At 34.9% G+C, this 72089-nt stretch overlaps 4 protein-coding genes and 2 long non-coding RNA genes across 9 annotated transcripts; 2 read left to right on the top strand and 4 right to left on the bottom strand.

The window, feature by feature from the left end:
- Positions 1-7688: 7688 nt before the first annotated feature.
- Positions 7689-12333, bottom strand: LOC138141616 (uncharacterized). Its single transcript, XM_069062349.1, has 4 exons — positions 12204-12333; positions 11864-12010; positions 11465-11627; positions 7689-9043 (listed from the first exon to the last, which is right to left on the bottom strand). Exons 1-4 carry the CDS (start codon positions 12331-12333, stop codon positions 8203-8205), a joined length of 1281 nt encoding a protein of 426 aa, XP_068918450.1. The 3' UTR covers positions 7689-8202.
- On the bottom strand, positions 7689-25624 carry LOC138140308 (uncharacterized). 3 transcript variants are annotated; one of them, XR_011162495.1, is made up of 3 exons: positions 24988-25576; positions 21480-21873; positions 7689-9026 (listed from the first exon to the last, which is right to left on the bottom strand). XR_011162495.1 is itself a non-coding variant. In XM_069061328.1 (2 exons), the coding sequence occupies exons 1-2, from the start codon at positions 25327-25329 to the stop codon at positions 21544-21546; spliced, it is 672 nt and encodes a 223-aa protein (XP_068917429.1). In that variant the 5' UTR covers positions 25330-25575; the 3' UTR covers positions 21393-21543. The 3 variants fall into 3 exon arrangements, 1 of the variants encoding a protein (XP_068917429.1); XR_011162483.1 differs by lacking the exon at positions 7689-9026 and adding an exon at positions 11487-11627 and having other exon boundaries at positions 24988-25624; XM_069061328.1 differs by lacking the exon at positions 7689-9026 and having other exon boundaries at positions 21393-21873; positions 24988-25575.
- Positions 18690-20534, bottom strand: LOC138140203 (uncharacterized). Of its 2 annotated transcripts, none has more exons than XR_011162451.1 (2): positions 19539-20534; positions 18690-19471 (listed from the first exon to the last, which is right to left on the bottom strand). It is a non-coding gene; the product is annotated as an uncharacterized lncRNA (long non-coding RNA). The 2 variants fall into 2 exon arrangements; XR_011162450.1 differs by having other exon boundaries at positions 19525-20534.
- A 17213-nt stretch (positions 25625-42837) lies between the features above and the next one.
- On the bottom strand, positions 42838-59748 carry Pect (phosphoethanolamine cytidylyltransferase). The gene is made up of 3 exons (XM_069061163.1): positions 59442-59748; positions 44609-44926; positions 42838-44533 (listed from the first exon to the last, which is right to left on the bottom strand). Exons 1-3 carry the CDS (start codon positions 59501-59503, stop codon positions 43780-43782), a joined length of 1134 nt encoding a protein of 377 aa, XP_068917264.1. The 5' UTR covers positions 59504-59748; the 3' UTR covers positions 42838-43779.
- Positions 59749-61643: 1895 nt separating this feature from the next.
- LOC138122097 (uncharacterized) lies at positions 61644-62921 on the top strand. The gene is made up of 2 exons (XR_011156347.1): positions 61644-62703; positions 62757-62921. It is a non-coding gene; the product is annotated as an uncharacterized lncRNA (long non-coding RNA).
- A 2105-nt stretch (positions 62922-65026) lies between these two features.
- On the top strand, positions 65027-66714 carry LOC138138957 (uncharacterized). The gene is made up of 3 exons (XM_069059108.1): positions 65027-65704; positions 65757-65889; positions 65943-66714. The coding sequence occupies exons 1-3, from the start codon at positions 65412-65414 to the stop codon at positions 66633-66635; spliced, it is 1119 nt and encodes a 372-aa protein (XP_068915209.1). The 5' UTR covers positions 65027-65411; the 3' UTR covers positions 66636-66714.
- The last annotated feature ends 5375 nt before the right edge of the window (positions 66715-72089 follow it).

Here is a 72089-nt window from a genome sequence, read left to right on the forward strand (position 1 = left end):
CTCAAATACCTTCAAATTTTACATTAAATTTTTAACGACAAAATCTAATCTTTTCGTTGAATCAGACAAGTGATAATAATCGCGCATAATTTTCGATAAAGGAAACATGTGTTAAAATTACATTTTTAGAATTTGCGTTTATAATACGTCTATAAACGTCAGTCAGTAAGAGTCGTTTATGGCTTTATAAAAGTATACTGTACTTTAATGAAATTTTTATCAATATTTCAGTGTATTACACCAAAAAACTTCCAATATTAATGTTCAAACTCTACTTTTTAACATCTGTTGCAGATGTAGTTGCATCCGTTACCTTGAATTACCAATTAATACGAAATTCCCTAGAATTTGAATTTTTTTTTTTTTAATTAAAGCAAGGGTGCAAATTCTAAAAAATAACATAAAAAACTGGTTTTATAAGGGTATTGGCGCACTCGTCCCATAGAAAACTCCCCTACGGGTCGTTTTCTACACCTGGGACTCGTGCGCCAAATCAACCTTTATAAAACTCGTTCTTTAATATACTATTTTAGAATTTGCGTCTCTAATAAGTCTATTATTCAATTTGGAGGCGTTTAAGGCTATCTCTTAAAGCACTCGTAGTTTAATAGATCTCTAAGAAATTTTTTTTATCAATATTTCAGTGTATTATTGTCATTTACACCAAAAAACAATATTAATGTTCAGACTCTACTTTTTAACATTTGTTGCGGATGTAGAATTTAGAAAATTTAATTTTTTTATTTAAAAATTAAAACAAGGGTGCAAATTCTAAAAAATAACATAAAAAACTCGTTTTATACCGGGTAATTAAGAAGGACTGTTTAAGTTGGCAATACAATTTTTTTATTTGGCTATTTACAACACTGCAACCGGATATGTTTTGCGGGTTTATTTGACAGATATCTGACGTAGCATTAATAACGACAAAATAATAGGTTATGAGAGTAAAAATTAACGGCAAAAAGAAATCAAAGTTGGAATTCGGAATAATAATCTAAAAATTTACTAAAGGAAATTTAATTTGAAATGTCAAATTTGACTTGTCACTGATGCGGCTGTCAGTGTGACGCCGTCAACAACCGGAAAGTTACTCCAGTTGTACCATTTAAAAATAAAATTCAGCATTACCAACTTAAACAGTCCTTCTTGATCACCCCGTACCTAACTTGTCGTCTGTCAAAAGTAACCTCAAAATTTACAATAAATTAATGTTTTTTAAGACTTTGTCCAAACGAACACGAAAAATGTTATTCAATATTCGTGCGCTGTCAATTTTCAGGTATTCGGCCTCTTTTGCATCACCTGGCTGACGCCTCATGCTTCAAATTTCGGCGTCATACCTGAAAAGTGATCTAACAGAGCTACTCATATGAAAATAACTATTTATCCATTGTATTGCTTCTGTTGTTTATTAAAATAGGACAATAAATAACGGAGCTGCGGTTTGAGGCGTTTTTTAGGGAACAGCCTATGTGTAATTGGTACATACTATTTTTATGGTGTTGCTGTATCACTTAAATGACATTTTAGTTTAATGAAAAAATATTTATGAATACATTATACAAGGTGATTTATAATAGGTGTAAAAAACTTTGACATCGTGCTTGGGAAGTCATTTTAAGAAAAAAATGTTGTATGAATATAGGTCCCATTTTGTTTATTTACAAAACTACATCAGATTTAAATTTTATTGAAATAATTATGAAAATACAACTTCAAAATCTAATGGCCATGGAAATAAACAACATAATTTGTAAAACAATTATAACTAGTTGATAGTTGTCAAAATCAATGAGTTTAGTGTAGTTGGACATGCAGATATTGTTTATCTGTATGGGTATTGTGATGGTAACGGTCTTCAGGCGTCGGGAGACTATCGCCGAAGATTTCCTGATAGATGTTTTATTGCTTGGCCCCCAAGATCTCCTGACTTAAACCCCTTGGATTTTTTTCTTTGGGGCCAGTTGAAGCATTTTGAACTTCTCATAGTCATTTATTTTTCTACTTATCTATTTTTTAAAGTTGTTCTTTTATAAATTAATACTTAATTATTTCAATAAAATTTAAATCTGATCTAGTTCTGTAAACAAGCAAAATAGGACCGATATTTGAAATAACATTTCATTCTTAAAATTACTTACCGTTTTCAAATTTTTTTACACCTATTATAAATCACCAGTGTAAACAAATACATGAAAGAAGAATAAATAAGTGTAAAAATGAATAGGTATAATATTAAGTAATGTAGATATGTTTTATTTGGTTATAAAATTATATTGTTTCTGATGTTAATAATTCTATTTTAACGTTCGTTAAGTGGTATAATTAATTCTAGAAATGACGTGATTTGTTAGAAAATATTGTTTTGTAGGATATACAAATGTTTTTGAACTGGTCTCAAATTTTAACTAACTCACACTCACAGTTTACAGATGTTCTTAACATATCAGAAATCTATTAAATTTGTTTAATATTTCAAAACCTGATTTTGTATATTAAAAAATTCCATCTTGCATTTTATAAACGAGAATTAGACTAATGTAAATTTTATTACGAACTACATACAGGGTGACTGACGAAAAACCTTTGATGCTGTATCTTGCTTATTTTTTTATCCTATTTGAATAAATGACACATCAAATGAAATAATTTTGAAAACACTTCAATACCAACTAAATAAAAAAAATATATTGCGTCCAGTTTTTGACAGATGAACATCAGCTTCTTTTTTTCAAATAGCAGTGTACATTTTTTTTATTGAGTATTGTAGAGATTTGTCTTCTGAATATAAAAATTCAAAAAACTATACTCATTCATGAAACAAAAGTCAAGAAATTAAAGAGTAAATGTACAAAATTTAAAAATCAAGTGACCAAAATAAACAAGAGAGAAGTTTGTTCTAAATGCTCCAAATGACTAAGTAAGCTCTGAGTATTCGTTTGTCGAAACAGTTTGATAATAATAATATTATAATGTTGCTGTGGAAGAAAATTTCCAAAGACGATTTAGTGTTAACCTGTGGTGTGGCATTTTTGGAGATTTGAATCTATTGGATTTCTTTATATTCATTCGAAACTTTCGAGAGAATGTTTATTTGACCCCACTAGGTACCCAAAAAGAGTAAAGAAAAAAGATAGTGCGAGTATGTCAGGAAAAACCTCGAAATTTTTTACTGAATGCAAAGGTGGGCATTTCTAGAAGGTATCGATAGTGTCTGCAACAGCATTGAGGAAATTTTGAGCAACTAGAATAGATTTTGTATTGTTTACAAATTTGATTACTTGATTTTTGATTTTCATTTTTTTTCATTTAAAATGCATTTTTTGTTTTTTCTTTTAATGTAAGAAAATTCAGAAGAAGATTCTTTATAAGAACGAATAAAAAAATATATAGAGTGTAATTTGAAAAAAAAAGTTGGCTATCGTCTGTCAAAAAACAGATGTCGAAAAAAATATCGAATAGGATAATAATGAAGTGTTTTTCGAGCTATTTCATTTGATGTGTCATTTATTCAAATCGGATAAAGAATAAGTAAGATACAGCGTCAAAGGTTTTTCGTCAGTCACCCTGTATATACCTATATACATATAAGATATTCAAAGCAGGTTTTACAGTTGTGATTTTCATTACACGTATATCACCAGACAAAAAATTAACATCGTACGTTTTTATAGATTATAAATGACAATCATGGAATTTTGTTAAAATAAATAAAACCCCACATAGTATAAAGTGAAATACGTTTCGTAAGAGTGATGATAAGTCGTAAGAAGTTGTTTGAGAGCTCAGTTGCCGGAATCTAGTAATATTTAATTATAAAAATTGTACATAGAAAAAATATTAATTTATTATATTTTAATTTTTTATTGTATATTTTAACTGATCCGATAAATTTTAAAAAGCCATATGGTACTTGTAATAGATATGCTTTAGAAATGCAATTTAAATTTTTTTTATTTATTATAGCACTTTTCATCGGGATAATTTTATGATGGATAGGTAAAATTTACAGCATAACATAAAAAAAATATCATAGACAAAATCATCAAGTGCTTTATAATGATGTTTTAATAGCAACAAGTTAGTTACGAGGTAGGTGCATAATATGTAGTCTAATGAAATTAAGTTGTTTAATTTTTATATAAAGTGTTTAATATTACCTGGTTAATAACATAATAACAATCATATTTCGAGATATGGTCATTCATAGTTTGATCTGTGATACTTAATTAATATTGAATATGTTTTGTCATATTCAGTTAGTAAATTTACAATTCTAGAAATCCTTTTTCTTCGGAAACTCACTTGAACAAAATTATAGTAAAATAAAAAATAATAGTTATTAGACTTAATAGAACAGTAGGTATGTATCACTTTTCAAATATTTACATCAATCGTAGAGGGACATCCCTCTACGATATAAATGGTGTCAAAAAAGACTTGATGGTTTTACCTATAGATACAAATTTGAATCAGTGTGGATATACAAATGTACATTATAATTATATTATTATTGTAATTTTGACTGTAACTTTTACTATCCTGTCATCAATATGATATGGTACTTCTCCTTATAATTTATAATACTGAAATTTTGTATATATTTAGTTCTCATAATATTTACGAATTTTGTGACAGCGGGGAAAAATGGTGTTGCACAGTATTGATAATAAAAATTGCAATAAATATCTACTTATAACTTATCATGTGTCCCAATGAATATTTGTTTATACGGTCCCTATGAGATTTTCTTTTATTATTAGTAAAAATTAACGTGTACTTAAAATATTATCTATAAATTTCAAAATTTTAAAATCTTTGTATGTATTAGGTTGAGTCAAAAGTTTTCGATATACACACTTATATAAATTAATGATAATGATAAATAAAAAATAGATTGTAAGATAGAATAAAATAAATTAGTGTTTGATGTCCCCTTATAAAAAAATACAAGGGGGTGGTAATGTGGTAATGCGCTAATAAAAAAAAAATGACGATGATGGTAAATATGAATGTGAAGATAAATAATATAAAAAAATGCAAATATAAATACTCCTGACCGGTAACTAAACGAATAAATAACTAAAATAAGATCCCCGTTTTGACCCGGGTCAGCCGCCGACGATACTTGTACGGGGTGATCAAGAAGGACTGTTCAAGTTGGTAACACTGAATTGTATTTTAAATCGTATAACAGGAGTAACTTTCGGTTGTTGATGGCTTGTCGTTGTTAATGCTATACCTACATCAGATATTTGTCAAATAAACCAACAAAACATATCCGGTTGCAGTTATAAACAAACGAATTAAAAAATTTTCTTAATTGTACTGCCAACTTAAACAGTCCTTCTTGATCACCCGGTAGATACAAGCTTTCGATGCGACCGCAAAACGAATGGTATCAGACCAATAACGCAACTTAACACACTTCACGGAAATTACCGGGGTCGGATTTACAAATAAAAGGAATTTTCTAACTAACTATAATATGTACTTAATTGGTCCACGACAAGTTGAAGACACGCAACTAATTGACTTGACAGACAAAAAAAAACAAAAGACAGGTTGGCTACTGCTATAATAAAAAATATCTTAATGAAAAATATCTGAGGCACAAGGGAAGGAATAAAAAGTTATCTCCCCGCGAAAGAAACTGAGGCCTCGAAAGAAGGAGATAACTCACCCTTCGACACGAACAAAATGGAGGCTCTGTTACGGAGGATTCGAATTTCAGACGCAACGATCTGACCTAAGCCTTTCAGGGTCGTCCTTCGGCGTCTTGAGGGGGTCCACACTTGCCCTCTCGAGGCGCTGGTCCAGTTCTACGGGACGAGAAATGGAGAATGGAGGAAAAGGGAAGACCCTCAAAGAAAGATCCTTACAGAAGGATCCTTAGAGAAGAATTCTTATAAAAAAAGATCCTTTCATGGAAAGAGGAAAATCCAATTAGAATAACATACTGTTACGTTAAAAATTATTTCTTGTGCACAAATCCTCCTTCGGATCTTGGCTCTCCCCACGGCAGAAATAATTAAACGATTTTTGGTTAGCGTGTGGCTCACAAGTCAGATCTGGAAATCGCTGAAACGCGAACCTGAGGGTGAGGGTGTAATGTAAACACTGTTCGAATACCTAGGTTTAATACAAATCAACAAGAGAAAGTATTAAGAACGTGTTCGACTTTAACTGAATTTGACATAAAAAAATAACAATGATTTTGAGGCCGATCGACAGTGATATGACAAAATGGTCGATCGGGCCGTGACGTGATTACAACTCAAAAAAGGGGGACCTTATCTGGTCTTATCGAGTCGAGCTTACTCCTGTCGATAAGACCAGCTTAAGTCGATAAAAACAGGTATTTTACGTGGATAAAAAAAAGGGCGACGTTACAAATTTCCTTAAGGGCGCTGTCCTTTCACTCCGAGGTGATGCTGGAGGAACTGGACCGTAGGTACTGCTTCGGTGGTCGAGCGCCTTGGTCCGGTTCTGGAAGGGCTCCCGGTACAGGTAACGGGGCTGGACCGGCAAGTCGTTCTAGATATGTTGCCCTGCTGGGTGTTCCAGCGACCTGGTGGAGATCTGGCTGCGAGGGTAGGTGGAATTGCCAAACGTCCGTCGTCGTCCAAGCCGTAAGGCGCAAAATGAACAATTGACTCGATCAATCCGGGAAATGGCACTCCTGCGTGATCCGCGTCAACTTTCACTTGTTACTCCTACAGCTTCAGGATTCGAAAAAGAAACGTGGCGTACCTCGGTAGTACCGCAAAAAAATTTCACGTCAAACGCGCGAGCGCCTTCTGCAAAGAGTTGTCGGGGGAAATGTTTGGATTTGCGAGAACCGTTCAATTTGGTGAAACAAGAAAATTTTTAAACCTGACAATACCTACGGCGGAAAAGCTGTGACTTACTCAGTCGACATGTGGTCTTTTTAGGGGCGACGAAAAGTCGAAAAAGTCGTGATCGTGACTCCCAGGATCCTGAATTTCCGATTAAGTTGGGGTTCCAAAGGTAGAGGTTGTTTTTGTAAGAAGTACACACCATATAGTTGCGCAGTAAACCAACGTTGGTTTACTCGTGCCCCACTCTGCTAAATCAATCAGCTGTTCGTTGTGTTGTTTCTTAATAGAAACCTGTACTCTGTAAGACAAATGGAATAGAACGAGGTTTTAATTAATAAAAAATATAAAATAAATTGGAAGAATTTGGTTACGCCACTGCTCATAATTATGACGTCAGCTTCGCCACGGTTGTTGGCTCCGCCTATGTAGTACAAAAACAACCTCTACGCTATCCAGCACAAAACGGAGAACCACACAACTCTTCACACGGACACAGGAGACTCCGTACAAATCCCGAAAATCGGTGCTATACTCAAGAGAACGCCACTACGAAGTCCACCCAGTCACGGTTCTTTCACGAAAAAGGAAGAGCGGCATCGAAAACGAGAATTTATCACCTACCCCAAAAAGTTTACCGTCTTGGTGAAGGAATATAAATCTTAACGGCAATCAACGGAAGGAGAAATCGAGACCCGGCAGGTGCGTGCGTTCTAGAATTTTCGACAAGGGAAAGCGGAACCGAGATATAATCTATCTTCTAATGAAAAATCAAAACAAAGGAACCAAAGAACCTACGCTGTCGATCGTCGGTGAGAACTATCGATCCAAAACCGTCTCTAGGTGTTCCAATTTCAATTTCAACTTCATTTATTTCCTTGCTTATTTATTACATTTCATTCGTTCTTAGGGCTATGGCAAATTTTTACAAGGGGGCGCTGCTGAGGCTTAAGGCCTTTGCAGCGCTGGGATTATTCTAATTACAATGTTATACTTAATGTTAGACAATGATATGGTTATAATACAATAATGATACAATAGAAAGGAGAAAAAAAAACAAAGCTGAATACAATGGAAGTTAAATAACGTTTGATGGTTAACAGTGAACTTATGCTAGGTGAAACAAAAACTTATATACTAAGTGAAGCAGATGGGGCCGGGGGGGTACAGATGGTGTCCTGGGCGTCCTTGAGGTTCCTTTGGGTGGATGGTTCTGCTACTGGATTGTTCTTTTTATCTTCTGGGTCCTGTTGTTCAGTATCTGGAATGGAGAAAGAAGAGCAGAAAGAGAACAAGGAGGGTTAGAAGGGCTTACCGGGGTAGATGTCCTGAGTCCCGGTAGTCCTGGTATCGTCGACGGCTACCGCATGGTCAAGGGGGTTGAGTCCACAAGCTCCTGGAGGTCATCTGGTAGGTCGGTGTAGGCTGGTGAGAGTAGAGCTGTTGGGGGGTGTTTTAGCTTGCGCTTTGGAATTTTCGGGATTCTGTTGAGGAGGCGGCGGCCGTCTCGTGACGGGTATTTAAACGAGGTGGACAAGGTTTGGATGGCGAGGGCGTTGTTGCAGTTCAGGGTGCGTGTCACGAAGCGGCTCTGGAGTTCTTTGAGGCGGGATTGGATCGGGATTGTGTTGGTTTCCTGGTGGAGGTTGTCGGAGGGGAACCTGTCGGGGAGACGAAAGATCCTGCGGAGCATTCTTCTCTCGCAGGCGGAGATTTGGTGGAGGAGGGCTGGGTATAGGGTGGCGTAGATGGGGGCACGGTATTCGATGACGGGACGGATGTAGGATTTGTAGGTGTGGTACAGGGTTTTCGAATCGCACCCACGGATGCGCCCTCGAATGCTGTACAGGAGGTTGGCTCGGTTGCGGGATTTTTTGAGGGTTTCTTTGACGTCCTGGTGGAGGGTGCAATTTTTGGAAAAGGTGACGCCGAGGTAGCGGATGTGTTGAAGTTTGGGGATGGCCTGGTTGTAGTAGGTTGTAGTAGGAGATGGGGGGCTTGGTGGCGGGACCTGGCTCCGGAGTAGGACATTAAGATGGACTGGGATTTGAGCGGGTTTGGCTTGATTCTCCAGGTGTTTGTCCAGGTGGCCCTGTAGGATCTTGGCGGCGATCGCGGGGTTTCTCTGGCTTGTCCACACGGCGGTGTCGTCGGCGAAGAGTCTGGTCTTCGTCCGGGGGGCATCTGTAACAGGAAAATCTCTGCAGTATACAATGTAGAGAAGGGGGGAAAGGATGGAGCCCTGAGGGACCCTTGCTTGAAGAGCGATCTGGCGGGACTTAATGTTTTGGATTTTGACGCTGCAGGTACGATTTGAGAGAAAGGAGTCGATGAGTTGGATGAAGTTGGGGTTTATTGGGATTTTTATGAGTTTTTGGACCAGCCCGTCGTGCCAGACCCGGTCGAAGGCCCTCTCTATGTCCAAAAAGACGGCAAGAGTGTGCTCCTTTAGAATGGCATGTCGGGTGGTGTCCGTGTGAAACTCAAGGATGGGGTTGATGGTGGAGCGTTCGGAACTAAATCCGAACTGCTCCGGTGGGAGGAGGTTGTTGATCTCTAGGAAATTTTTTAGGCGGGTTGAGAGGATTTTCTCAAAAACCTTCCCTGCAATGTTCAGGAGGGAAATGGAGCGGTATGAAAGGGGGTTGGTTGGGTCTTTTCCCGGTTTGGGGATCATGACCGTGGTGGCATGTTTCCAGGCCGGGGGGAAATGGTGGACGCGCATGCAATTATTAAAGATAACTGTCAGGGCAACAATGGCAATCCGAGGGAGGTTTTTAAATATGGGGGCTTTAAGTTTGACCGGGCCCCGGGGCCTTTTTGCTCTTCAACTGCCTGATGTGCGCTTCCACCTCGTCCGGAAGAACCTCGACGACGAGAGAGTCGTCTTCCGGGAGAAGGCGGAGGGGGTTTGCGACGGAAGTTGTTGACGCTTCTTATCACTTGCGCGAAAAAAGCGTCGTCGAAGTGGGGGTCGTTGGGGACTTGGTGGATTTGTTCAAGGGTTTCGGCGAAGCAATTTGCTTTTTCAAGGGGGGTGTTTATGATTGCGTTGTTCCGAACGAGGTGGTGGACAGTGGTGGTTTTCTGTCCTGTCAGAGTTTGGAATTGAGTCCAGAACTTCTTCCCGTTCCGGTAGTCGAGGAGTCGACAAGAGTCGATCCACTGCTCCTCACGGAAACGGAGGAAACAAGAAGGGGACGAAGTTTTCTGTTGAGAGGATGTGATCTGTGATGGAACAACCTGTGTGACTTAAAAAAGTGGGATCGGTGTTGTGCAGACGGCACAGCGGAAGAGTGATTATAAGGGAGTTCAGTGGCCTGCCGTTGGGGTTCGTTTGGGTGTCACCGAAGTCTGTGTGACGAGCGTTAAAATCTCCGAGAACGATTGCAAAGTTATGTTGGGCCGCGTAGCGAAGCAGATCAGCGGAAACTCTGTATTGGGGGCGGTTGTAGTAGTTGATGATTAGGATGGACATGGAAAAAAAAAGGGGGGGGGAGCTTGGGGGCCACTTCACTGGTCGAAAGTGAGGTGGATTTTGTGTCCGGAGTGGGACACTTTGGTCACGACGTTGAAAACCGATTTGGAAGTGTTTTCGAGGATGGTTTGAATTTTCGACCGCTGCATGGGGAAGAAGTCGAACAGAGTCTTGGTCATGAAGGTGATCAAGCTCTTGATGATGGTGATGGTGGTGTCGTTTTCGAGGTCCGAATCGGAGTCGGTCGGTTCGGCGATCGCGGTCGGGGGGTCGATGATTTTGACGGGGAGAACGGGAGTTTCATCAGTCACTAGGATCTGTTTGAAACTCGGGCACGCGCGCGACCATGCAGGGTGGGGGCCGTTGCAAGAGGAGCAAGAGAGCTCTTTCGCGGGGCATCGGTTTGGCGGGTGGCTTTCGGGGCATTTGGGACAGATGGCTTTGTTGGTGCATTCGGCCTGACCGTGGCCGAACTGAAAACACCTGGGGCACCGCAACGGTGTGGGGGTGTGGGGGTGGGGGGGTGTGAGGTCTCGCACTCGAAGGTGCGGCCGTAAAGAACGATACCGTTGATTAGCATGTAATCAACGGTATGCTTGTCGGTCGACAGAACGCGGATGAAGGAGGTGGGGCGATTAGATTTCCTGGAGACGATTCTCCAGGCCTTCACTATCGACAGTGAAGGGCAGAGGGTGGCGATCTCCTCGGCGGAGATATCTTGGGGGACGCCGCGGACGACCACTGAGAAGGTGGGTTTTTTGGGGGCAGACGCGGGTCCGGGTTTTCCGATTTATGGGGGCGATGGTGATCGTTGGGCTGTTCGCGGCGACCTGAAGGGTCTTTACGAAGTTGGGAGCGAGAGGGGCTTTGGTGATGACCAACGCGGTTTTGTTATAGTTCACCCTTAGCTGAATGGATTTCAAGCCGAGAGTGACGACCAGAAGGTTGTAAAATGCCTTCTGGGTGGCGAGGTTGGCGGGAATATCTCTCACCGTGTACTTGAAGTCGGGGGGCAGTTGGTTTGCGGGAGAAGGTGGCGTCGAATGGGTTGCTGTTGGGGTCGGCGACGAGACTCTCGAGTTAGAGGGGGAGAGCTCGGGGGTTGGGGTCTTTTCGATTATAGATGGTAAGGTTTTCGACTCACCGGATTTTTTTGCCAACGTCATGGATCTGGTGGATGTGGTTGACGCAGCAGTGGCTGGAGGCGGAGATGGGGTTTCTCTCGACTGCATCTTGGAGGTGGCTTTTTCGGGGGCTCTGCACCCTTTCGGCCGCGCGCCGAGCTTCGAGCAACGGACATGCTCGCTCTGCACTTAACACCGAAAGTTAGAGCAAAACACTCAGATCACTGCAGACACGTCCGAACGGTTCGGCTGCACAGGATAGAATGGTAGGTGTTCCGGGAGACGAAGAGAGCCGTCAAGGGATGAAGTAGGTAGGAGCGATCAGCGAGGGGAGGAAAAAAAATGTCGAGGGTAGAGAAGGCGAAGGAAATGTATCGAGTTCAAAGAGAAAAGGAAATGGTAAGTTAACCGTACGTTACCCAACTCCGATAAACTATAGGCCGTGAAAAGAGAAGTTTTGGCAGGGGGCTGAGGTTCGCGGCCTGACAAACCCGACGGTATGTAGCTACCGTCCCGCTGAAACTGCGACGAAAAAGGCACCGTTCCAGCTCTCTCGTCACCTGGGGCTAAACATGAAAGATAAAGAGGAAATTCGCCGAAGCAACAAAAAAACTCAAAGGAAATGCAAGCCAAAAGAGGGATCAACTACAACGAGGAGCGAACGGGAAGAAGAAGGATCAGCAAGAAAAAGGGACACGAACGAAACAGTTGCGGTTACTCTCCGCCTAATTGTAAGCGAGAGTTTACTGAGTTGGTTACTTTGGAGGCTACTTTCCAGGTGTTCGAATAACGATCCCCAGCCATTAGTGGAACTCGCGGGTCTTCCACTCCAGCCAAATCCGCAAAAATCGAGAAACAAACGGAACGAGATTTTCGTATCGTGACACATGTTAATAGTTATTCAATAAACTAGTTTGTTAATGAAGGCGATTAATAATCGAAACTGTTTAAAGCACGAACGAGTGTAGCGAGTGAGTGCCTTTAATAGTTGAGATTATTAATCGCCCATTAACTAACGAGTTGATTACAAACATTTTTCGTTGACCGCAGACTTTTTTTTTGTGACAAAATTTCAAATTGAAGCCAAATTAAAACCAGTTTCATCTTTTTTTATAAAGATGAGACTTTATAAAATATCTTCATCCTGTTTTTGTCCTCAGGGTAGGAAATTTTTAAATTTTTCAACACTTTCTATTCACTTTTCCACAATTAGTGTCAGAAGACGTCAACTCCATTCACATTCAGTTTCACATAAAAATCACAGTTGCTAAGAAAACCTAGTTACCTTTGAAAAATATGACGTGCGAATTATAACCAAAAAGTTCGACTTTTGAAAAAGTGAATTCGTAATTGTGCAGTTATGAAGCTATAAAATATAGAAAATCTTGCTGCACTACCTGCTGCAGTGTTGGTAAGTGCATACAATGAATGTTCGAGGTTGTTTATATCGGGCGTTCAAATGAAATCCTGGGCTGGGAAGGCGTTGGAAACCGTCAATTGTTGTGCTTTTTTAAAGCGTAGATTAATTGGACCATGTTGACAGCTAACCTAAAATTTACGGCGAAAAAAACTTTCCTATTATTCCTATTATCGAAGCAAATATCTGAAAGCACCCTGTTCTGAAAACAAACATATTCATTTATGTCCCGATTAAACATAAACAAATATCATTCGTGTCAAACGGCGGGAAATTCAAACTTTACACTGTTCTAAACGGTTTAATTTTTCCAACGCCTACTCAGCCCAGGATTTTATTTGAACACGCGATATAATCTATTCATTTTGATTGTGACCACTCCGTAGTAACTTTTCAGTTGCTAGGTTATTGATAGGGAATTTTAGATAACACTAAATCCAGTCGCAGTTGGCAACTCTCGGAGGCGCCATTTTGACAGAAACGTCACGCTCACAGAAGACAGAACGGAGAACGGCTTGCGCAAACGTTTTTCAACGTACACTGTGCGCATATCTATAAAATTGAGTTTCGGTACAAAATTTTACAATTCAAAAAGAAAATGCCACGTCGTCTTCTCAAAGTTGGGACCAAACGGTTAATATTGACTTGTTTCGAGACATTTATTGAAGCCAACGGGAAAACAACTCACAAAAACGAACATCACCAATAAAGTTAACTCTATTTGTGCTTTTTTGTTGTACATTTTGGCTAGTAAGTGTTGTAGTTTGATATCTTCTGCCTTTTCATCCCCTGTAAATCATTTTTTTGAACTTTCTGTCTGATTAGTTTTTATCTAAAAATATTTGTATTAATCAATGCTAATTGAAAGTTCTGATTACCTTTATACCAGGCATTTTTCGCGTTTGTCTTACTGCCAAATTACCATTTCCTTCGTTCTTCATTAATATCGAGAATTGCATGAGGTGATTTCGAAGTTTTTACGTTAAATAATCTGTACCTGGATATAACTCCACTTTTCAACAGACGTGATCACAGAATCAGACAGACGTTTTTAGTTTTTCCTACTTCAAATATTGATTTCCGTTATTAATATTGATAAATACATAAAAATCATTGCTTTACTACCATGGTCAAGTTTTGACAATTCTGACATTTTCCATCATGTTCACACCACACAAATATTTAGTGTAAAACGTATGCAGCACACAGCTAAACAGCGCCTACTATGTTTTTCGTTGTGGTCACAATCAAAGTGAATAGATAATATGTACATCAAAATATCATCAAAACGTCAAAATCGCAAAAATCGTTGATTAATGAAAAATAGTGTATTAATGAGGTCCATTAATACACTATATTTTAGACAAAATAATTCATTAATATAGAAATTAACAAGCGGTCAACGGAAAAGCAAATTTAATACATCGGGTGTTCATTTAAATTTCCGATCAAAGTTGAAGAGTCGATTGTGAACGCACCACTCGTGTAAAAACTAAAATCACAAACAACGCAAAAACTGAGGTAAGATTTAAACAGCTGATGAAAGTTTCAAAGGTAGCGGATGCGTTCTGGCTCAACTGTTTCAATTTGTGGCTTCTGTGCAAATTTTCTTACATTTTTAATAATAATTATAAGTGAAAATTTAGTAGTAAATTTTCGAGAAAATTTAGAACACCGTGTCATACACAAAATAACCAAATAAATTTACTACTAAACTTTTGCAGAAATTTACCAGTAGGTAGTTCTAAATCCAAATAATTCCGGAAATTTTTTCGAATGCATTTCCAAAACGTATTAATTAGCCCGAGTGGAACACGAGGGCTAATTACGTTTTGGAAATGCAAGAGAATAAAATTTCCGGATATTAATCAATGCACGGGGGCATATTCGGTAAGAAAATCGCAACGACACGAACATTATGCTTCTTAAATTATAAATTTCTGACAAAAAAAATCAAGTTGTATAACAGAATTATCCTTGACAACGAAAAAAAAATGAGATTTTTAATAAATAAATGATTTTGATTGGCTGAAAAAATGTTGGGTTAGCTAGGTGCAAAAAATTTCCAGGAAATCTCTAAATTGTTATAGAAACGACACCGAATTCTGTTTTCTATTGACTATTTTTAAGTGTCGTGCGATTTTCATATACAGGCTCTTTGATAAAAAACGCCTCAACCCATAACTTTTTTATTTATTATCTGATTTCAATGAACAAAAAAAACAAAGATATGGTTTTTCATGCGCTGCAAAACAGCTACAAAATATATTTTTTTGGTGTTAGCTGACGATAGTCAACTTTTTTTTTTTTTAAATGGACACATTTAGTTTTTTATACATAGTCTGGTAGAGATTTTTTTCTGAATCTAATGATGTATTAAAAATTATCATTTAGTCGACAGCCAACTGAAAAAAAAATAAAACAATTTTCAATTGCGGTTCAGCTTATTATGAAAAGCAATTGGAATACAAATAGCAACAAATGTCAAGTGTCAGTTTGAAAATTTTCACGCGCGATTTTGCAGTGCTTTTCTTGGAAAACATGAATAGTAATAATAATAATTATTATCTCACCGATATGTTTGAAGATCACGTTGAATGTTAAAAATCGAAATCAAGCCGTACGGTGTTGCAGTTAATCTATTGTTCTCGTGATGATTATTTTTATTATTATTCATGTTTTTCAAGAAAATAATAATAAAACACTTCAAGACTGCACATGAAAATTTTCAAACTGACACTTGACATTTGTTGCTATTTGTATTCCGATTGTTTTTCACAACACACTTGAAAATTTCACAATAAGCTGAACCGCAAAAAAAAATTATGGCTGTTTTGTAGCGCATGAGAAACCGTATCTTTGTTTTTTTTGTTCATTGAAATCGCATAATAAATAAAAAAGTTACGGGTTGAGGCGTTTTTTATCAAACAACCTGTATAATATACCAAGGGACAGATATATTGCCGGAAATTTTTTCGAGCAGTCCTCACACACGAGTGTTTGTAGCAAGAAAATTACACGAGGGCGCCAGCCCGAGGGTAATTTTGAGCGACAACACGAGTGTTGGACTGCAAGAAAAAATTTCTGGCGATATATATCTGTCCCGAGGTATATTCGGAAGAGAATCGCCCGAAAAATTTTTTCCCTAGGTCAATTATATCGGAAATTTTCCCTAGGGAATTAATTAAATTGTGATTGGTTGCTATTCAAACAATTCGGAGTTGTGATGTTAGAATATTGAATTATTATTGTACAAAAAGTACAGTTTTTCAATGTCACGGATGTGCATTATTTCCATTGTGACTTATGTAAGCGAGTGAGTTTTTGTGACTCTCTATTTTTGTCACACCATGCGTTTTTGTCGTTTTTCTTAGTTAGTCGAATAGCTGCTTTCAAATAAATCAGTTCGTTCTCGATAATTAGTTTAATTTAAATATCAAAACCTGCGCTTAAACACACCTAAATCCCATATGTGATTTGTCAATATAAATCATGTGACATTTGAGGGCGATTCTCATATAGAATCGCCCGAAAAAACTTTTCCCTAGATAAATTTTCGCTTAATTAAATTGTGATTGGTTGCTATTCAAATAATTCGGGGTTGTGATTTGTCAATATAAATCATGTGACATTTGAGGGCGATTCTCTATGAAATTTAGTACCGTGTCACACTAGCTTTAGATAGGTCTAGGAGTTGAAGATCATCTGTTGTCGATCCTCAAAAACTACGTGTCACATTGGAGGAGCAGTCCTATATAACCACCCAGAAATTGTCAGCTACCCTCGGACTTTCTCAACGGACCATCAACCTACATTTGCATCAGATTGATTTCACGTGCAAACGTCGTAGGGAGGATCCTCAAGAACTGACTGATACGGGGATACATAAGCTCAGCGACGAGTGTACGAGTATATCTGTAGAGGCGAAAGCCCTATGTATAGTTTATTTTTTTTTAAGAACGAAGCGTTGCGGGAGATAGGGACTAAAATTGACAAATCAGATTACTCTATTTTGCACCACGTAACAAGCCTTATGTACATTGAACTATAATTATCAAATTATTTAAAAAAATATCTAATCTTTGACATTATTTTTGAAATATGTCATAATTTTTGCGTCACCGTCAAATTCTCGTGCACAAAGTTAAAGTGTCGTTTGTTGGTGCACGATTTCAGCATTTTGGTGTAGCATAATGGCAGAACAACAACCTGGTTCTGTTGTAAAAAAAATCGAGGGGAAAGCCAATTAGTAGTGGTCAGAAAATAATGATACATAATATCTACGCGAAATTTAGAGAGCAGAATGAAGCGCTCTCCAAAACAGAAATGGTAAAAAGGGTGTCTGAAGCAGCGGCAATTGGTCTGACATTAGTTTGGCAAACCATTAAGGAAATGGAAGAAACTCATGCAGTGAAATCGCCACCAAGGAAAAGGAATCGCAAAATACTTTTTGATGAAGGTCTGGCAGAGGTAGGTAACAGCCCAAAAGTGGCAAAATTGCATAGGTCATAATAGGTCATGTAGATACTTCGTCAAGAAGAGGACATGTATCAATTAGATAATATTGCAGGCGAAATGGAATTGGAATTCACCGTCAACACAGGCTCGAGTGACGAATCAGATGATCTTGAGTGGGAATTAGAAACAGGAGATGTTTCGACCGAGAACGATGTCCTTACTGATTACGTAGGTAATTCAACTTGATGGTGTATTTTTCCACTGAATAAGTTGTGGATTATTATCTTCGACCACTTCTAATGAATGCAAGTTTTCACTGCATTTGTAACAAAGGATTAGGTTGTTGTTTAGTTTACTATGTTTGTACTCCAAAAGAAAATTTAAGAGTCCTTTTTTTATGTTCTTGTTTATTTTCAAGTAAACGTAAGATTCATCGAATGTTGTTCTTGTTCTTAATTGAATTTGTAGACAATAATTTATAATAAAATGCCAAAAAACAAATAACATTGAAATTTTCTTCGTTTTTAAAATTACCCCTCTACTATAGGCAACCAATTTTACACAATTCTAAGAATTGTATTGTGTAAATGGGGCGGCCGATGGTGCTGCCAACTACTTCGTTCTTAAAAAAAACACTATAGGTTAAAATATCTAAATCAGTGACGTGGGAAATAGAATAGACGGAGCGTAAGATACACCGCTTTGATTCCCACCTGTACATTTTTGCCCTTACCAAGATGGCCACCGATTGTATTGCTGGTTGCTGTTGTGAAAGTTTTATAATGATGGGGATAACAAAATACAATAAAAAGATACATTAAATAAAAACGGACAAAAGCCAAATTAATTTATCGATGTTTAAAAAGTACAACCTTTGTTAAATAGTAGTTTATTTAACGAGTTTGTGTGTACATTGGGATTTTTTTGGCCTGAGTGGGCCAGTTTAAAAGGCGAGTGAAACGAGCGTTTTAAAGGCCCATAAGTGCCAAAAAAGGCCCGATTTACACACGAACGAGTTGAATACAACGTTTTTTGTTCGACGAGCCCCTTAAAGGCTCCATATCGCTTAAAATCTTTAAAATTACCTTGACGTTTCGTTTTGACAAGTTGTGACATTTATCAAAATCCGTTCACGCAGGAGAAAATTCTCAAATTCTGACAGTGTCGAACAAAAAAGCTGTCTTACAGACTTACCTTTTAAATTTTTGTTGAATTGTTTGTTAAAGTAATGAAGTCTAATTTTGGTATAACTAACAATTATTTGTTTGATTAATATAAAATTATGATTTTCCGAAAAAAATTCAAAATCTAAAATATATCTATAGGAGAAAATAAGTTAGAGGGTAAAGTAGCAAAAACAACATTACAGATCCTTGTAATGACATTATCTATAGAAGGGTTATTGTTCTTTTTTGCAATTTTTAACATAACACGTGCTAGTCATCTTCAAAAAGTATGAGTTTTATAATTATATGAAAGCAAACAAATAGGTCCTTTTTGTTAATATAAAAACAACAGATACGATACCTCTGCAACCCGGGCAACTGACACCTAAATGTTAGGCAAATACAGAACAGATTTGCTATTATTGCTGCATAACTTGCCCTTACTTATAACGTTGCATATAGGAATCAACGCTTTACATGGTGATGCTCCGTCTATTCTATTTCCCACGTCACTGATCTAAATATAGTCGTTTTCAATGACATCCGTGCTGTCAGTGTCGTTTTTAATATGTTGTTGCAGATTGTACATACAGCATACACATTCATAACCAGTACTCAGAGTATTGGAGAAAATCAGCAACCGCAAGATGGCGCTGCAAATTGAACGAAATAGGGAAAACAAAGAACAGCTGATTTCATTTGTATTTGGATTTAATTTGCCGGTAACAATTTTTTACATTTTACATTATAATAAATGGTTTAAAACAAATTGCAAGTTATAAGAACCACCAAGATTATCAGTTTGCGTTGATTTGTCTACCGAGACCTTTGTCATTGCAACTTTCTGAACTGGCTCTTCAACATTTATGTTTGTCTGTTGTGCTGTTTCTTCATTAATATCAACAGTTGGAGAAAATTTGTCAGCATCAGCAGCGTTACCTAGATCATTTCCTGCTTCTTTTACACCAAAATTTAACCTTCACGAACTACAAAAAAAAAACAACACTAGTTCGGTCAATAAAATTTGTTATTATAGTACCTAAGAAGCGTTACCTATTAGTAGTTTGTCGACATTTTACGGTTTTATTGTAAGTACCCACTGGTAAATTGTGAGAGGGAATGGCTGTGAGTTTCAATTGTCTCACTTGACACCTTTTGCTGTTGTGTAAAAAGCTATAATCATCAAAGCTTCCCAAACTTGCCCAAAGGTATAAAATCGGTTGGTAGAAAGTGCTTTGTAACCCCCAATAAAAATATCTCCGAATTTAGCCTCTCCCTGAGTCTGCTTGCAAAAAATCGCAACATCTTGACCTGCTGCAAGGGGTTTTAAACAGTTTATTATTAGGGATTGATACTCAACTCTTAGGGGCCAATAAAGCAATTGACTCTATTCTCACTTATTTCTAGAAGCTCTTTAATAGGTTTTCCGATTTTTAAAACTTCCTGTTTGGTATTTTTTAGAGTTTTTTATTGGGAAATAACATCATGGAAATAGTGCAGAGAAATGCCTTTGCTCACTAAATATCACACTGTATCACACTGCGGCACGGAACAATAACACTTTGAGGTACTCGTTATCACTTCATGCACAATTTATTATGAAAAATAAACGAATTTGGCTATTTTTTGGCGATTGAAATGTATTACGGCCAATACGTAAACATTTGTTTTCCCTCTTTCGTCAGTTCAAAAATTACCACCAGAGGTCAGCCACTTCGCTGATTTTCTCCAATAAGAAAATCCTAGTTAAAAAAATGTCAAACAAGAAATTGAGGTTATGGTAAAAGAAAATATATATTTCGTGAAACATCAACAACAAACAATAAAACTCAATCTTCGACATGGTGTAAAACATGGTTAAAGTAAGTCATCATAGGAATCTGAATCAGACTACATATTTGCTTAGCTTTGTCGGAAATCATAAATAATAATTTGAATTTGCCGCGTGAAGGTAAATTACCAAATCAGGAAATTCAAAATTACTAAACTGAAACAGTAAATGATGCCAACATACTGTCATATTGACAGCACGGATGTCATTGAAAACGACTATATCTATCACTATGTTTTTGTTCGTTATAAAATTTATTTTTTCCAACTTTATTTTTTTTCTCAAAAATGTCCTTATGTAAGATAACAAAATTTTTACACTGTCATTTAGACAGTCAAAAGGGCTATCAGAATCAAGAAAAAAAATAGGGGATTTTCATTTAAAAAAACTATCGATGACATCATAACTCGAAAACAAATGACTGCTTGGAATTTTCTTTGATACTAAAACATGTATTTTTATAAACTAAAATTGACATGTCCAAAGATTTTTTTGAAAAAAATTTTGTTTAATTTTTAAGGAATTTATTCCATACTTTCACCGCTTACTGTATGTATGTACATATAATAGTTTATTATTTATCCACAATCATTTTGAATCACTTCGTTTCCCGAGATAACGTGAAAAGTGGTATTAGCCGTAAGTTAATAAAACTAGAGGAACGGCTATAAGGTTATAACTTATCACATAAGCTCAAATTACTTTCGTTGTGTTCTTACAAAATATTCATTATTCGTGTTCTATCTTAAGAGCAAGTAAGAAAGTATTCAACCAAAAGAAATATCAAAGCTAAACTTACTATAGTTAACAATTCAATGACAAATTTCGTAAAGCTTCTCTAGTCAGATCAGATCTATTGAACACATTTACGTAGCAAGACTTTGCGACATTTATTTCATGAGCAGCTTGCAACAGCAATAAACCTTGCTGCAAATCGCTCTCGGTAATTTGAAAATTTTAATAATTGACAACTCTTTCTCTCTATGTCCTTTAACTCCTAATGGAGTATAGGGCGCTTTCGGGTTTCTTGGCCAATTATTTAGTGTGGTTGAGTGGCTAGCCTAACGCAATAAATGTCAACTAATACAGCATTTATTTATTTTTCAGAAATTTATGAAAACAATAATAAAATGAATGAAACTTGGGGAGTAATTTGTACCTACCATTCACGGATATATTCACTTTTATTTCTATCTGCAATGCTCCCAATACGTACTGCAACACCAGTTACTTGGCGTCCGATGTACTCGTAGAATACGCTTTTTCTCTTTCGTTGTCGTCTAATTCAGAAATCTGCAATATTGCACGTTGAATCATTCGTTTTAAATGGTTTTGATTTTTTCGTGATCTTATATTTCTTAATTCACACGCTACAAAATCACCAAAAACTTGAAATTCGTCTGCTGGTGGATCCATCTTTATCGGTTTTTTTACAAAATCATCTTGTTTTGTTTCATACAGTTTTTTCTTCCTTTCTGGCTTTTTGTCTTGTAGTACTAAAGGCGACTCGTCTATGTCGATTGTATCAAAGCTTTCTTTGATTTCGGACGCATTTTCCTACAAAATTAGTACAATTAAATTGGACCTCTGTATGGTTGGTTATCCAATATAATTATCAAAAATATAATGTTTAAGTACCTAAATTAATCTTTACCTACAGAGCGCCCAGAAATGTGGTAGCAAGTTTTTCGATTGGTCCCGCAAGATGACACTTTTTTACAGAGACCTTTTTTATGCATGGCAACGCCGCTATCTAAATTGAGATAAATAAATGTCAAGAATTGTCAAACCTAAAACATTCAAATTTAAATTTTATTGAAAATGTTCAAATTGACCACCATTATGCTCAATGCATAACTGAACCCTTCGAGCAACATCTTGACAAATTTTAGTGCACAAATCGGGGGTAAAAATTGTTCGGAAAACCTCCTTAACATATTCTTTTGAAAAAATTCAAAAATTGAATGTTGCAAGATTGAACAAATTTGGCTTTTCGAAAGTGCCATCTTGTGACAGTTTGTGTAAAAGTTGCTACCACATTTCTGGGCGCTCTGTACTAAAACGAATAAGGCAAAAAATACTTTTTTAATTTTGGGTAGGTATATACAGGGTGTCTCAAAAATGGCGTACTAACTACTTACTACCGTATCCAGGATGTTTAAATGTACACGAAAAAAATATGGAAAAAAATTTTCAGACAAAAAAATAAATTATTAGACTCCGTCCACTGATAGATTGCACTTTTTTAAATATCCTTAGATAACAAAATCCCCAAACCATAACAGTAAAATATTATCAAAGTATCGTAGATTGTGTTGGTAATACCTTGAAACATTCGCGCCACTGATTCTTATTGGTTCTTACAAAACCCACGCGAAAAATAAATTATATGACATTTCAAATTTGAAACTGTCAGTACTGTCAAGTGGTTTAAGCATTCAGATTTGCGGTTTTTCATCTTTAGAGCTATGTTTTGCGTTCCTCTGGTTTTAAAAGTTATTAGTTTTGATCGTGCTGCTGTCTTGATCTATTCCGTTGCGATTTTTGTTGATTTTTTTGAATTTGTGAAGTGAGTGCGTGCCTCAAGAATCTAGCACAATGAACACTTTAAGTGACATTACAAACATCGAAAATGATTCAGAGGTAATTTTTGTTCATGCATTAAATAAATCTTTTGTTTGTGTTTAGCCATTTCCGAAAAAAGCTGGAAATTTTAATTTCAGTAGCCAGCTTTTTTCGGAAATTAGAAAATGAATTTTTAATTCCGTCGGGCACATTATCACTCGTGAAATACCCAGTATTAATAAAACCCAATATATTACTCCTACTATACTGAAGTTTTCTTTCGTCTTTCCTAAATGCAAACATGCAGAATAATAATAAAACATCACGTGTAAACCTGCTCTTTCCATTTTTTAAATTTCGCGCCAAATCTATTTGTTGTAGCGTAGAGCGAACACTTTTAGTAACATTTATGTCAAGCAATCTATGAGTGGACAGAGTTTATTATTTTTATTATTAACGGTAATACAATGTAAACAAAGATGTACTCGTACATCATTACCTTGCAATGTTACCGTAGTGGATTTAAAATATTTTTTTCGATTTCCAAAGCTTCTAAATTCACTATTGTGCAGGATTAGCTATTGGTAGTGAGTAATCCTGTACTTTGTGATAATATGTACGATTGGAGGTAGCTGTCATGACAATTTAATACATATATTTCAAAATAATTTTCCTGTTAAGTGCCACTTTCAAGGACCGCCAAATCAGCAAATAAGTCCAATAGAATTTTTTAAACATTTTTCTGACGTTTACGGTAGCCTCTTCTACAACGTAGTGCACCGTTAGTACGCCATTTTTGGGACACCTTGTACAAATCAATAAAAATACTTAGGTACTAACGTGTTGCTTGAATAAAACATTTTCTACTGCATTATTTTCGGCTATAATATAACTAATGGTATGATTATTATCGATATCATCGATGATTAATCATACCACGTGTTATATTCGATGAGACAATATAATGAATGAAATAAAAAAAAATAATCATTTATTTGTCAAACTGACAAATTTATTTCAATCAAAAATCGTAACGACGAAAGTAAATAAGATAATAATTTTTTTGTTTTTTATTATCGCCGTGATAGCCATGCAACTAAGGACTTGACGCGTTTTCATTGGATCATTCATGATCACGTGATACATGAATTATATTGTCTAATATCATATCACAACAAAATTCTGTTTCATTTGTGAAAACTGAAAGTGTAAAAATAGTTATTTTTGTATTAAGTGCGCAAAATGATTCGAATGCGCCGACAAAACAATCATCTTTCGCACTAAATACAAACACTATTTTTTCTACAACCGCATTTTAAAATTATTGAATTTTTTAATTTTTTGTAAAATTCTCCTTGGATGCTAAAATATTTGTCAAAAATGATATACTTTGCGACTTGATAACGATGCATAAATGTCACGTTTTTTTGACGGTTGTAGAAAAATTTTTTTTGGCGCCCGTAAGTTTAGATAACAATTTTTTCGACACTCAAAATTTGAAAATTTTCTCCTGTGTGAATACGTGGACCTTTAAAACGCTCGTTTTACTCGCGTTTTAAATTGGCCTACTCATGCCAAAAAAATCCCAATTTAGATACGAACTCGTTAAAAAAACTACTAATTATGAATGAAAAATTTTATAATTGCGTTAAAAAATGACGACATGCTACGGCACTTTTTTTAAGGCAAAATGGGTGCAAAAATGAACCGCTATAGCACTTTTTTTAACGCTTCTTGAACGAATCAAAAATCACATATTTTATGAACGCAAACGAATGAAAAAACTTTTGACGGACGTTAAAAAAGGTTTTTGTATGCAACTCGTTAGTAAAGTATCTTTTTTTTATTCGGCGGATTTTCCTTCTCGTAAAAAAAAGTATTACTTTATTCACTATTCACTTGTTGCATAAATAACTATTTTTTTCCTTGGCATAAATTGAAAACTAAACTGAAAACAAAAGTACATACGTATAACATTTCATTTTAAAAATTAACATGTGGAGAAGCTAAGTTCTATGTAAAATAATTTTTCACTAATTTATTCGACACGAAACGACTGAGGATTTTACTTCAATTTGTAAGAAATCAGTCAGAATATTTACCTACCAAAACATCGACAGTTTTTGGGTTTGAATTATCACAACAAATGAAACTCATTGCACGAAAAAACTCCCAAGAACTTTGATATGCTTCATCTGATCCACAACCACTGTGTTTTGTTTGCATTTTTCTTAATTCTTGATGAAACTGCGTTCGCATGTTATGAAGTTTACGATTTATTTCCGTTGGTGTGGTAATAAACATTGTTGATAACGCTTTCAAGGCATTTTGCCTTTTTAATCTATTTTTATGATTCTTATTTTTCACATCCCAAAGTTCCGGATGTAATTCCCAATGAGATATTAGTGAATAAGTTTCTTCTTTTGTCCACGATTTCTTATCCGCCATTTCTCCTTCTCACAAGCCTCGATAAATCTTCCCGTTTTATGGAAATTCAATTAAAACCGTCGAAGCGCAACAAAGCACGTGTTTTCATTTCTGCTCCCAACGATAAAACTCTCGCAAGAAAATTCAATTTTGTTTTCACGAATGCACATATCAACTCTCGCAATAAATGTCGCAAGTCACTTGCCTAGTTCACGGCCATCCGCCAGAGGAGCGGCTTACCATGCGACAGTTTAAACAAACCTTCAAACCTTGAAGCGACACGTGGCGGCAAAAATAAGAAGTAATTTTTATAATTAATTATTTGTAGGACAGAGGACGAAATGTCTCTACTGCTTTACTGCAGAAGAACATATACAATTTTAGTGCCTTCTTTGATTTTAAGAAAAAAATCTTTAAAATTTAATCTCAAAATGTATCAGAGTACCTAAATTAAACATGCCGGTGAATTGTTCGAGAGAAGAGTTAATTTATGTTTAGAGCAGAATAAGGAGCACTTCGAGAATTTCCTTTAGTTAATTTTTAGATTATTATTCCGAATTCCAACTTTGATTTCTTTTTGCCGTTAATTTTTACTCTCATAACCTACCATTTTATCGTTGTTAATGCTACGCCATGTAATTGTCAAATAAACCCACAACACAAAACATATCCGGTTGCAGTGTTGTAAATAACCGAATAAAAAAATGTTCTTAATTGTATTGCCAACTTAAACAGTCCTTCTTGGTCATCCACATTTGCCAATACCAAGTTGCGTTCTATAATCAGGGGTGCAATTTTTGGCCATTCGATAAGTAACGAATCGTTCATTAACTAGCGAAATTAGTAAATCACATATTTTTGACCTATGATAATTATCACTTTGTGAAAAGTTTTAATCGATATGTAGCTACCGCAGTTGGATGTAATGATAAAAATTAAATGCCAAAAATAACATTAGTTTTACTTATCACACCATGGAAGAGTTAATGAAGTTTTCGTTATAGAAAATTTAGAACTGCTTGAACAAAGCTCAATACTGAACAATCAGCACAATCCTAAGATCCTTTTCTTCTGCTTAGCGAACGGCAATTTCTACGGACGTTCTGTTTATCTAAAAATGTTTACCCTTGGTTAATTGACCTTTTGGGACCTTATATGAGACCATAAATTCGTCTAAGAGATCTTGATGTTAAAACTAGTGTACTTATGTCTGTATTATTACTTTATACTATGGGATACGTTTCATAAATGTGCTACCTATCTACCTATCACTTATAAATTTTAACAGCGCTAAGGTTTTATGCAGGGGGAAATTACCAATTCGATGTAGCTTTGAATAAGTTCTTAGACATCAGTCAGTCGACTGTGAGTCGTAGTTTGCAAGAAATGACAAATCATCCGGCTATTTTTAATGAATGGGGTAAATTTCCGAACAGTTATGACGAATTAAATGTTCTTAAACTGGAGTATTGGTTTCGAATAGGGGTTTTTTCATTATTGTTAAAAATGCAATCCCTTTAGATTTTGTCAACAACATAATATTCCTGGTGTCATTTGGTGTATTGACTGCATACATGTTGCAATAGTTCCTCCAAAGATCGAAGACCCGGAGTATCCAAAGCATTTATATGTCAACAGAAAGAATTACCACTCAGTAATTGTGCAATTGGTAAAAAATCCGAAAATTAACTTTCTGCTGTACCCAAGTAATTTTCATTCTTAGGTATGTGATTCAAACATGATTATTTTAAATGTATGTGCAAGATATCCTGGTAGCACTCATGATGCATGCATTTGGAGTAATTCCAATGTGCAGACATTCATGAAGAACCTTCACAAAAGGGGCCACAGTGATTACTATTTGTAAGGGAATTCAGGATATCCACTACGCATGTGGTTAATGAAGAGCGCGAAATGTCAAACATATGTCAAACTTTAAAATAAAAAGTTTCCCATAGTTGCCAATTCTTGCATTCGATAATTAGCACTGGGAGATAAACATCATAACGATCGATGTGAAAAATTCAAATATTGACATGTGGTCGTTATTAATGCCTTCGATAATTATCATCATCGCTATTTATCTACGAATCCCAAAAATCGCACCCCAGTTCATTTTATTCTCACTAGTTGTTTAGTTTTTACGAACTATTTGAAGAATGAATTCTGGTAAAGCTTCTGAAGAAATCGTTCTTTGAGATATCTTCCAAGAGGCCAAAGTAGCATAATTAGATTGACCTCCCAAAATATCTAAAAGAATGTATAAAATGCAATATGATTTATTAAAAAAGTGGATGACGGAAAGATATTCCAAAGAAATTGTTCAAAAACTGCTCAAAACAGTGTTATAACAAACAAGGAATGCATTTGTTGGGGTGGTTAATTCCAGTTATTTAAAATGGGTGACAATAGTTTGTAGTGACCCAGTTTAAAATTTTAAATTTAAATTTCCGGTACCGCCACAATAGCGCGCCAAATGTGAAGGTACTAGCGGCTATACTAGGAACTAACGGAAAGCGGAAAGATAGCGGGGGTGAAACGGGCTCGCGCGGGTGGTTGAAGGGGGTAGGTCACTTTTGTTTGGTTTTTCGAAACGAACAGACCTTGCGAAGAGCGATCCAATATTCCAAAAATCTGTAAGTTACATCTGAACCGATTACACTACCGTTCCGAGTAGATATTTTGTGTCCCCGTGAAGAATCCGGCGTTTTTTTAATTCACCTGGGTAATTTATCCCACTTTCGTTGCCTTTTTTTGTGTTTTGTTTTGGGACCAGGACCACGTGGTAAGGGTATGTTGTAGATTTTATTTTGTTGCATGCTGTTGCTTTGAGAAGCGCCCATTCGTTAATTTTAAGCGTTATCTTTCTTCCGGGAGGTTCATTTTTTTAACAATCGGGTAATTTCGCAAATTCGGAGCCGTCGTCCGAACCGCGTGCGTCCATTTTGTTTTTTTTCTTCACTAACATTTTCTAACGGCACTCGACCCGCCATTTTCTTTTTGTTTAACATTACCAGCGATTATTGTATTCGTGATTTATGTTGTTTACTGATATTTGTGCCATTTAAAGTGGTTCTATTTTATCGTTATTTAACTTCACGTTTTGTTCTCTTTTATTTCCTCATTGTTTAATGTTGCGGTTTGTTTTTGCTTATGTTATCCTTGTTTAATGTTGCGTTTTGTTTTGTTTATTTGATCATTGTTTAATGTTGCGCTTTGTTGTGTTGAATTTTCGCATCGTTTAATGTTACGCGTTGTTCGATTGAATTAAACTTTATGTTGTTGTTAAACACCGCTAGATTTCGGAAGAGTTAAAGTAAAATGTTGTAAGTGCGCCACTATGGGAGTTAGGTTTCAATCAGGAAGTCGTGGGGTTATCTAGTAAATTCCTGGGGAGGCCACGGTTAAGTTACGGCCGTTAGCGGAGGCGGACCTAAGCCCTGCTCGATGCGGCTCTGGGATGCTGACGTGAAACCTCTGTCGCGGTTCTAGAGATCTTAGGTTCTTGTCGGTAAACGGATGGTTGGGGAAGGTGGAGCAAGCTCTGCTCGAAGCGGCTTGGGAAGCTCATCGTACAACCCCGAGGCGCTCTGTCACTCTTTCTTGGTCGGTGAAATAGCCCGACTTTCATTACTAACCCGAGTATCTAGAAACGTCGCTGGTCTCAAGCCGATTCAGATTATTCTTCTGAGTCCCCTCGCGGCCGAGAGTTTGTTACCTCCAGCTCTAAGCTCCCGTCGCCGTAAAGTCCTCGTCAAGAAATAGTCAATTCTGACTTAAATTGTAAATCATTTTACAACAGGACAGCAAAGCCCCTTATAACAACCATAAATAATTTCTAATTTTATTGCCCCTTTGTCGTGCAGTGCCGACTCAAGGAAGGGCGAGCATCAGGTATTTTTAGTTAGCAACCCCTACTTAGAGAAAGTCTACCTAAAGCATTTGTTCAAGAAATTTTGTCTTCAGTTGTCGATTGATTTTTGTACACTGCGAATAGAAATATTTTGAATTCCTCACAATAGAAGGGTGTATTTTTCAACTTATAACCTGTGTTTAAATATGTGGCGTCTTTTTGAAGAGAACTGCGAGGAGGAGGAGATGGTCGACGTTGAAACAATTTTTGATAATAACGAGGAAAATGAAGGTAAAAAAATATAGATAAGGGTGTATATTTTAATGCCAAATTATAACAGCGGTACCTGTAATTTTTACAGCAGGACTGAAAAAGAAACATTGGAAGCATTACTCTAACGATGCTAAAGAAATTATAAGAAATGTCTACAAAAATTTATTAGAATCGGGATGTAAAGCTGTCGGTAAAGAAACAGTACGATTAACGGGAATCAACGAAACCACCGTTTCAAAAATAATAATAAGAAAGTGAGTATGAGAACACAGCAAAAAACAATATTTACCTGATGTTTGTCCTTCCTTGAGTCGGCACTGCACAACAAAGGGGCAATAAAATTAAAGGGTATAATGGAATAATTTATGGTAGTTATAAGATGGTTGGGCGGCCTATTGTAAAATGATTTACAATTTAAGTCAAAATTGACTATTTCTTGAGGAGGACTTTACCTTGACCGCATAGTTCCAAATTAAACATTGTTTTGTCATTAATCGAATTGTAGAATATGAGTATACTAGTTTCAATTTGGTTGTAGGTCGTAAAATTTTATGGTACTTTAAGTTAAAGATCTTGCGGGGCTTATAAATCCTAGTTTACCACTAGCAGGTAATATTTTAAGCAGGGTTGTATTGTACATTTGGTATATTTGCATTGTACGGCAAACGGCACGCGCCGCTTTCCAACCTTTTTAAACCCAACCATTGTGCCCGTTAATCGCTCATAATATCCAATAACATTTTACGACCTACAACCAAATTGAAATTACAATAATACCTGGGATACGGTTTTTGAAGAGGGTTTTTCATCCGTCCCTGTCTGTAATAACTGCCTTATAATTTGTTTACTTGTTTTGCAAGCTTTAACCTGACATTTTGTCTGTTATGTACCCGTTTGCTGGTATTTTAAATATTGTTGCATTCATCTTGTCGTTTATCTTTGTGATGTACTCAACTAGTTAATTTCTTGTACTTCGTTAATCTTAATTTCTGTCCGTTGTATTCGTTACAATTTCTTGCCATCAAAGTTATTACAGGCATTTTTAATAAAAGGTATTTTGCGTCCCTCACATGTGTGTTTTATTTGCGGCACTCTTCCAACTGGAACCCTCACCGTTTGCATTCCGAAACTTTTTTCCGCCAAAAGAAAATCACAATGTAGGGCTCCTCCGATTCGATGACGATCACGACCACATTTGTTACCGTTTTGCGCAGGTTCAAATATTTGGCGGAAAAAGTAATGTATTCAAATCATTACAAGTTCAATACTGACAATACAGTGTCGACTCGACTCGTGAATTATTTTTGTACGGTGATTACTGCATACATTCTTATCTTTATATGCACTAATGTCATTGCTTGAATATGCACATATTGTACAGGTAAAACATTTCAGGTTGCATTCGTAAGGTACGAGTATACAAGTAGGTAATTTAATGAATGTCTCATTATTTTAGAGTTCGACTAGAATTCGCTACTTTTTGTCTTAAGCATTTCGATAATGTTGGTCAATCAACAATAAAAAAAAGTAGTAGCCAAATTTTACCCCCATTTCGCCCGTGAAGTAGCAATATATTCAAAGACTTCTTTGATTTTCCATCCAAGAAAGTTTCTGACCCACCTTTATAACGTTACGTTACCAACCACTGAAAAAGCTGAAAAGTAGGTAGGTAGATACTATGATAATTACACACAAAATACTATCCTACTTCCTTTATTGTTTTCAAAATTATGAACGTGCTAAAATAGTTATTTACGAACCAAGTGCGGGAAGACGATGTTCCCGCATGAGCGCATTTTTTAAAGCACGAGCGACGAAGGAGCGAGTGCCTTTAATAAATGCGCGAATGAACGGAAGATGTCTTCACGCAAGTGGTTCGTACAATATTTTCTGTACGAAAATTAAATTAAATTTTATTGTTTTAATACATTAAACATAAATGAACATAAAACCAAGTAGGCAGTGATCTTTGGTTATTGGAAACAATTGCTTCACTTGATATTTCAATTTGTGAATTTTGTAGGAACAATTTTCAACGATTATAAATCTTTCCGTAATTTTTTAATGGAGGAAAACCCAGGGAAGTTGTATTTTATGAATTAAATTTTATTATTATCAAGACAGATTTTTTTGAATGCCTCAAAGGGCCAGTGTTTTTTGCAATTTTTACATTCGAGTCGACCGGGAAGCACTCGTTTTGGAGCGAGCGTTGGATGTTGCTTTCAAGGCTATGAGCACAAAAAATTTTAAACGGTAAGTATAATTTACTTACGTTCAATTTATTGTAAATAGATAAAGAGAGAGACAAACGAATTTCGGCTATTTAGAACGAAGTCTAAGAGTGGGTAACAAATTATTATCAGTGTAGCGGTAGTACATACCACTTTACATCACATTCACCTAACTTTACAAAAGAAACAAAATTATTGAGGAATAATTTTGTGTTTTATACGGAAACCGGTGTTATTTGATATTTGGAAGACATATTTTTTGGCAACTGTTATGTAGGATATGGGGTGGCTATGACATCTGGTGACATTGTTGGTAGTATAGTAGCTAAGCTACAGAACAAATAATTATGTAAAATTCCCTAATAGAAATTGATACAGTTGCGAACAATAAAAAACCGTACACTTTTTTTACATCGGACAATTTGGGTTTTTTTGACATTGTGATTTATGCCAAACGTCTAGAAATAGGTTAGATGGTAATGTTAGTTGATAGACGAATGACACTAATGATTAATGGTGACATTAGCTGACAAATTAGAGCCTCATTTAAGCAGCTAAATATTTGGCGAATTTTGAGCAAGTGTTGTACTATTTTTTATTGTCCGCAACTGTAGCTTTCGTGTTAGGTTAGGTTGATTTCAATTAAAGTTCCTACATTATTTTTTAATTTTTAGTAACACGATATTGTTTCTTTTCATCAGTATAGACACTAAAAAATAACATATTGTATGCACCACGGGAGATATTTAATGTTTTTCCCCTCGGAAAACATGTTCATATCTCCCTTACAGCCCTTTCACAATGGCGTTAACGTTACGTCGATGTTAAAACGTTAGATCAAATTACATGTATTTCAGTACTTTTTATAAATTATTTCCGTTGGCTAATGTTAGAATGTAACGTTAAGAATCCAGAACATTTCCAGAACTAACGTTAACGCTAACAATATCATGCAACATTAATTTTCATCATAACGTCATTGTGAACGGTCCACAATGAAATACCTACATGTAATTTTGAATTTCTAGATCTAACGTTAACATTAACGTTTTAACATCGACGTAACGTTAACGCCATTGTGTATGGGCCTTAAATGCATAAATATCTACGGTGTGATCAAGAATGACTGAGTCTGTTGGTAACAATGAAATTTGGCAAATTTAAAATTTACCATCAAAGGTTCATTTTTGTAATAGCATAAACATAACCGGCATAACCGAAAATGTTTTTAATGTCGTCTCAAGTTAAAAAATTCAGTCAGCGCGAATTACGAGACAAAAAACACCAGCACTTTTCAACTGTTTCATTGCCAACAGACTCAGTCATTGTTGATCACGCTGTATTATGTGACGGAAACGGTAACATCGTTGCCAGCTTGAAGGTATTTCGAGTTGAATCATAATTTGAATTTGAGTATGAATGTTTCTGAAATTCGAACATGAATATTAGGGGAGAGTTGCCGATATTGTACCGGCGCCTAAATCGTACCTTTCTAATTTCGCGAAAACTATGACCTTTAGCTCCCTCTAGTTTTCACTGTTCTAAAGAGTTAACAACTTTGAATCGTTGGTATAAAATTGGCGGGATTACGACCAATCACAACGTAGTTGTTGCAGAAACAAGATTTTAAGGTTGGTTGATGTAGTTTTAAGCTCACAAACGTAAGTAAATTACCATGTTTGCTGAATGTTTATATAATTGGCGATCACTGTGGTAGAAACTAGATAGTTTTAGCTTCCTAATCATCTAATTTTTAATTCATATTACATTTTCTATTACCAAAAAAATAAAGGTTAAAGTAAAAATTGTCGAGTTGCCTAATTTGTACCACTGTATGGATTCCTATATTGTACCGGTACAATTAAAGAAAACAAGAGACTTAAAAGTTTTATATTTTTTAGATGAGCATGGAAAACAAAAAAAAATATTATAAATGGACCCAAGAAAATTTAGACAATGCTCTTTTAACATATAGAGAAGGGCGTATGGGACTGAATGAATGCTCCCGCCAGTTTGGTATCAGCAAACCTACTCTTAAGAGACACTTCAAAAATGAAAATAAATATGCAAACGGAAACAAAACCTTCAAAGGACATAAAACGGCCCTCCCAGATAATATTGAAGAAGATCTTGTTCAACATATTTTATACTTAGAAAAACATATGTTTGGATTAACAATAACCGAAATTAGAAAGCTGGCTTTCGAAATAGTAGAAAAAAATAAAATAAAATGTAATTTCAACAAGGACAAGAAAATTGCCGGAAAGAAATGGTTCTATAATTTTCTCAGACGCCACCCTGATCTATCGCTAAGGCAACCAGAGGCCACGTCCTTGGCGAGGGTAAGGGGATTTAATCAGAAAAGCGTTGGTGAATTTTTTGATTTGTATGAACAAATTGTAGAAGAAAATAATTTAAGTGAAACGCGAATCTTTAATGCGGACGAATCCGGATTTTCGACTGTGCAAAAAAAGACACAGAAAATAGTAGGTCAAAAAGGAAAACGTCAGATTGGGGGCATCACAAGTGGTGAAAGAGGGGTAAACACTACAATAGTGTGTTGTGCTAGTCCCTCGGGATTTTTTCTTCCTCCCATGATCATATTTAAAAGAATGAGAATGCATGAGGCACTGAAAAAAGGAGCTCCTCCTGGAAGTCTAGTTGAGGTGTCAGAAACGGGTTACATAAATTCCGAACTATTTGTAAAATTTCTTCAACATTTTATTGATCACGTTCACCCGACAAAAGAAAAAAAGGTTTTACTACTTGTAGATGGACATACAACTCATTCAAAAAATATTAAGGCAATAGTATTGGCCAAAGAAAATGGAGTCATTTTACTACAGTTACCAGGTCACACAACTCACAGACTTCAACCATTGGATGTGGGCTTCTTCTGCCCTTTAGGAAAGTACTACATACAAGCACAAGAAACGTGGCTCAAAAGTCATGCATCACAGGCGATCACACAATTTGAAATTTCGGAATTGTTGTGTACTGCGTACAGTCAAGCTGCAACATTGTCTAACGCAATTGGATCATTCAGAGGTGCCGGAATTTGGCCCATAAATAGATTTGTATTTACGGATGCAGACTTTCTACCTTCAGAAGTGCACAATAATCAAAATGAGAATGAATGTGATTTCAGTGAAACTGCTGTAGAACATCAAGAACAAGGAAACACTACACCAACGCATGAAAACAATTTATCGATAGAGATAGAGAACAATCACCATGATGACACAATTAATGATCATTATTTTAGTCCAACAGTACTGTCTCCATTACCCTTGGTAACCAAAAATACCAAAAAAAGAGGTCGACCTGCTCAAAAGGCTACTATTTTAACTGCTACACCCTACAAAGAAGATCTAGAAGAGAAGCAAACTAAAAGAAAATTCGTTAAACCTAAAAAGGTTAAATGTAAACTTTCCAATGAACCTCGCCCATCGACTTCGAGAGCAACAGAAATAGAAGTAAACATTGATGAATGGTACTGTTTTTTATGTGACCAAAATCTTATTGAAGACATGGTTCAGTGCTCAAAATGTAGAAGATGGGTTCACGAATCCTGTTCGGGGGCAATAGCAGAGAAAGTATATGCTTGTGATGAATGTTGTTAATTTTTTAGTACCTATTAAAGGTTTGTGATTTCATTTTGATTTAGAAATTTTCTCTTTAGTTTTTTATTTCAAAGTTTTTATTATGTTATGTTTTTTTATTATATCTTGATTTTATAATTACAAACAATAAATATTTCTGTTAAATTTTAAGTGATTGCTCAATAATACTACAAAAATGTTGTAGGTACAATTTAGGCAGTGGGTAGTACAATTTAGGAAACCGGTTGCCTATATTGTACCTAATGTAAGCTTTTTTTCTAAAAGCAAATACAGGCACTTATGGTTTCCCAAAAAATGTTAAAAAAATTCTCGTGTTGTTAAAGATATTGAAAATCATCCCGCAAAAGTCCATTTTTCAAATCGAGTCAATATAAAAATGTTATGGTCAAAAAACTGCAACCCGGTACAATATAGGCAACTCTCCCCTACAAACAAATGTGCAAGGTTTATTAATGCTATATGTACAGTTGCGGAATTAAAATTTCGGGCACTATTGTCAATGTCATGATATAAACTCTAAAACAACCTTTACGTTAATAACCTTATTTTTTACTCTTGTCATGTTTTTGTCTTTTTGGCATTCAAAAATTGTCATTTGTGGCATAATAACGGGTAGGCAACATATCAAAGCGATGATTTAATGTCAGTCATGATGACAGTAGAAGGTGCTTTACAGAGATTTTGTTGAAGTGATAGAAAAATAGTGCCCGAAATTTTAATTTCGCAACTGTACCTATACATACATCTGTTCTCTATTCATAATTTAATCATATTAAATTAGACAACATTGTTCAAATTTGAATCTCAGAACAATCATGTCATATTTCTGACAGGAAAAAATATAAAATTGAGTCAGTTTATCCAACATGATAAAAATAAATCACAACCACCCCTTATACACATTTATCGTGAATTGATTATAGGTAGGTATAGTTTGTCCAGCGAGAGATTGGTTGACATAAAAATCACTAAATCCAACACAGAGAAAGTACAGGGTGAGCAACAATAACTGTTTCAGTTGGCAATAAAAAAATTTACATGAAATTTTCAAGACTGTGAATTGTACCTATTTCGGTTTGTTTTATTGACACTATTGACAGCTGGTAATGCTGGTATACATTTCATATTTAAACGTCTTGGTTTTTGCATTCTTTTATTAATAAAATGGTTTTCTCGTTGGAACATGACATCATAAAAGTCACCAGAATTTATTGCCAACTCGATCAGTAATTGTTGTTCACACGGTACTATCTAACGTAAATTATTTATTTATTTACCTTCAAGCGGTAACATTTTTTGCCCTGAAATTATACTCTACAAATAACTATTTTTTAAATGGAAACTACCATTTCTGATACTAGATATAAATGTAGAATTTAATTTTAAGGCGACTTTTGTTAACGTTTTGGCGTAATTTTAATTTTTTAAATAAAACATTCTTTTTTTTGTCAAGTAATTGTTTTATTTGAATTTTTATTCAAAAATCGCTTTCCAATAAATAGTAGTTAGTAGTTGGATGGTAGGTGAGTCATAACTGTACTAGCAAGGTTATGCTATAGGAGGGTAACATCATAATATTCCCATAGTGACAAGCCAACAACAATTTAACAAATGAAGATAATATCCAACTTTATTCAATTAGAGTTTTCGCGTTACGTTCCGTTAAAATAACCGGTACGCTATTCGCGAGCAATTAGGTATACTTCGTACTCTGATAGATTGCACGTTTTTTGACAGAAGACAGACACAGAAACTGGTTTGGCGGGAATTAATCTGCAGGGATACAACGGTTTTATACATAACGTGAAACAATTGAGATGGAGAGTTTAGTATTTTTCACTGCTTTATGTTTTGGAACTAGAATTTAAAAACGTGCAATCTATCACCGTACGGAGTATACCGTAATCGCTTATTGTAATAAATAATAATGAATCGGTTACGCTATTGCCTAGCAACACCGGCGTTAGCGTACACGGTTATCTGAAAAACGTAACGCGAAAACTCTATTGTTAATTGAAACAGACGGGAACTAAAAACAGTAAAAACAATAATAATTAATTAAATAAACGGAACTATGCCACAGTAAAAATGAACTGTTCTTCGTTGTATACCTAGGTATCCCACCTAAGACTTTCGAGCCTAATATCTCGGTTATTTGCCAACGGATTTTTATGGAATTTAAAATGCAGATATTTTAGACGGTGAAGAGTAAAATCCCATTAATGCAATAACTCAAGTATTAAAAACGTAATTTTTACATGCGTTTTTAAACTGTTAAATCACTTAAGATTTATATCAAAAAATTTATCGTCAATAAAAAATGCTGTAAGGAGAAACTTGTCCTTGAAAGACGTCGTTTTGCAAGAAAAAACTGTGTTGAACGTGGCTACAGATACAAAAACGTATACAGTGAGCGGCAAAAGTATGGAATAAATTCCTTAAAAATTAAACAAAATTTTTTTCAAAAAAATCTTTGGACAGGTCAATTTTAGTTTATAAAAATACATGTTTTAGTACCAAACAAAATTCCAAGCAGTCATTTGTTTTCGAGTTATGACGTCATCGATAGTTTTTTTTAAATGAGAACCCCCTATTTTTTTCTTGATTCTGATAGCCCTTTTAATTGTCTAAATGACAGTGTAAACATTTTGTTATCTTACATAAGGAAATTTTTGAGAAAAAAAAATAATAAAGCCGGAAAAAATAAATTTTATAACGAACAAAAACAAGTCAAAAAATCAAGTAGGTAAATCAAACAGTCAAATGTTACTGTCAATTTCATTCGTATGTGTTTTTTTGTTTTACAAAACGTTTTCGAAAATGACTCATTTAACAGAAACACAACGTATAGAAATTTTAATTATGATTGGCTGCGGGGATAAAACTAGATAAAACTAAAACAGAGGGAATTTCTTCATAAACTTGCTTTTTGTCAACAAGCTGGGGGATGACAATTCAAACATTTAATTCCATAATTTTAAGTACAGTGTGGAATAAAATGATTTACATCTAGTTACCTTTGGAATTTTTGCACATGTAAATTTTCCTGCACCGCTCTACTTTTTTTTTGAAGTGCCGAACTATTAGTTCTGTCAATAAATGTCATCAATCGAATTGACAATTCTTACAATTTACTAAATTGAATTAACAAACGTTGGTGGTCACTTTCAACACTAGCTGTGACTTGCTTTTGTTAGCTCCTTTTTAATTTCAATCTCTACTTTGCATTCATATCATCCCTTCGCAATAAATCACATTTGAAATTTTGAAATATTTTCAGGTTAGGCTTTCTTTTTTTTTGTAGAGCGGCATTTCGTATTTTTACAAGGGTAATGCAAAGGTAACTAGATGTAAATCATTTTATTCCACACTGTATAGTCCGACAGAAACTCTAGTGGAATTCGGCTTTGGTTGTAAATTTAACAACAACAACCGAAGAATAAGGTTTTATTATCACGTAATAACCGTTGTCATAAATACAACTACCACTACCTGTAACATCCCTGCCTGAAGCTAACATTGCGAACCCCAAACTGACAACCCTCATTAGCATTTATCAGTAGGATTATTGCTGCAGCATAAAATTCTATTTTTCAAGTGACAAACGTAAATTTACAACCAAAGTCGAATTCCACTAGAGTTTCTGTAGGACTATACTTACTAACACAGTTTTTGACTTGTTTTTGTTCGTTATAAAATTTATTTTTTCCAACTTTTTTTTTTCTCAAAAATTTCCTTATGTAAGGTAACAAAATTTTTATACTGGCATTTAGACAATTAAAAGGGCTATCAGAACCAAGAAAAAAAATAGAAGGTTTCTATTTAAAAAAACTCTCGATGACGTCATAACTCGAAAACAAATGACTCCTTGGAATTTTATTTTGTATTAAAATATGTATTTTTATAAACTAAAATTGACCTGTTCAAAGATTTTTTCGAAAAAAATTTTGTTTAATTTTTAATGAATTTATTCCATACTTTTGCCGCTCACTGTACTTATGAAACAAATGCGCTCTATCACAAATTTTGGTCACCCCTCGTAGCACAAACGCAGGTGACGTTTATTGTTATTTATTTATTGCAAAAATTGTTTCCTTTTTTCAACAATATTGAAATTTCTGCCATTGTTGTCTATTTTTAAAGTATTTTCAATAAATTTTATTACAATTTTACTTTTGTAATAAGGCACGGTCACTTTTGATAAATTTTAAGGGGTGTACAAAATGTTGCTTGACAACGTTTCATTAATTGTTTGAAAAGGTGACTGCTCAACGGGCCTATTCTGTAACTCGTCTGTTAATTTTAACCATCCGCTAATAAATTAATTTTTAACAACCGGTTATTTACAAATAACCAAAATTCTATCCTGTAAGACAAATTATTAACGGGTAGGTTAAAAAGCATTATTTTAGCGGCTAGGTTATTTTGAAGAATGAAGTCAGGCACGGAAGCGTACAAATACATATGGCAACGTCGCAAATCACTGTCAGCTGGAGGAACAACAGTCATAATTATTTGCAAAATTATACCTAACCTCAACTAATAGTTGCAGACTACTCAAAAACGTGAAATTGAAATTAAAAATCGACCGGTTTTTGTTCTTTTTTCAAAACTCAACAGTTTATGATTTATCGAATTGTAGCATTACTTTTGCCCCTCACTGTATAAATGAAAGTAATTGGTAATTGGTACCACTTTTACGACAATCCTCGTTAAGCGGCAATAAACCACTCAAGGAATCAAAAGGTCGTTTTAAATATCGATAGATGCGCTTTAGGTATCAACTCAAATATGTTACAGCTTGCCCATTGTAGCTTGAGCTGTGAGGGATGCACAAAGTTGAATAAAAAGGTCAGATAAAGAGGTCCTGGAAGCGGCAAAGATATGCGACAAAATTAGTGAAGGAGCTGTAAGACCACTGCGCATCCGGTTCAAGCTCAAGCTACAATGAGAAAGCTGTACAGGGTGATTCATCTTTTACCGCCGGTGGCAAAATTACCCTTAAGAATTGAGAAAAATGTATGGAATTGACAGATTTGATTTGTCGAAAAATTTACTTACGAGTACATTTGTCACCTTCATTCCAGTTCATGCACCAAAAGAATATTCATTGCGAATACCATTATAATTTGGGACCGTTTTGACCACCCGCTAAAAATTAGCAATTTGAGTTAAATTTTAACAACTTTTGGTTAAAATTTTGGCTTAGAGAATAGCGCAATGGGTTAAAATATTTTAACCGTTGTTTTAACGTTTAACTTTTAACCAAGTGTCTTACAGAATAGGCCTACAAATATCTTTAAAATTTAGATAACATTTTTACAACAAAATCTAATCTTTTCGTTGGATTAGACGGGTGATTTAGTTAATTTTTTGTGTAGACAACTATTTTTTAATGTTTAACAATTTAATAAATAATAATTGCGCTTAATTTTCAATAAAGTAAACATGTGTTAAAATTTCATTTTTTAATTTGAGGTAATTTTATTATTACTAATTAATTGAATCTTCACCATCTAACATATCTGCATTTTAAATTTCACAAAAATCCGCTGGCAAATAATCGAGACAGTAGGTTCATTATTAGGCTCCAAAATCTTAGGTGGGACACCTGTAATTGTCGAAGTAAATATAATTTATAATTTAATTGCCTTCAGTATAACGGGTGTTTTTTTAAATTTGGCGTCGAAGTAGGCGTTGAACCGTCGATTGTGAACGCACTATACAGGTTACGGATCACGGATCAGCTGTTTAAATCTTACGCTTTTACACGAGTGGTGCGCTCTCAATCGACTCTCCAACGCCTACTTCGACGCCAAATTTAAAAAAACACCCTTTACAGAGTGATCAACAAGAAACCAAATCAAGAGTGCTACCTCATCTTTTATTTTATCACAGTTACATAAAATTCCTTCATAAGGCATGTAATCTTTGGTTACAAAATTTTAAGTCATTATTTTTCAGAATTCTTTTTGTTGTTTTCTGTAAGAAAAGTGCTAAAGTTATTATTCTCACATTTTTGGTTAATTGAGAACTTACTCGTATCTTTTCTAGCAGTTTAATTAAAACATTTAAATTATTCCAAGGTCAAAAAATAAGTTTTCACAAAAACTGCTCCAAATGTTCTTCATTGTGGTCCAGAAAGAGTCAAACTCGCCTCTCATATTTTCCAAAAACACTTATGAAGCTGTCAGGTGAAATGGACTGCCAAAATTCATTTATGGTGAAAATTTCTTTAAGGGTTTTATTTCTTGCAACACACAAGGGAAACAAATTAATAGCCTCCTTCAAAATTTTTGCAATAAGTGCATTAACTCAATTTAATTTGCAGTCTTAAACGCCTTATGGAAGTTGAGGGATGTTCCTTGATAATTTGTCGAACATTTTGCACCATTTCTAAAATTTGAACTAAGGACTGACCTGACTTCTTCTTAATGATGGATTATGATTCACTAAAATTAGGCATTATAATTTTAAGACATTGATAAACTTGTTAATAACCAATACCATCAGGTTCAGACATTTGGCTTGAAATTCTTCAGTGTAAGGGGGTACAAAGTAAGGCCAGTCTTCACTTTCTTGTTTCACCCTCTTTCGAAAATAATCTAATAAAAATGCCTTCTCTTTAATGGTAAAACCCATTTTACAACTTATTCTGGGATAATTATTGCTTACAATTCCAATAAACGTCTGTAAATATTGCCGAAATCGAAGATTTGTTTTTTAGGTTAAATCACTTAAATTGTCAACAACAACAACCTTGAATTTTGAAATGTGACATTTAAACGAAACATCTCCGTACCAGTGGCGTCGCGTTTGGCAATAAAGCTGATAATTTACTTACTCTTACAAATGTAAAATGTTGCTCTTATTTATCTTATAAATTGTTTCCCTTATCTTATAATAATAATAAAATGCACAATTATAATTCCAACGTCTAAAATTCATGAGGTATGATTTATTATAAACTAGCGTTTGAGACCACAAATTGTCTACGGCCATGCTTTGAACGCTTATTTGCGTATGATTCTGCTACGACGTGACCGATAATTTGCAACGCTTGCTCTGATTTGGATTCTTGTTGATCACTCTGTATATTCAGCATGTGTTTATCATTAGAACTACTTATGGTATCAGCACGGCTTCCTAGATTAATAAGAGTCGAAGCCTCTAATACGGCTGGTCGAGTTCCTTGAACTGTCTGTTCTGTTCCTTCAAAAGCCAAAAGTATAGTAGCGCCCTCTACCAAAAAACGAATATTTTTTAAATTAAATGAATGAAAAATCGTATAAATGTTTTTTTTTCTATCAATAATCTACTTTTTGAAGTAGTGTATGTAACATACAAATTACGATTCTTTTTAAAATGAGATTTGTACGCGGTTAAGCAGCCAAATACACAAATGTATAGTGGCGCCCTCTCAGGAACAGACAAAATGCTTGCAACTGATGAACTCGACCAGCCGTATTAGAGGCTTCGACTCTTATTAATCTAGGAAGCCGTGGGTATCAGTCTAAGGTTGAGTAAACAGAAGGTATGGTCCTCACGAAACACGTAAACTACATCTTTATTAGTATAATAATAGATATATTTTATCTAAACATTAAGCCAACAACAAAACATATAAATTAATATTGCAACATCACTTGTTTTTATTGAGAGCGAAACATGAAAAATTCAATGGTAACAATGAACAAATTCGACCTCTAGTTAAATCTACAACTTACAAATTATTTTTTAGAACTCTACAGTCAAAGCGTTATTATATATTAGTCAGTTTCACATGAAAGAAAGAAATTTTGATTCATATTCCTGTTACAATAACTGAATTGAACAATATATGAATAATGAAAAACAAATAAAATAATGTTTAATAAATTGTAGTCACAATCGTTTTTGAGCAAAACCATTCACTACAGAAAATATAGACAATTTTTTTAAATCATTCTTTAATACATGTAATCCTCACTGTTTTATAAATAAAAAGTTACTAAATACAACGAATTGACATTCACTCTACAAAAATATAAGATATAAGAAACATTAACACAAACTGTATTTTTGTTCTCATTTTTAATCTCTAAAATATCTCAATCTCTTATCATGGAATATAAATAATTATGTGTATTTCCTATAAAAATAGAGCAATAATAATTGCAAACAAGTGACAAAATTTAAAACTTGTTTATATGTGTACACATAATATTTTAAAAGTATAACATTACTAGCTTTGTGCGATTGAATAAATTCTATCGAAAAGTGGAATTATCATTACGAAATAATGTAACAAATATACAATAAATAAGACGATATAAAGGAAACATAACGTTTTCAAATTATATGTATAACCTTACTACTTTACTTGGGATTATTTTGGATACATTAACATTTGGTATATAATCGACTAGGAAAGCAAACACTCATAGCAAAAATATAGAGCAATTGATCTAATTAATTTGTACTTACTAATTTCCAGAAAACAATTTTAAACTTAATTAATATCAATCAAATCACTTTTTAATTTATCTTTTTCTAGGAATTTCAATACATCTAATTCTTTCTTTTCTTTTTTTATATTTCTGGCTTCAAATTCTAATCTATTCCTAATAATCCTATCAACAATTTTCTCTGTAGTCATGTCATTCCCCGAGTCAACAGTAATAAACTTTTTGATTTGTTTGGGATATTCAAATGGATCTCGTCCATCAGCATCATTCATAACACGTGTGGTCCCATGTATAACAATATCTACTTTAAAATGATCCATTAAATCTTTGGTTACAGTATATGGTGCCCCTATTACAACCTCGGAAACATATTTACAAGCTAACACACTCAAAACTCGTTCGTGTAAATTCATTATTGGATAATTTGAACCCTTATATCGATTTACAACAGGATCAGTATGCAGTCCCACTATAAGATAATCTCCGTGTTCTTTGGCCTTTTCTAAGAAATCCAAGTGGCCTACATGAAATAAATCAAAAGCTCCTGCTACATAAACAACCCTGTCACTCGGTTTAGGTGGTTTTCCATCAGAAAACTGTATTATCTTTTGAGTGGTTGGTAAAAACTGAGAGCAACCAGTCCATGGTGACCTCGCTAAAGAATCTTGACCCATTGTTGATGAATGTTCCTTTTCCACTTCATATTCGTGCTCACCTTGTCGAAAATGATTTCGAGTTAGTAGCAACATGCGTCCCACGAGGTCAGTTGTGGAGACACCTGCTGTTCTTTGTACTTCTCTACAAGTAGAAAATTATAGAATTAGCCATCACGTTTATAAAAAATTTGATAAACCCTTTTTTCACTAATCCTACCTGTATCGTTCTGCAGTTTTAACAAGATGATAAGTGTCCACTCCATCTGCAGTCATTGTAATGTCATCTCCGTGACAACAAAAATCACAGTCATATTTGTCTAAGGTTTCCAAAGTGGTAACATAAGGAGCACCTTCCACTACTTCATCTACCCATTTAATTCCTCTAACCATCTTGTAACGCTCTTCTTGATTAAATACCGGTGGTCCTTTGTGCTTGGTTATTTCTTCATCTGTATGTACGCCAACTATTAGGTAGTCTCCCAGGGCCTTGGCTTGTCGAAGAGAGTTGGCATGACCAAAGTGAACCATGTCATAGCTTAAAAAATTAAAATAAGCTATATTTTTCTTTTGACCGTTAATAGTTATTTGAGAGGTAATTAAAAAAACTGCAGAAGTGCAGAAGCAAATTTTAATTTCAGTAGTGGGAAATTTTGAAAGCCATAACATTATTTGGCAAGCAAAATTGAACAAAGAACATTTCAGAAGTGGAAAAATACTAAATTGTCGGAATATTTCCTGTACATTTTTAACACTTCTAATATTAAATAGGTACAATGTACAGGAAATATTCCGACAATTTAGTATTTTTCCACTTCTGAAATTAATGAATATTAAATTACAAAATTCTTGCTGCCACTAAGAAACATAAAAGAATGCTATGTACTTATTGTTAATTCATTGAATGACGAATGTATACAGGGTGTATCTGAAATACGTGTGTTAATTTTAACCAGAGAAAGCCTTCGCTAATTCATTAAACTTTTCTCCATAACATTTTCACGAAAAAGCATTACAAATTGATTTAAAATTTGAAATAAATTAGTCATCAAAGTGTATACCCGCCTGTGGGTAAGGACGAAAATTTTCTGATGTTATTATAGAAACGGAACCTTGTCAAAAAGTTACATTGTTATAGAAAAAATTAAATACATAATTAAAATAAAAATTTTCATGGTTACAAAAAATTGAGCCTAGTTAATCACACAAAACGACATAGGAAAAGCGAGTTTTTTTCCATTCAAGACGTCAGATTTTTTTATCGAGGCGAAGCGGAGATAAAAAAGACGTCGTGAATGGAAAAAAAGGCTTTTCCTACCGAATTGCACCCCAGATTTTGTGATATTCGGAAAAGAAGCCCTTACATTATAATACATAATTTTAATTGATACTTTTTATGTGAAAACCATAATCAAGTTCCTATTGATGTATTGTTAGCTTGGAAAAAACAAAAGTAAACAATGACCGTAAAATTTGTCTGAAAATAATGTTTGAGGAAGCAGATGAACCATCTTCTGATATTGAAGAGTCAGCGGCCTTGGCACTTAATTCATTGCTGCCCGAAAAATCGAAAGAAAAGTACAAAAAGGCGTACAAAGACTTCGAGAATTGGTGTTCAGAAAAGAGAGTTAAACATAATAATGAAGAGGTACAGACAAAGTCAAAACGAAACATGACAGGGCGGAGCTTAGAATGCGCGCTGGCAGGGGCGTATCATACAATCGTCAGTTTAGAGGCAAAAACTTAACCAAAACACAATTTTCTTCATCTAATGAAAGAAATTGTACACCAAGGTCATCTACATACTTTTATTGTAGAACCTCTAATAGAATAATGAAAACTATCTTCATGTTCAGAAAATTCCCCTAACACCCTGTATAGCGTAAATAAAAGAAAAATACTATCCCAGTTTGATAGCATTTATCAAAAGGAAGTCCGTCGGCCAGCTTTCAAAGAAATCCAGCGTGTTTGCAAAGTTAGAGGTAGAAACGTTTTTAAAAGAAGCTGATAATGGCACTTATTTGTTGATGAAGGTTAGATTTTTATATCGGTGTCCCAGAACTCGCGCGTCAGCCGTAAACTACAGATTCTGTTTTTCCATCTGATACTTATAGGATTTTCAAGATTTTTTTTCTTAAACCATTTAGTTTTTTAATTACAGCAATTTTAAGACAGCCAATCACAGAAGAATGATTAGTAAAGTGTATCAGGTGAATTATTGCGTGTACTGTTGTTACCAGGTAACAAAATTAATGTTAAAAAGTCAATATTTGTCTGGTCAACTATGCAAACGTTTTAACACAGTAAGAAATATTCACACCCGAAGAATACACCGAAATGATGATGATCTACGGGGAAAGTGGCAGGAATTCTAAAGCGGCTGCAAGGTTGTATCGTGAATGCTTTCCACATCGTCGGCATCCTAGTTCGGACGTATTTTTAGATTTAGTGAACAGAACAAGAACCATTGGTTTTTTGGTTACCGATAGTGTTGACCGCACGGTTCGCACTCCTGGGGTGCGATTCTCGAATAAATGCGAAGGCTATTCGTATGCGCAAAGTGGTCAAATGCGAGCGATTTGCCAGAATTGGTATTCTCGAACTGCATTTTCGTTTGCGAACACCAAAATCTGCGAACGGAACGTTGCGAGTGGTTCACTATCACTCGCAAGTAATTGCGTGTGGTGTGCAAGTTCAATTCTAACATTTCTAACCTAACCTCTAATCTTAAATAAGTGTAGATATCTAATAAATGCTTGAACAAGTGAACATTGTTGTTGTTGCTATGTAAAACACAGATGTAATTCGCTTCAACCACTTTTAGACAACAACTTCCCAGATTTCGAATATTGGGAAAAAATCGTGGGAATAGACATATAAAATCAAATTTTTGGTCATTTTAGACATGTTCAGGTCAGGCAATTAAAAAGTAAAATAGACGTTTAATAAAGGGCATTTTAGTCCGATTAGGCAGAATTAATAATGCGGTTAGAATTATCTTAATTAAGCCAGAAATCATTTACAGGTTGTTTCCTAAATTGAATATGTATTTAATTCTCTTTCTATAAATTGGCCCTTAACCTATTACGTGTATAAAATTATAGTAATTATTACATGTTTTTTACGTGACGTGTTATCTGGTTGGAGCTAGTAATGGGCAAATTTGTATAAAAAGATCGATTCAATGAATCGATTAATTTCGAAATGACCGATTCGATGAATCGGAATATCGATTCCGTAATAATAATTAATAATGGCTTAAGCACTTTTTTTTTTACTTTCCACCACATTTTTTTTGTAATTATGTAACTGGAAAGTGAAAAGTGATACAAGTTGCTATTTCTTTTTCCGTCATATCGGTGCGCGGAATCACACTTCGATTTTTGAAATTAGGGAATATTATTTTATAACAGTTCCTTTTAGTGTATTATGTTAACAACACTGGACATTTTGCATCGTTGCCACACTTCGCCACTGAAGTAAGATTTCGCATACGCAGTCAGTTACGATTCGAATGAGATGCAATTCGAGAATAACGAAGATAGTTGCGATGCGCAAATTCTTACACGCATTGTATTCTATTCGCAAGTTTACGAATACATTCGAGAATCGCACCCCTGATACGCAAGAAGTAGTACTTCAATCATTTACGGAAGATGGAACGAGAAGTGTTAGAAATGTGGCCGACATCCAGAATCAATCAAAAAATACTGTTCAAAACATTTTAAAAGGTTGCCACATGCACCCGAATCATTACACCAAAGTTCAACGTCTATTATCCGAAGATTAATGCACCTCCAGGAACACGAAGAGAATCCAGGCTTTCTTGTAAATGTGTTACTTACGGATGAATCCAATTTTTGCCACAAAGGGACTTTTAATAGTCACAATCTTCACGTATGGTAGGCAGAAAATTCACAATTTGAACATTTACTTTAAAAATGTACTTTTCGTTTAATGTTGTTTCCGTTTTCTGTTAAATGTCAAAGTGACAGAATTTAATAAAAGTTGTCCTAACATTTCATCACAGTTTTTTAACAGCAACATCTAAAGACATTTCCTCGGAAACGCATACATTTAGTAGTTACCTTCAGGAAGGTGTGTGTGATTGGTCATCTTAAAATCGTTTTCATTTCAAAACTAACATGCTTTTGGCGTTTTTTGTTGTAGAATCCTTGTCGGATTAAATATTAAAATTAGCAGTTAACCGCTGACGCGCGAGTTCTGGGACACCTGTATGTGACATTTGACATTAAAATTGTTTTTTTTTTCATTGTTTCTCTTTTGTTTTATTTTTCGATTCTAGTTAGGAATAATTGAACTTTTTAACACTCAAATGAGTGTGGAAAAGTTAAACAACTCCACACCGATTTCACAAAAAATCTTGGAATACATTTTCGAATTTTGCAAAATGTTATAGAAAAAAGTTTCATAAATTGGTGAGTTCTTTCACTGGTTGAAATTAAAACACGTATTTCAGATACACTCTGTATACCATTCACGATTGTTTCAAATTCGGACTATCTATGAAAATATAACATTTTAGTTGGCAGTATTGTGATTTGTCATAATAAATCTATTTTAGGTTATAATTGAACCGAACATTGCTGCCAGTTTGCTACATTTTTTAAATAAGTCAACGCATTAATAACAATAATTTAAAACTTTAATTGAAATGAAACATACAGTCGCGAGCAATAAATTTTGGTCGTCAAGGTCATTTTTTGACGCAATCGAAAATGCTCCATTCTAAAACAGTCGTAAATATCATAACCTATCATCATGTTGTGTGACATTAATTGTCATTTTTTTGACACTTTGTTGACATGGGCATAATTAGGCAGGGAAATTTTTTAAATCTGTAACAATCTAACCAAATTTTGAAATGACATTGACGACCAAAATTTATTGCTCGCGACAGTACATATTTGTAGCGCAGTTCTCGTTTAAGAACATTCCTAATATATTAAAATGGGTAAATTATTATGTATTACCATGGCCAACTGTATCGATATGCACTAGATGTGTATACATGGCCGTTTCATTTTACAATTTCTCCATAAGAGAAAAATTCCGATGAAACAATTGAAATTTCCCGTAAAGTAGCGACGCCATACGAATATAATTTTAACCAATCTACAATCTACGACTACGTCAACTTGTCAAATTTATATTCTTGGTTAGGTAACGGTTAGTTGTCGTATGTTGTTTGTCTGTTAATTTGCTTGTCACTCGAAATTAATAAATTAAAATGAACACAACGAAACTAAACACGACAATCATAAACTGAACAATAAATGTTATAATCGACATTGAGCACAGAAAGGTGAGAAAATACTTCCAAAATCTGACGTTAGTGACGTTCAATTTGACAATTTCAAATTAAAAAAAATTATTACAACAGATGTCGCTACTTTACGGTAGTTCATGGTTTGCTTTCTAGGAACACTTTTATTTTGAAATTGAAACGGCCATGTATACACGTCTAGTGTATATCGATACAGTTGGCCATGGTATTACATACCTACATACTGACTAAATTAATGACGGAATTGACAAGGCGAATATTTAAAAACGAAACGTTATACAGGATGTCTTAAAATTATCGTATTCCGAGTTCGGGGCTTAGTAGGGGACATCCTGTTGACCAAGTAAAAATGTTTACAAAAAAAATTGCTGTCGTTTTGACAAGTTGTCAAATTTATCAAAATCCGTTCACACAGGAGAAAATTCTCAAATTCTGACAGTGTCGAACAAAAAAAAAAAATAAAAATAAAACATCCAAGAAAAATTTTACAAAAATTCGTAACCAAGTGACCAGCGCAAGAGGGCAACTTGAATGTCTGATCGTTTTGTAGTAAGTATGAATTTTATTAGTTTTGTTGGCGCATTCGAAGGAGTTTGAAGTCTCAACCTGACGGTCTCGACCAAAAACTCATTCTCATGCGCCAACAAAAAACAATCATTTTGCGCACTTACTTAATACAAAAATAACTATTTTTCATCGTAAAATCAGTGAAAAAATATTAAAACATCCAAGGAAAATTTTTACAAAAATTTGTGACCAAGTGACCAGGGCAAGCGGACTACAAAAATAACTATCTCAAAACTTCGATTCAAAATCAACTGAATTATTTTCACAATCAATGCTCTAACATTATTACATATTTGTAGAGTTAATAAAAAGTGCGAGGAAGTTTTCAATTTAGTTCAAACGTTTATTTATACAGGGTGGTCCGGATATAACCTACCAGAAGAAATCCAGTAATAGGTGACGATGAGTAGAACTCATACACAAAAAATTTTTCTAATAAGTCTTTTTGTTTTCGAGATAAAAATAATTGAAAATTTGGTCAAAATTTGCTGTACGCTAATAAGTTAATGGGTTGTTTGGCTGCAATTTCTTTAGCAACGGTACCTGTAACACCTATGACATTTGTCAAGTTTAATTTGCGAATCCTACAAAAAGTCATGAAGTTCACAAAACAAGAATACACCGATTTGTATTTACTCTATGGCGAAACACGTGGTAATTCAAAAGCGGCAAGGCGACTATAGGACAAGCGTTTTCCTGAAGGAGTCCTTCCACCCCGTTGTAACGTGCCATCAATTAAAAGTTTCATTGGGATTCATTCCCAAGCACAATTGATAATTTGTGACCAGTTTGAAAAATAAATCGACATAATTTGGACTACTCGTGGTATTATAAATGAAAACCACAATTAAATCGTGAAAGTTTCAGTTCATTTGTGTAAATAACGCAGCTTAATTATGTTAGAAGACGAAGAAAATGATAGCTGCTGTACACCACCTGATGTGGCAGAAGCTGCAAATTCAGCAGTCTTGAACTTATTGCCTTTAAAGTCAAGAAGAATTTATGAAAAGGCATACGGCCCTAGGGCTGAAAACCGGCTCTAGGGCTGAAAAGTGCTATTTTACGCCCGCCAACAGCGTCTTAAAATTCAATTTTACGCCCACTCGTGCAAAAAAGTAATTTTTACATGCCTTTTTAAAATGTTAAATCAATTAAGATTTACATAAAAAATTGATCGTCAATAAAAAATGCTGTAGGGAAAAACTGGTCCTTGAAAGACGTCTGGTTTGCAAGAAAAAAACAAAAAACTATGTTAAACGTGGCTGCAAATGCAAAAACGTAGACGCGTATGATACAAGGGCGCAATTTTGCAGAATTTTGGTCATCCCTTTTCGCAGACGCGCAGGCGACATATTTGACGTTTATCTTGCTAACCTTACAAACACAAAGTTAAAGACAACATTTGGACGTAATTTATTGTACTGGATGCTTTCTCTTCCATAAAGGACTAAAACACGATCGGGATATTTTAGCAAGGTATATTACAATTCCGAATGAGTGGCATCGCGGTAGGCATTGGAAATTCAAATTTACGTTGGCAGCAAGACCCTTGCTAATAATACCCTAGTTTCGACGCTGTTGGTATCCCTCGATTTTAATTTGGCCTTGACCAGCATTGACATTATCGTTGGAGTTGGAATCGTTTTGTGTTTATTTTCTTGTTAATAGTATTTGGAATTTCTTTGTTATATTTACGACAAGTGTAAAAAAGAAACTGTCTTTTTTAAGACAAATTGCGCTCAGGATATCTTTATTTCCGGTGAGTGATGAATACTTGTTAGTGATTATCATTGTTACAAATGTTGCAACTATTTTAGATATCTGTCAGAACGGTAAGGAGGATACTTTCCAAAAAACATGGACAGCAGTCCTTAGAACCCAAGTGTAGTAGTGGGAGAAAGGCAGTCCAGTATGATTATGGTTTTAAGGAAGCATTGAATGATTTCATCTTTGCCAAGATTAAAAGCAATGAATACATCAATGTCCAAATCATTTTTGAATATGCTAAAGAACACTTGGATTTCAGTCACAGTAAGACATCTCTGTACAGAATCATCAAGAAAATTGGTTACAAATTTAAGAAAGTTGATAGGAGAACCATAATGATTGAAAGGCAACAAAATATTCTCAGTCGAGTACGTTTTTGTGGGAAAAATATGGAGTTTATGAAGCAAGACGTTAAATTTGTGTTTTTGGACAAAACTTAGGTCTTCCAAAATGGCAGTCAAGTCCGTCAATGGGTACTAGAAAGCACTTACAAAGGGGTTCCATCAGTTTTCAAGAGTGAAGGTAGAAGATATACCATCCTTAATGCTGGAAGTGAGGATGGGTTTTTACCAGTATGTGATCTTATACTGGACAGTAATGTGAATGATAGAGATTATCATAAAACAATGAATGGCGAGCTTTTTAAAAAGTGGGTTGTTGAACATTTGATCCCTGCTTTCAGATTAATAAATTCAAAATGCGTTGTGATCATGGATAATGCTCCATACCACTCCGTTCGTCTTGAGGGTCCTCCAACTAGTGCTTCACGTAAAGAAATAATAAAACAATGGTTGACTGAACATGATATACCGTTTGAAGACAATTTTACAAAAAAACAACTTCTAAATTTAGTCAGGCCGTTTGTAAACAATTCAAGGTTCAGAAGATACGAAATTGACGAATTATTACAAGCAGAAGGTCACGAAGTGCTGCGTCTACCGCCTTATAACTGTCAGTACAACCCAATAGAACTAGCATGGGGTTTTTGCAAAACATATTATAATCAGAGAATTCAAGCAAGACTAGGAATGAAACACAGAGTTGTAGAAATATGGCGAGAAGCACTTGAAAAATGCACACAAGAAAAATGGGTTAATTTTATTAGGCACAGTGAAAAGGAAGTTACCAGTGACTTTCAAAAATATATGGGTGTCCGAGACGTTACTGATATTCCACCATTTATAATTAACACCAATTCAGACATATCTGATTCAGAAGATGATTTTGGATTAATCAGGTTCAGAATCAAATGAAGAAGAAATCATTGTTATGGTTGTTGATGAATTGATGATTTAGAATGAAGAAAATGTGTGACTCTGTGTGGTTCATTAACTTTCATTGGAATTTTAACATTGAAATTTTCAAAAAGCTGACTGGAAAAAAATTCAAAATGAAGTAGAACAAACCGTTCGTTGGATCCCACCAACTCGCAAAAAATATCAAATATTCGTAGGAGCGATTAAAAGTGCCGCTAAAAAGTTCATTCCAAGAGGACTCCGGAAAGAATATACCACATGTTGATCCAGTACTACTAATAATATGTTTGACAAATATCAAAAAAGTCCAAATCCAGACACAGCGGATGAATTATTAAAATCACTGAATAATTCAAGAAAAGAAAAATGGAATGAACTTAGATAAAGGTGTTTTTTTTTAATTTGGCGTCGAAGTAGGCGTTGGAGAGTCGATTGAGAGCGCACCACTCGTGTAAAAGCGTAAGATTTAAACAGCTGATCCGTGATCCGTAACCTGCATAGTGCTTTCACAATCAACAGTTCAACGCCTACTTCGACGCCAAATTTAAAAAAACACCCGTTATAAGGGGTTGTTTAAAATCTACTCCAATACCATGGCTACATGTTTTAGCGCACATTATTCCTTACGATATTAGAAGAAAATACGTCACAAAACGAATTTAGGATAAATTTCAAAATTCACCAAACATGTGCTCCGTAACACAAGATATGGCAAATTTACCACCCTATAGATTAAAATCGCGTAAACCACTTTGGAAAGAAGAATTTTTCATGCAACCATTTTTCAGATCTGATCATTGGAAAGCAGCCTGGCAAGACGTGGATATTTTCAATAAAAATGTAATTGAGGACCCTACAAAACAAGTTCCGGGATTTGAGCTAATTAATCTACAGGGTCTCTATAAATGATTGTCTGGTCAAGCCAGCCTTGGAAAAAAAATTTACTGTTCCGCTTTTTTGAAACCGATGCCAAATTCTAGTTCGTTTTCACGGTCACTTCTGAGATTAGTGAACGACGTTTCGTTTGCGCTTGTCAATCGAGTTTTGGTTCCTTATATTCGTTTTATCGCAGTTAATCACAGTTAATACACATCAAAAATCTGTATTTTTCAATAAAAATTGCAAGTACGTCCGCTTTTAGAGGTAAATACACTGGCAAAATTTGTGAGGTTATGCTTTAATGTTTTATGTTTTATTTTAGCTTTATTTTCTTTACAATGGTTTATTCTGTTAAACAGAACACGTTCATTGTTGTTTTTTACTTTCGAAATGGAAGGTTTAGTAATGGGGAATTATCTGTTTGTAAAAATGAATTCCAGCAAAATATCTGAACAACATTCAAGATGATTGTTAACTCACATTAAGCGAATTGTGAACAGATTTTTAACAATCAGAACAATTAGCAAGGGTAAATCATTAGGACGACCACCAGTATCTGATGAAATACTCGAGGATTTGAAAGAAATGGTGGAAAAGACTCTACAGATATCCATAGCCTGTTTATCTCAACAATCTGGTGTACCACGAAGCACTTGTCACAAAATCATTAAAATAGGCTACAACTGCATCTTTATAAAATTCGTGTTGTACAAGAGCTCCAACTTGCCGATTATCAAAGTTGTGTTTAATAATGTAATCAGTTTGAAAATCACCTCAGTTTCATAATTTGGAGTGCTGAAAATCCACACCAATTTGTAGACTCCTTTACATGTTTTGAAAATTGGTGTGTGGAACTGTGGATAACAGTGTTGCTGTACCCTTAACTAAGAAATGCTGCAAAATATTTTTGAAAATAAATGAAAAATTGTCAAGTGTTTAGAAGTTAATGGTGGACATTTTCAATCTATTTTATAAAAAAATACCTATTTGTTATCATTATTTAGTGTTGTAAATTATGTTGTTGAATACATTTGATTTTATTGAAAAACCAGTAAGACTTATTTGAAAAACACTGTTATTTATATTGGAAGAAAAAATGGGAGTCAATACCATATTCGACAATTCAGTCTAGGTCGTATTTACCACAAGCATAAAACAAGAAATGTGAAAGCACTAAAGCAGACAAAAAGGCAGTATCAAGTATTGTATTGTGGTATACGGGGACAAGGTGTTCTCAATATTTATCTGTTTGGATTTGTTCTCATACCAATTCCTGTACAGTGTGTGGCGGTACGATGGGGGCAATAATTATTCCCCTGTTGGTGTTGATATTAAATAATAAATACATTAATGTTAGCAAGAGTAAAGCACAGTTGAAACTTGTCTCTGGTTAAAAGCCAACAACCTAACCTGAAAATGTGACATTCATTATTTACCGAACAAAGCGGCACATTCAAAATTTGACAAGTTTCCATGGCTGGCTGGACCCGACAATCATTTATAGAGACCCTGTAGTATAAATTAAATCGTTTTAGAACCGGCCATGGCAAATGCAATAATATGCTGTTTCACTGGAATATTCGTGAAAACCCTTCTTGTGAATGCGGTGCAAAAAAAAGAAAGCATCCAACACATTGTGGAAGAATGTCCCCTTACTAAATTCCAGCAAGGTTTCTCCAAACTCCATGTACTATGGCGGCCAAAAAATTTCGGCCGTCATTTTTCCGTCATTTCAAAAAAATCGGTGTAGTCCATTCCTTATTGTCATTATGATTGATGTTTTTACTTGTCACTTTTGAAAGTCAAGCAAAATGCCATCGGTATCAAATTTTAATAAAATCAAAATAGTAACTCTTGCACAAAGAGGACTGTCCCAAGCTCAGATTTCGATGGACCTTCGTATACCTAAAAGTACAATTTCGTCCATTCTTCAGAAATGGAGACAAAATGGAATGGAACTATTGAAAGACGCCAAGGCTCAGGGAGGCCTAGCACATTTACTGCAGAAGAAGATAATATGCTTCTCAATAGATTACGCAATAGCCCTTTTATGACGGCTGTTGAAGGGGTAAATACAAGCAAATACGACGGAAAGGAGCGGTCGATTTTCGGCAAAAATATGGGCATGGATTTTAGTAGATAGACCTGGGCTAATGTTGTCTCTAGAAGATCGGCTCAACAGTGATGTTTATGTTAGGATTCTTGAAGACGTGATGATGCCTTTAGTTTCAAGAATTTTTCCGAATTTTAACTTCATATTTCAACAAGACAATTGTTCAATGCATTCAGCACATAGGGTAGCAGAATGGTAGCATAAACGTTCTTGATTGGCCAAGTCGCAGTCCAGATTTTTGGTTCGTAATTTGCAACAACGACAAGTGATTCGGAATAGGGCAGAACTGTTGACTGCGATTACTAATGCATGGCAATCATTACATAGGAATGATCACAGAGATTTATGCCTCTCCATCTAGCGTCGTGTAAGACGAGTTATTGACGCCAATGGAGCAATGACCAAGTATTGATTTTAAACTTCATTCATTTTATCTTTTGATTTAGCTAAGTACTTAAACAAAAATAAATGTTTCATTTCCTTGTCTTTGCCTTAATGTTTTTCGTTTGATTTTTTAAAAACTACGGCATACTCGTGTAATTTCCACGGTTCTCTGTTTGGTACTTTAATCCAAAAATAGCCGCAAGTTTGCCTCTAGTCTCTAGTGCCACTAGCGACTAGCGGTCGTGTGGTAATTGTGTAAGAGTGGAACTTGTCCTTTGTATTCACAAAATTTGAACTGATGGACTGAATGACAGATTGTCAAAATGACAATAACGATAACAAGGCGAGGTTATTGGTGCTTAAGGGTAGTTTACACTTCATGTCAGGGCCTTGAAAGTGACGGACGAAATTTTTTGGCCGCAATAGTACTTACTGAAGACGCCTTAAAGTGGCTACAACAAATTAAAAACATATAATTTACCATCATTAATTTGTGAATTTCCAATTTTAATTGTATTTTTCTTCATACGATTATAAATATATAGGTATATGTATCGTTTCACTCGCGTTTTAAAATGGCCCACGCGTGCCAAAAAAGGCCCAATTTACACACAAACTCGTCAAATAAACTACTATTATATATTTCATAAAGACAGTAATTATAACCTCATAATATTTAACAGCCTTGCTGATTCATTTCGGGGGATAGGTAGATATAAGAAGCTCTACTTCAATGAATTCGTAAAACTTTTATTATTTGTCTGTGAGTTATCTCTGCTGTGGGTCAACAAAACCATGTCAAAATAATGTGACGCATAACCTCAAAAGAAAGTAATGACGGTTTCACATGTTTAGTAACTTTTTTGACATAACATAAAGCTCACTTTAGATAATCAACGCCTACCGCGATGCCACTTATTCTGAATTATACTACAGGGTGAGCAACAATAACTGTTTTAGTTGGCAATAATTTTTTTTTTATTATACATGAATCATAATCCCTGTTTTTGACACTTAAATGCGTGCGAAAAAGCGCCTTTAAAACACTAAAGCTTTAAGGGTTGCTTAGGTAACAACAAATTCACCTACATTTTGAACAATGATAAATAGACATTGACACACGATTTATGATAGCAACGAAACAACAACAATTGACCATTTCTATATCAACGATTAATGACACAGATTACCTCGGAAAAGGTATTTCAATTTACTTTTTTTGTTATAATTTTCAGATTGTAGTGCAGGTATAATAAAAAATAGCGTATGATACACGTTTATAAGGGCCTTTAAAGCACTTACGACGTTAACAGCACTCCGCTACGTGTCGTGCTCTTAAATTCGTCGCGCGTGCTTTAAAGGCTTCCTTATAAACTTGTATCATAATATACTATTACATGAAATTTTCAAGACTGTGAATTGTACCTATTTCGGTTTGTTTTATTAACACTATTGACAGCTGGTATACATTTCATATTTAAACGTCTTTGTTTTTGTATTCTTTTATTAATAAAATGGTTTTCTCGTTGGAACATGACATAAAAGTCACCAAAAGTTACCAGAATTTATTGCCAACTCAATCAGTAATTGTTGTTCACATGGTATAATTTAGTTTACGTACGCTTCCTGTGTCTTCAAATAAATTGACGACTCTCTTAACCTTACATTTTGTAAAGCCTACATTTAGATAGTGTTCCACGAGAAAACGAACTGTGTCATTGAAGTTCTTATGACACTCTCCATGGGCAATTTTTTTTCTTTTTTCAACAATATTGAAATTTCTGCCGCTGTAGTCTATTTTTTTGACGTTTCTAATAAAGCGCGCCCAATTTTGACAAACTTTAATTTAAAGGGTGTACAAAATGTTGCTTGGCAATTAATCATCAATTGTTTCAAAAGGTAACTGCTCAAATACCTTCAAATTTTACATTAAATTTTTAACGACAAAATCTAATCTTTTCGTTGAAGCAGACAAGTGATTTACTTAATTGTTATTGTACACCCCTATTTCTAGTTCCAAAACATAAAGCAGTGAAAAATACTAAACTCTCAATCTTAATCTCTGGGTCTGTCTTCTGTCAAAAAACGTACAATCTATCAGAGTACGGAGTATACCATACTTATCCACAATCATTTTGAATCACCAATATAAACCATTAGAAATATAGACCATTAAGATAGAGCCTGTTTGTAGAAAGAGAATTAAATATTTATTTGTTCAGTTAATTTCGCATTTGATTACCTTAGCCGTTCACGATTGTTTTAGTTTGTTATTAAATATTCGCCTTGTCAATTCCGTAATTAATTTAGTCAAGGCGATGTTTATTTAACTGAAGACCGCTTTGATTTAGTGCAATTCAATTATAACCTAAAATAGATTTATTATGCCAAATCACAATATTCCCAACCAAAATGTTAGATTTTCATAGAGCATTGACAATCCGAATTTGAAACAATCGTGAATGCTGTTATATACGAAATATTAAAATTTACCGAATTCAGCTGACAAGGCATGAACATAAAATATATGTTGTATATTCATTTTCCATTACGTTTGTTGACATCTATTGTAATTATCTTATCACTTTTCGTAATTTCCTGTTTGATAATAAAAACAAAAATTCTAGCGTTATCAAGAGAACCCAAATTAATTTTGACATCAAAAACACAAGTTCTCACCACCAGTTAGGAATTATTATTGATTTTGGGTTGTGCATTATTTTAGGTTAGGATATGCGGCTAATGAATTACTTCATTGGTATTTGAATTTTATACTTACCAACCATCACACCATACCCGGATCGGTTTTTTCCAACCGTTTTGTAATTTACTTTCTGGCATGTTTTGCAGTTTAAACACAACACTAATATAGCACAGTGAAAAATGTAAGAAGTTATTTTATCACTTTGCTTTTAAGTTTTCATTACAACAACTATAGCAAAGTGTGGGCGGTACGGTACACTCTTCTTTTATTATCATTTATAAAATGTGTGACCTGTACATTCTTCGGTAAATGAATCCACTGAACTGAAACAACGGATCACGGAATAGAATCTGCGACGACGTAATTTGTAATTGGAGAGGGAGAGGGGAGCAAGGATGCCCTTTAGATTTATCACACCACACCACGTCGCCTATATCCCCACCACGTTCATAACCTCACGACACAACGCAATCGGAGTTTGGGAGTTCGAGTTATCGATTTTTAGCTACTACGTTCATACGCTGGAGTTAGGAAAATTATGCGAGGTCGTTCTAGGAACAAAAAATCAAAGATTTTTTTGGAATACAATTTTAATGATTCGAAGGCTTTTTATCAGTAATATCAGATTGATTGAACCCACCAAGGTCAGTCGTTGTGTCCCAAAATTAGGATCGTTAGTAGTTATATCTATTGTTATAAATTATTATAAAACACTGTTATTTTGAGAAACGTTTTTATTGAAGACACATTTACTGATGATACATTTGCTGATGGCACATTAGACTTTGAAGGAGAGAGTCAATGTATGAATGAATCTCCCTCTCTTAACATTTTGACTTATATACTACCCCCATCCCCCATATTTCATCATCATGACCGCGTACTCGGACCATAGAGGCGACCATATATGGTCAGGTAATTGTTCACTTTAACTATTTCTGGAATTTTCGCGTTTTTTCTGGCTAGACACCCTCAGGGCGTCCTAGATCGTTTCCCACCATTCAAACCTTGTGCAAATGCCTTTTTTATCTCTTGTGTTTCAAGGTCGCGTCAAGGCAGGGCCCCCGCGAAGTTAAAAGGCGCCCTTTGGCGAAAGAGATCGGGGGGGGGGGGGGGGTATGCTTCATAATAGGAAATTTTTTAAGCCACGCCTGAAATTATAGTTAAAATCTCAATGAAAATAACGGGTGACTATTAAAATTTTCACTTGGACTTGGGTTTGAACGAGTTTTTATTTTTTCTGTTACTTTAGACACACGCAAGACGCAAGAACGAACGACAAATGTCAGTCAGTACAATTGAAATATAACCAAATTAAGAGAAAAAACATTGATTGAAATGTCAAACTTGTCAGTGTCTAAAGGCGGCCACACACACAGAGGGAAGAGTCAAGACTTGAATGCACACGCCACGGGCCACGGGGTACAGTTAAAACTCTGTGTGTGTGGAGAAGAATGTGGCACGCGCATTCAAGTCAGTTGGAATTAGGGATGGGCAATATACATCGATGTTAGCCGAACATCGATGTTTTGATTTCAATCTTCGATATTTTGACATCGATGGTATTCTTTTTCAACCATCAATATTTTATCGATGTTCGTAATAAAACATCGAACATCGACAAAAAACAAAAAAAAAACAAACAGGAATACAGTTTCCAAGAGATGACGTGAACGGCCCTTCTGGGAAGTGCACGTGTATATTTGGCCCTGACTTCGCAGAATCGCAGATCGGGGTCGGTTGATCGGTTTCCACTTTCCGCTGCGGCGCTGCCATCGCATTTGCTTTTGCGTTTCATTCTGAGTCTGAGTTAAGTGAAAAACTTCTTGTTGTCAATGTTATTATTTTTGAATCTATTGATAAAAGTTTTTGGAATCTATAATTTTCCTAATTCTAGTTGGATACCTACCTAATTTTAATTTTTTGATATTTTAGTTTTGTACTTTAAACAGTGAATAAACATGTTTTTCATCAACTTATTAATTTAATAGGTATGTTCAAATGACTATTTTCGCCCCAATTTTTAATACCATCGATGTTTCAAAATATCGATGTTTTTTGTTCGATGTTTCCTACCCATCGATGGTCCCTACCGATGTCAACACCGATATTGAACATCGATGTTTGTGTTCGATGTCCCATCCCTAGTTGGAATCAAGACTGCCTTGATTTTTGGCGTGCACATTCAAACCCGCGCGGGGATAAATTACTGTGTGTGGCCGTGGCAACAAGTCGCTGCATGCTTCAATTGAAATTCACTAGCGGCCATATTATGTCTGATTTAAGAAATATGTCTCGCGAATTCCTCACGGAATTTATCGAATTATATCGAGCACACCCTTGTTTGTGGTGTGTAAAAAGTAAGGAGTATAGCGACCGCAATAAGAAAAATTGCGCATATAGGTAATATACTTATGGAAAAATTGAGGGAGGTGGATAAAAATGCGTCAAAAGACACAGTGATTAAAAAAATTAACACGCTACGTGGATGCTTCCGAAAGGAACAAAAAAGTGGTGAATTCGAAACGTTCTGGTGACAGCGAAGAAGATCTATATCATCCACATTTGTGGTACTATGATTTGCTGTTATTTTTACAAGATCACGATATTCCCCGAACATCAAAATCCAATATAGTAGAGGAGTATTCTGAAAGTCTGAATGAGGTAAGTAAATACACTTGTTCATTTTAAGTATTTTATATTAGAGCATACTGGATATGGTTATTGTTACTTTATCATGGCCTCTTGCCATGGGACAGCCCCTTCTTCATTAAAATATTGCAGGTACAATTTCCGAACAGCTAAAGCTTCACCACTTGCGTGTCTATTATGTCCCCGTTGTAATCCTGCCAGATTATCTGCTCTAAGTCCGAACTCTACCACCATCTGCAGCATTTTCCTTATCTAAACAATCATTTGGAATATATCTTTCTGAGCATTTTCTTCTTAAAAAAATGTGTAGAATACAGCAAGCCATAACAATCGAGTCAATACGTTCTAAACTTACTGATATGTATTTCTGTATGAAATATACGAAATCTAGACGCCATTATTCCAAATGTATTCTCATTCTCAACAATGCGCCGTGCCCGGGAAAGACGGTAATTGAAAATGTTCTTGTCGTGATTTAATTCTTTTTGGTTAAATGGCTTAAGGAAGTCCGAACGTAAAGCAAAAGCTTCATCGCCAATAAAAACAAAAGGAAGATATTTGTCACTTCCAGCAGGGTATTCAGGCAATGGGAGCGCTAGTTTTCCATCTTTGAGTTTCTTGTAGAAAAGTGTGTTATCTATGACTCCACCGTCGGAGATGCGACCATTGGTACCACAGTCACATAGTATAAATTCATAATTGGCATTAGCTATTGCAATTAAGACTAGACTGTTATAGCTTTTATAATTCCAAAAGTACGTGCCACTTCCTGGTGGAGCTGTTATTTTGACATGTTTGCCGTCAACAGCTCCCAAACATTTAGGAAAATTACACTTTTTTTCAAATCCTGCACTTATTTCTTTCCATTCATCGATACTTGTAGGAAACTGAAAAAAAAACAAATGTTAGCCACTGTGAATATACCTACAGTAATAGTACACTGCGCCAAAAAGTTAGGAATATTGTTGAATTTTTAGAAATAATAATAAAATTTAAAAAAGATTTACAAGAAATTCGTCATTAGTAGCTTTTTGTACCAAACCTGTGTAAAAGAACTTCCTTTTTTGTTATACTTTTTACTGAATTCTCTTTCGATAAAATGTTGATAATAACGGAATACTCATTTATCGCAATTTGTGTTTGGGGATGTATCACGATTTGATCTTCATAGCGATACTAGTCTTATACGAGTTTGGAGGAGATCAAATAAATGGTATTTACAACAATTTTATACAGGGTGCGTCCTAAAAAACGCCGCACGCCATATCTCCGTTATTTATGGCTTGATTTAAATAAAACAAAAACTGGAATAAATCACTTTAAAAGCACTATAAGCACAACATAGACTTTTTTTTTTCAAAAGTAATTCAAGGTCAGATAAAAATCAACTTTGTTTTTTTAAAAAGCTTGGTATATTTTTTTATACCCAATTTGAAAGAGATTATTTTTCTGAATCCAACGATATGCCGCATGGTAAAAGGCATTTAACAGTTATCGCGAAAATATTTTTGGTCGCCATCACGATGAACGTTTGCTGCACAACTGACGGGGAAGCAGTAGTGTGTGTGTACTCACAGAGAGTACGGGTTTAACTTAAGACAAGCGTGTACCTACACTTTTAATTGCACATTCTTCCCTCTGTGTGTGTGGCCGGCTAGAGAGTACGGGTTTAACTTAAGACCAGCGTGTACACTTTTAATTGCACATTCTTCTCTCTGTGTGTGTGGCCGGCTTAAGATGCAAAGAAAAACAAAGAATGATCCATAGTCAACCCTAAGTGAAAATTTTTAGTAGTCACCCGTTATAAGTTTATCTACAAAATTGCGAGTCTCGTAAAATGATGTAAAATATGTACATATGTAGAAAAAAAAATAGATATGTTCTCCTATTTTTATGTTTTAAATTTTCTTTTATCGTGCCTTTTTACCCCTTTTGTCACTTGGAATAAGTTTATTATCGGTTTGGGCTGCCCCGATATTTTCAACGACAATCATTTTTTCCAAAGGTACACAAAAAAAATCACCGAGAATCATCTTGCTACCGTGTCACGCAAACGGTTAATAATAATAAAATAATAATCAATTAAAATAAATAAGTCGGTTTGAAAGTATTTTTATTTAAACATAATTGGAATAATTTATGATAAAAAATCACAAAAACAAAAGGAACTTACAATTTCTAGAAACTTTTGCAAGTTCTTGCTTTGAATCAAAAGGAAATAATAGTACATAATTAACGTTATAAGTCCGGGAACTCATAGTTTACAGTATGAGTGAGACGTTTAAGGACGAGGCGACCGACGAAGGAGCCAAGTCTTGAAACTCGAAACGAATACTGTAAAAACAGTACACGGACGAATGTCGTTATGTATTTTATTTCATTCTGCCTCAAATTTCGTTTGAAAGAAACATTGAGATTAATTTCAAAATAATTTAACAAATGCTTCAAATCTAGTCACATTTTTGGAACATTATTAGCAACGGCTGTTTGGCAATTGTTTATTTTGTTGATTTTGTTGAAATAATTTGGTGCGTCAAAATGACTTCTAAAGCAAATCCTCCAGAAATTGTAAGAAAATCTGCAGAAGCCTGTGCTGAATTAATATACCTAGCAAGAGTAGCAAGTCTGGTGAAAGGTATCAAAAACAATTCAGCCATTTTTGTAAATGGAAATCAGAAAATATGTGAAGAAAATTACCTACGGAAGAGGTTATGCTGGCTGGCCTATTTTTTAGATTTGGTTTAAATGGTTGTATTATTTTATTTGTGAACTAACGTTTTTAGTCTGAGAAAGTAAGTGCATCATCTCCTTTGTGGCCGAAATAGTTAAATTGTTAATTTGTATTTAGATCTAGTTTTGAATAAAACATTTCTTAAACCTGAATAATTGTTATTGCGATTTGTGCGATTGTTACTTTTGTGTTTCCAATAGCAACGTCCGGCCGTTTTTTGCGTTTTCCCGGATTCAAACTGATGACGTAAAAGTACTGAAATTTGACACAGGATGAAATAATAGTTATTTATTATACAAGACGATAAAATTTTATTTTATCTTCGAGAGCGGTTTAAGCCTCGAGGCGTAAGCCGAGAGGCTAATACGCTCGAGAAGATAATGGTGAATTTTATCGTCGTGTACAATACAAAATTTTATTCCATCCTCCATTACTTCGATTGAATTACTGAATTATTTTGATTATGACAATTATAAACGCCAAAAAAATTCAACAATCAAAAAAACGTCAAAAACAGAAAAACAACAATGGATGTTAAACATTAGAAACTCAAAGCGGGGGCTGTTGGCATGGGAGTCGGTTACCGAGATAATTTGTTTATCAACAAAGTTAAAAGCAGTTTCGTGAAAGCGTCGTGAAAGTGTTTCATTTTTGAGGAAATAATGGCCCAATCTTTCCTTAATGAAGATGAATTGTATGTTCCTGAAGATATTATTAAAGAAGCCAGATCTGTTATTGAAAATTTATTGCCGCGAAAATCTGTATCGTTGTATGAAAAAGAATACAATATTTTCTGTGCCTGGAGGAAAAGCAGAAACATAAAAGGTGTATCAGAAGAAGTCCTGCTATCGTACTTCGCAGAAAAGGTAAAAAAGTATAAGGCTTCAACATTGTGGAGTTGTTATTCAAAGTTGAAGAGTACCTTACTGATCAAGGAACAAGTAGACATATCAAAGTAAGAAGAATGATTATTTTGAATATTATAATTAAAACGTTTATTTTTTTAGATTTTTGAGTCTGAAGACTTTCCTTAAGCGAGAATACTCAACCTACACACCGATTAAATCAAATGTGTTAGAGAGGGAACATTTTAACAAATTTTTGGAGGATGCACCTGATAAGATTTACTTGTTGATAAAGGTAAGTGTTTTTATTATGGTAGTTTCACTCAATATTAAGTAAATTATCTAAAGGTTGCCTTGGTCATGGGAATCGGCGGAGGATGCAGAATGGATGAATTACACAAAATGAAAATTGACGATATCGAAGATCGAGATAATATTCTGATAATACAAGTTCCCGAAACAAAAACGAATAAGAAGCGTATGTTTACGATTGTGGATAATACGAAAATAGGAGTTAGCAAGTTGGCTTTATACAAAAAATATAGTGATTTAAGACCTGCAAATACACCAACCAAGAGTTTCTTTTTGGGTTATCGCAATGAAAAATGTACAAAGCAAGTGGTGGGAATTAACACATTTTACAAGATGCCCCGAATGATAGCGGAATTTTTAAAGCTGCCATTACCTGAATCTTACACTGGTCATTGCTTTAGGAGATCAAGTGCTACTCTTTTGGCGAACACTGGAGCTAACACGCTTATGATGAAGAGACATGGTGGCTGGAAATCGAATTCGGTTGTAGAAGGCTACATTGATGAATCAGTTGAAAATAAGAAGGAAATTTGTAACAGAATTTTGATGGGAACAAGCAGCACAAAGAATTGTCAAGGATTTTCAAACGAATTACCTGGTTGCAGTGGCGCTAACCTCATCAAAAGTGAGGATGTCGTTAACTTCATCAAAAGCAAAGATGTCGTTAACGAGAATACTGTCAAATGTGGTGGAAAAGTGTTTAAAAAGTGCACATTTAATTTTTATTAACAATGTTATTTCCGGTTATTTCAATTCAGACGTTTGTAATTTTGATTAAAAAAGAATAAAGAAACTTGTGAAAATGTAATTATTTTATTTTTCTAGACGATAAAACTTCATTTTACCATGAAGAAAACAGTAGATAAAATACCATTTTATCGTTTAGGATGGAATAAAAACTATTTAGACATTTTGGGATAACGTATAATTTTTTTCGTGCATGAGCGGATTATTTGAGGCACAGGCGACGAAGAAGCGAGTGCTTCATTTGCGCGAATGTGCCGAATACGTCTTCTCGCATCGAAGTTCGTACAATATTTTTTGTGTGCAACCGTACGCGAAGTGAGCACTTCGCGTGCCTAGAGCAGGCCGCGAAATTGAATTTCGCAGCCGTTGCCTTGACGACGGCCGTAAAAGTAAAAGTAAAAGTCATTTCAATATTTATTTATTATCACAATTACAACATATCTATCTCTATATTTGCGGTGTGATCTTACAAAATCTGGATTGGGTACAGTTAAAGTTTGATTTATGCCAGTTTTTGTGTCAGGAACGGCCGCTATTAGTACAGAATTTTCATCCGGTTTGAAGTTCCCGCCAATTTCAAATGGAGTGATCGCGTTAAGAATGATGAGTCGGTAAAAAAGATCCCCATTATCGATCTAGTCTAGAACAGACACGTATGAATTAGGTTAATCTTTTACCGGTCAAAAAGGGAAATATCTAGTATACTCCGTACTCTGGTAGATTGCACGTTTTTTGACTTTTTTGACAGAAGACAGACACAGAAACCGGTTTGGCGGGAATTAATCTGCAGGGATACAATGGTTTTCTACATAACGTGAAACAATTGAGATGGAGAGTTTAGTATTTTTCACTGCTTTATGTTTTGGAACTAGAATTTAAAAGCGTGCAATCTATCACCGTACGGAGTATAACTAGTAAAGGCGCGTACAGACTACGCGAACCGAGCATGTAATGTAACATGTAATGTAATGCTCGTCGCAAAATTGGTGCCACGAACAGCCGACGAACCGAGCGCGCAACGAACAGCTTCTATACTCCGTTCACTTATAGATCGCACGCCTTTTCACAGACACAGAGACGAGTGTCTATGCTGCAAAAAGTCGAATAGCGCACATAACATTTGTTTATCATTAATACATACTCGAAGAATAAATAATTCAACTTCATTCAGATTCACAGCTGTAATTCTGTTAACAACATCATAGCCGTAGGAAAACTACTGGCGGGATGGAAAGTGCACGTTTCTCAGGTCCTCTCGGGCTGTTGATGTTGCTCTGGAAACTTTAAAAAACACGCGTTTTTGAAAGTTGGATTTATACACACTGAGGCGTGCTTTAATTAAGTATGTAAAATAGGTTACCAACAAAAAAATATGTAACCATCACGGGTGCTGTGCCCGTATTTTGGCGATGGTCAGAATAAAATGGATGCCCGTTTTGGGGCCGATTTCTAATTTTACCTGAAAAGGTAGGAGGTTACAAGGAAGGGATTCGTCGCTAAAGTGTGCTTTCAAAATAAAATTTTCATTCTCCCGCGAACGTACAAGTAGTATCTTTTTTCGAGATTTTAGGTCCTATCATTGTCAATAATTTGTCAAAGTCTGTAGGAGACATTCTGTAAAATTTTTATAATGTCCACTGACATGTTGAAATTTTAAATCCTGCATAAGTTCATTACCGACGCGTTTTCTATAGAGTTCGGTTCGCCACCAACGTCGCCGCTTCTTCTCTTTTTTAATCATATTGCACCCATTATTGTTTAAAAAAATTAAATTATAATCGAAGGTAAAATAACAAGACCTAATTTTTTTATCAGATTTAGCAAATTAGGTCGCGTTATTTTTGGCAAGATTATTCCAGAATTCAAACTTTAACGTTAATTATTTATTTTTAATACTGACAGTTATTAAAAACACAATTATTAAAAACAATTTGGGAATCTGACAGGCGTAACATGCAATTTTATTCGTTTTTGACAGAAGACAGACTAGGAAGACGATTTATCCGCGATAACATTTTTGATTGGATGAAAGCAAGCGCTGAACACGCACGTTTGATGTATGTGGGAATTAATCTGTAGTAATATAACAATAATTGACTTAAACATCGGATTGATTTGCGAAGCTGATGGCATGCTCCATCTCGACTTATGCATTTTTACAACAAATTGACACAATTCGCATTATTGTATAAAATGTGAAACTTATTTATTAGTTATTGTAAAGAGTTGCTTTCAAAAATAATAACCTATTTATTTTGTTCAGCATAAATGAAATGCATAAAAAACTACAGTGTTTCATTTGACAATCAAGACCGTTTAAATAAGGGACAAAAACTAATGGTAACTGAAATTGTTGGAGATTAGATTTATGAGTTTATGACTGTGGTCAGCTCCCTTTGTCGAGATGCGTTTGTGAATGGCGCTTTGTGTTCGTCAGAAAACCGACACTGAGCGGAGCACTGCGAACCGTTCGTGGCGCGCATGCGCTCTCGAGGTTCACAGCTTCGCCGTCCAAATCAGACGAACCCTTCCTTGTAATTTATTTAAAGAGTGTAGTAAGTTATGGTATGTATTTAATAAAATGTATGGATCACCATATTTGTAAGACAGCCTAACAAATTAATGAGTAAATGTTATAATCAACAGCAACTTCGCTCCTACCTTTTCAGGTAAAATTAGAAATCGGCCCCAAAATGGGCATTCAGTTATTCTGACGGACAAGCACCCGTGATGCTTAATAATATTTTTGCATCATCGGAACTATTAATAAATAGATAAAATTTTCTTTTTAATTTATTAAATTGTTTGATTTTTCCAAAGAAGGCATTTTTTACATTTTTCATACTAGTTTATGGCCCATTGCTCTGCGCGCGATGCCGAATCTAAACAATAATTTCTTATTTTATTACTTACCGTCTTTTGATAAGTAAACATGTTCATGAAATCGGTAAACACGTGAAAATGACCGGTGGTGCAAAAACGTTTTCTACTGACAAATTGTCATTACAAAAGTTTACCTGTAAAATAGTAAAGAAAATAGTTATTTATTATACAAGACGATAAAATTTTATTTTATCTTCGAGAGCGGTTTAAGCCTCGAGGCGTAAGCCGAGAGGCTAATACGCTCGAGAAGATAATGGTGAATTTTATCGTCGTGTACAATACAAAATTTTATTCCATCCTCCATTACTTCGATTGAATTACTGAATTATTTTGATTATGACAATTATAAACGTCAAAAAAATTCAACAATCAAAAAAACGTCAAAAACAGAAAAACAACAATGGATGTTAAACATTAGAAACTCAAAATTATTTTATTTTTCTAGACGATAAAACTTCATTTTACCATGAAGAAAACAGTAGATAAAATACCATTTTATCGTTTAGGATGGAATAAAAAAAATTTCTTCATTTTCTTCATTGTTGAAGCTACTTTTAATTCGTTAAACAAATTTCTGAACTAACAATATTTGCGTTAATACTTACCTGCCTTAAATTGAGATTGCACATCAAAAACGCGTATTATTTTTGGAGATTTTTGGGTCCTATTTTGGTTAGTAAATTCTCACCGTCTGTGGGAGACATTCTATTAAAAATTTTATGCTGTCCGCTAATATGTTGGAACTTTAAATCTTTATAAAGTTCGTCGAGCCTTTTTCTCTTTTTTCATCAGATTCCACATAATTCTTACTGTATCACTACACAGAATTAAAGCTAACGGTTTTTCGTTATCACTCTTATCACATACAGGTCGCTAAAAAGTATAGATACAGCTAAATATTTTCAAAATGGTTTAGCAGAGCTCGTTGAAATTTGGCACACAGCTAGAAGTGTTTAAATTCTATAGGCTGATATTTTTTTCAATTTTATAACATCTTTTATTTTGAAGATACAAAGCCAACTTGATTTTTTTTAAATGGCACGAGAGGTCAAATTTAACACCGTTAAAAAGAATATTTTTTTGTGAATCCAGTGATGTAGCACATGCATATCTCAATTTACTCGAAACTTTATAAAAAAATTATCGAATTAATAAAATTTGAAAAAATTTGACCTTTGGAATGTTTTTTTAGCCATTGTTAATTTTTTGCCGCCTGCACTTTGGCCAAAAAATTAATAAAAGTAAATAATAAGTGTAGAAGTAAGACATTTAACTGAAACAGATACATTTTAATAAAAAAGATAAAAAGTTTAAACCCGAAATACATAATTTTTAAGCAAAAAAAAATTTTCAAAATGGCGGCGATGTGGGCATGTGTTACATCACTGAATTCACAAAAAAGACTCTTTTCAAAAATATTACATTTAAGTTCCCCGTGCCATTTAAAAAAAGCCAAGTTAGCCTTGCATCTTTAAAATAAATGACGTTAAAAAATTTGAAAAACTATCCAAATGATAAAATTTAAACACTTCTATGTAGCTGTGTGCCAAATTTCAATGAGTTCTGCTAAACCGTTCTGAAAATATTTAGCTGAATCCATTCTTTTTAGCGACCCTGTATAATGTATCGAACTGAACTGAGACGATTATAAAAAAAAATCACTTAAAAACATAACGCACTGAAACATACAAAACTCTCCATCCCCCCAGTAGTTATCCTATGCCTATGATGTTGTTTACAGAATTACAGCTGTGACTCTAAATGAAGTTTCAGTACAGGTATTTTCAATAATTGTTATAAACTGTTGTTGGAATTATTTATTCTTCGAGTATTAATGATATAGCAAATGTTATAATGTGTAAACACTCGTCTCTGTGTCTGTAAAAAAGCGTGCAATCTATCATCAGTGGACAGAGTATAGCTGTTCGTTGCGCGCTCGGTTCGTCGGCTGTTCGTGGCACCAATTTTGCGACGAGCATTACATTACATGTTACATTACATGCTCGGTTCGCGTAGTCTGTACGCGCCCTAACATATCCTGATTGAACACAGATTGAATCCTGTAATCCTGAATAGCATCAACAGACATTTTGGTTTATTTGTCTCTTCGCACGGCATCTGATATTTCCACGATTAAAATAACCTAAAAGGGAGCAGATCAGATGATACAACTTATAACAGAATTTAACATTTACCTGTCACAATAAATAAATTCCAGTAAATAGGTAAGCCAATGCAACATTATCCGACACGGTTTTCACATTCTTCTTGTTACATCAGTCTCAAAGTCACTGTAACATTTTTTATATTGCTGTTTCGATTTTTCAGGTTTGAAATGCGACATTGCACAATTTATAATATTTTTTTAACTCTGGATGAGTACACGGAACAAGAGCTGCATATTTGCGGTATAATCTTACAAATTCTGGATTGGTGACAGTAAAAGTTCATTTTATGCCAGTTTTTGTGTCAGGAATGGCCACTATTAATACAGAATGTTCATCCTTGATGTCATCGATAGACATTTTGGTTAGTTCGTCTCTTTGCATGGCT

This window comes from Tenebrio molitor, chromosome 1 (assembly GCF_963966145.1).
Source record: "Tenebrio molitor chromosome 1, icTenMoli1.1, whole genome shotgun sequence".
Lineage (NCBI taxonomy): Eukaryota > Metazoa > Arthropoda > Insecta > Coleoptera > Tenebrionidae > Tenebrio > Tenebrio molitor.

Bases quoted from the DNA above. Each gene is read 5' to 3' on its own strand.
- LOC138140308 (XM_069061328.1), bottom strand. From the start codon at position 25,329: ATGGCGGATAAGAAATCGTGGACAAAAGAAGAAACTTATTCACTAATA. The intron at 21,874-24,987 runs GTAGGTAAATAT...CTAATTTTGTAG, and splicing joins CAAAAACTGTCGATGTTTTG to GAAAATGCGTCCGAAATCAA.
- LOC138141616 (XM_069062349.1), bottom strand. From the start codon at position 12,333: ATGTGTCACGATACGAAAATCTCGTTCCGTTTGTTTCTCGATTTTTGC. The intron at 12,011-12,203 runs GTAACCAACTCA...TTTCATGTTTAG, and splicing joins CCTGGAAAGTAGCCTCCAAA to CCCCAGGTGACGAGAGAGCT. The intron at 9,044-11,464 runs GTGAGTCGAAAA...TGTATACTGCAG, and splicing joins GACGTTGGCAAAAAAATCCG to AGATTTTCCTGTTACAGATG.
- Pect (XM_069061163.1), bottom strand. From the start codon at position 59,503: ATGCCAGAAAGTAAATTACAAAACGGTTGGAAAAAACCGATCCGGGTA. The intron at 44,927-59,441 runs GTAAGTATAAAA...TAATTTTTTAAG, and splicing joins CGGGTATGGTGTGATGGTTG to CTATGACATGGTTCACTTTG. The intron at 44,534-44,608 runs GTAGGATTAGTG...TTCTACTTGTAG, and splicing joins AAAACTGCAGAACGATACAG to AGAAGTACAAAGAACAGCAG.
- LOC138138957 (XM_069059108.1), top strand. From the start codon at position 65,412: ATGGCCCAATCTTTCCTTAATGAAGATGAATTGTATGTTCCTGAAGAT. The intron at 65,705-65,756 runs GTAAGAAGAATG...TTATTTTTTTAG, and splicing joins GAACAAGTAGACATATCAAA to ATTTTTGAGTCTGAAGACTT. The intron at 65,890-65,942 runs GTAAGTGTTTTT...AATTATCTAAAG, and splicing joins AGATTTACTTGTTGATAAAG to GTTGCCTTGGTCATGGGAAT.